The sequence below is a fragment of the Martes martes genome, assembly GCF_963455335.1.
Source record: "Martes martes genome assembly, chromosome: 6".
In the NCBI taxonomy this organism is placed as follows: domain Eukaryota; kingdom Metazoa; phylum Chordata; class Mammalia; order Carnivora; family Mustelidae; genus Martes; species Martes martes.
Genome location: NC_137893.1, coordinates 121,776,677 through 121,843,651, shown reverse-complemented (window position 1 = coordinate 121,843,651; position 66,975 = coordinate 121,776,677).

Genomic DNA, 66,975 nt, shown 5'->3' with positions numbered 1-66,975 from the left:
GCGGACGTTTTCCCGGCAGCACCGGGTTGCACGGAATCCAGGGAGGAGCTGTCTCCTTCGGTTGCCAGGCCCGGGCGTGTGTCGACCTTGACACCGCGCAGCCCGCTGTCGCCCCGGAGGTGCTGGCGGCACCCGCAGGTCCCTGGAGTGGAGGCCCAAGGCGGCAGCGTGCGCACGTCTTCCTCCGCGTCTGAGAGAAGGCGTTGTGCATTCGGGGAATGGCGAGGTGAAAGGGCCCCCTCCGGGAAGCGCGATCCAAGAGCTGAGGGTTGGGTGCCTTGCTCCGTGCTTCTAGGTGCCAGAGCCGCTTCTCTCTTCCCGGGACAGAGTGGGGCTTGCTGGGCCAATGCGTCGTCCTGAAGCAATCCCGTGGCAGGGGCTCGGCGCTTCCCCCTTCCGTTTCGGGGGAGCCTCCCAGCTCAGGGCGCCCCCAGAGAGTTTGGCCTGCAGGCCGGCGTCGCCGTCACGACCTCGCCGAGAGCCGGGTGTTCAGCTCGGTGCACTCCGAACGCGGGCTCCGGTGGGTTCGACTGAGGGCGGGCGCCCGGATGAGGGAAGCGGCGCTGCTGTCAGAAGGCCTCCCGTGCCCTCACAACGAGTGTGTTTGCTCTGCCGTGGGTCCCGCGTCACGGTCGGGGCAGGAGCCGCTTCCGACGCCCTTGCGAAGGGCTTCGCTGAGGCCCAGGTCGGGGGCCTCCTTCTAGGACGGCCCCCGACCTGAGGCCCGGCACGCAGCCTCCCTGAGGCTTCCGCCACCCCCGCCGCGGCCAAGCTTTCTCTCTGCGCGAAAGAGGCCTGCTCGCGGAAGGGAGCTCGGCTTCAGGCTTGCTTCTCGGAGGTAAGGCTGTGGTGCTCACTCGAGGTTTCCGGGCTAAGCGTTGAGAAGGCCTCCTTCTCCGTGGAGCGACGTGTGTGTGGACGTGGACGGGGATGGCATTCCACCCTGCCTTGTTTCGCACAGGGAGGTTGGGGGCCTGGACCTCAGCGGGTCCAACCCCCGGCGAGTCAGCCAACGGCTTCCCCGTGTAGGACGTGAGGCGCCGGCCCGGGAGAGGCCGGCCCCACAGCCCGGACCCTCGTGCCTCACGAAGCGCGCCCTTCATCTCTCCTCCCCGCTTCTCTGTTCGCACTCATCTTTCCCTGGGCGGACGTTTTCCCGGCAGCACCGGGTTGCACGGAATCCAGGGAGGAGCTGTCTCCTTCGGTTGCCAGGCCCGGGCGTGTGTCGACCTTGACACCGCGCAGCCCGCTGTCGCCCCGGAGGTGCTGGCGGCACCCGCAGGTCCCTGGAGTGGAGGCCCAAGGCGGCAGCGTGCGCACGTCTTCCTCCGCGTCTGAGAGAAGGCGTTGTGCATTCGGGGAATGGCGAGGTGAAAGGGCCCCCTCCGGGAAGCGCGATCCAAGAGCTGAGGGTTGGGTGCCTTGCTCCGTGCTTCTAGGTGCCAGAGCCGCTTCTCTCTTCCCGGGACAGAGTGGGGCTTGCTGGGCCAATGCGTCGTCCTGAAGCAATCCCGTGGCAGGGGCTCGGCGCTTCCCCCTTCCGTTTCGGGGGAGCCTCCCAGCTCAGGGCGCCCCCAGAGAGTTTGGCCTGCAGGCCGGCGTCGCCGTCACGACCTCGCCGAGAGCCGGGTGTTCAGCTCGGTGCACTCCGAACGCGGGCTCCGGTGGGTTCGACTGAGGGCGGGCGCCCGGCTGAGGGAAGCGGCGCTGCTGTCAGAAGGCCTCCCGTGCCCTCACAACGAGTGTGTTTGCTCTGCCGTGGGTCCCGCGTCACGGTCGGGGCAGGAGCCGCTTCCGACGCCCTTGCGAAGGGCTTCGCTGAGGCCCAGGTCGGGGGCCTCCTTCTAGGACGGCCCCCGACCTGAGGCCCGGCACGCAGCCTCCCTGAGGCTTCCGCCACCCCCGCCGCGGCCAAGCTTTCTCTCTGGGCGAAAGAGGCCTGCTCGCGGAAGGGAGCTCGGCTTCAGGCTTGCTTCGCGGAGGTAAGGCTGTGGTGCTCACTCGAGGTTTCCGGGCTAAGCGTTGAGAAGGCCTCCTTCTCCGTGGAGCGACGTGTGTGTGGACGTGGACGGGGATGGCATTCCACCCTGCCTTGCTTCGCACAGGGAGGTCGGGGGCCTGGACCTCAGCGGGTCCAACCCCCGGCGAGTCAGCCAACGGCTTCCCCGTGTAGGACGTGAGGCGCCGGCCCGGGAGAGGCCGGCCCCACAGCCCGGACCCTCGTGCCTCACGAAGCGCGCCCTTCATCTCTCCTCCCCGCTTCTCTGTTCGCACTCATCTTTCCCTGGGCGGACGTTTTCCCGGCAGCACCGGGTTGCACGGAATCCAGGGAGGAGCTGTCTCCTTCGGTTGCCAGGCCCGGGCGTGTGTCGACCTTGACACCGCGCAGCCCGCTGTCGCCCCGGAGGTGCTGGCGGCACCCGCAGGTCCCTGGAGTGGAGGCCCAAGGCGGCAGCGTGTGCACGTCTTCCTCCGCGTCTGAGAGAAGGCGTTGTGCATTCGGGGAATGGCGAGGTGAAAGGGCCCCCTCCGGGAAGCGCGATCCAAGAGCTGAGGGTTGGGTGCCTTGCTCCGTGCTTCTAGGTGCCAGAGCCGCTTCTCTCTTCCCGGGACAGAGTGGGGCTTGCTGGGCCAATGCGTCGTCCTGAAGCAATCCCGTGGCAGGGGCTCGGCGCTTCCCCCTTCCGTTTCGGGCGAGCTTCTCAGCTCAGGGCGCCCCCAGAGAGTTTGGCCTGCAGGCCGGCGTCGCCGTCACGACCTCGCCGAGAGCCGGGTGTTCAGCGCGGTGCACTCCGAACGCGGGCTCCGGTGGGTTCGACTGAGGGCGGGCACCCGGCTGAGGGAAGCGGCGCTGCTGTCAGAAGGCCTCCCGTGCCCTCACAACGAGTGTGTTTGCTCTGCCGTGGGTCCCGCGTCACGGTCGGGGCAGGAGCCGCTTCCGACGCCCTTGCGAAGGGCTTCGCTGAGGCCCAGGTCGGGGGCCTCCTTCTAGGAAGGCCCCCGACCTGAGGCCCGGCACGCAGCCTCCCTGAGGCTTCCGCCACCCCCGCCGCGGCCAAGCTTTCTCTCTGGGCGAAAGAGGCCTGCTCGCGGAAGGGAGCTTGGCTTCAGGCTTGCATCGCGGAGGTAAGGCTGTGGTGCTCACTCGAGGTTTCCGGGCTAAGCGTTGAGAAGGCCTCCTTCTCCGTGGAGCGACGTGTGTGTGGACGTGGACGGGGATGGCATTCCACCCTGCCTTGTTTCGCACAGGGAGGTCGGGGGCCTGGACCTCAGCGGGTCCAACCCCCGGCGAGTCAGCCAACGGCTTCCCCGTGTAGGACGGGAGGCGCCGGCCCGGGAGAGGCCGGCCCCACAGCCCGGACCCTCGTGCCTCACGAAGCGCGCCCTTCATCTCTCCTCCCCGCTTCTCTGTTCGCACTCATCTTTCCCTGGGCGGACGTTTTCCCGGCAGCACCGTGTTGCACGGAATCCAGGGAGGAGCTGTCTCCTTCGGTTGCCAGGCCCGGGCGTGTGTCGACCTTGACACCGCGCAGCCCGCTGTCGCCCCGGAGGTGCTGGCGGCACCCGCAGGTCCCTGGAGTGGAGGCCCAAGGCGGCAGCGTGTGTACGTCTTCCTCCGCGTCTGAGAGAAGGCGTTGTGCATTCGGGGAATGGCGAGGTGAAAGGGCCCCCTCCGGGAAGCGCGATCCAAGAGCTGAGGGTTGGGTGCCTTGCTCCGTGCTTCTAGGTGCCAGAGCCGCTTCTCTCTTCCCGGGACAGAGTGGGGCTTGCTGGGCCAATGCGTCGTCCTGAAGCAATCCCGTGGCAGGGGCTCGGCGCTGCCCCCTTCCGTTTCGGGGGAGCCTCCCAGCTCAGGGCGCCCCCAGAGAGTTTGGCCTGCAGGCCGGCGTCGCCGTCACGACCTCGCCGAGAGCCGGGTGTTCAGCTCGGTGCACTCCGAACGCGGGCTCCGGTGGGTTCGACTGAGGGCGGGCGCCCGGCTGAGGGAAGCGGCGCTGCTGTCAGAAGGCCTCCCGTGCCCTCACCACGAGTGTGTTTGCTCTGCCGTGGGTCCCGCGTCACGGTCGGGGCAGGAGCCGCTTCCGACGCCCTTGCGAAGGGCTTCGCTGAGGCCCAGGTCGGGGGCCTCCTTCTAGGACGGCCCCCGACCTGAGGCCCGGCACGCAGCCTCCCTGAGGCTTCCGCCACCCCCGCCGCGGCCAAGCTTTCTCTCTGGGCGAAAGAGGCCTGCTCGCGGAAGGGAGCTCGGCTTCAGGCTTGCTTCGCGGAGGTAAGGCTGTGGTGCTCACTCGAGGTTTCCGGGCTAAGCGTTGAGAAGGCCTCCTTCTCCGTGGAGCGACGTGTGTGTGGACGTGGACGGGGATGGCATTCCACCCTGCCTTGCTTCGCACAGGGAGGTCGGGGGCCTGGACCTCAGCGGGTCCAACCCCCGGCGAGTCAGCCAACGGCTTCCCCGTGTAGGACGTGAGGCGCCGGCCCGGGAGAGGCCGGCCCCACAGCCCGGACCCTCGTGCCTCACGAAGCGCGCCCTTCATCTCTCCTCCCCGCTTCTCTGTTCGCACTCATCTTTCCCTGGGCGGACGTTTTCCCGGCAGCACCGGGTTGCACGGAATCCAGGGAGGAGCTGTCTCCTTCGGTTGCCAGGCCCGGGCGTGTGTCGACCTTGACACCGCGCAGCCCGCTGTCGCCCCGGAGGTGCTGGCGGCACCCGCAGGTCCCTGGAGTGGAGGCCCAAGGCGGCAGCGTGTGCACGTCTTCCTCCGCGTCTGAGAGAAGGCGTTGTGCATTCGGGGAATGGCGAGGTGAAAGGGCCCCCTCCGGGAAGCGCGATCCAAGAGCTGAGGGTTGGGTGCCTTGCTCCGTGCTTCTAGGTGCCAGAGCCGCTTCTCTCTTCCCGGGACAGAGTGGGGCTTGCTGGGCCAATGCGTCGTCCTGAAGCAATCCCGTGGCAGGGGCTCGGCGCTTCCCCCTTCCGTTTCGGGCGAGCCTCCCAGCTCAGGGCGCCCCCAGAGAGTTTGGCCTGCAGGCCGGCGTCGCCGTCACGACCTCGCCGAGAGCCGGGTGTTCAGCTCGGTGCACTCCGAACGCGGGCTCCGGTGGGTTCGACTGAGGGCGGGCGCCCGGCTGAGGGAAGCGGCGCTGGTGTCAGAAGGCCTCCCGTGCCCTCACAACGAGTGTGTTTGCTCTGCCGTGGGTCCCGCGTCACGGTCGGGGCAGGAGCCGCTTCCGACGCCCTTGCGAAGGGCTTCGCTGAGGCCCAGGTCGGGGGCCTCCTTCTAGGACGGCCCCCGACCTGAGGCCCGGCACGCAGCCTCCCTGAGGCTTCCGCCACCCCCGCCGCGGCCAAGCTTTCTCTCTGGGCGAAAGAGGCCTGCTCGCGGAAGGGAGCTCGGCTTCAGGCTTGCTTCGCGGAGGTAAGGCTGTGGTGCTCACTCGAGGTTTCCGGGCTAAGCGTTGAGAAGGCCTCCTTCTCCGTGGAGCGACGTGTGTGTGGACGTGGACGGGGATGGCATTCCACCCTGCCTTGCTTCGCACAGGGAGGTCGGGGACCTGGACCTCAGCGGGTCCAACCCCCGGCGAGTCAGCCAACGGCTTCCCCGTGTAGGACGTGAGGCGCCGGCCCGGGAGAGGCCGGCCCCACAGCCCGGACCCTCGTGCCTCACGAAGCGCGCCCTTCATCTCTCCTCCCCGCTTCTCTGTTCGCACTCATCTTTCCCTGGGCGGACGTTTTCCCGGCAGCACCGGGTTGCACGGAATCCAGGGAGGAGCTGTCTCCTTCGGTTGCCAGGCCCGGGCGTGTGTCGACCTTGACACCGCGCAGCCCGCTGTCGCCCCGGAGGTGCTGGCGGCACCCGCAGGTCCCTGGAGTGGAGGCCCAAGGCGGCAGCGTGTGCACGTCTTCCTCCGCGTCTGAGAGAAGGCGTTGTGCATTCGGGGAATGGCGAGGTGAAAGGGCCCCCTCCGGGAAGCGCGATCCAAGAGCTGAGGGTTGGGTGCCTTGCTCCGTGCTTCTAGGTGCCAGAGCCGCTTCTCTCTTCCCGGGACAGAGTGGGGCTTGCTGGGCCAATGCGTCGTCCTGAAGCAATCCCGTGGCAGGGGCTCGGCGCTTCCCCCTTCCGTTTCGGGGGAGCCTCCCAGCTCAGGGCGCCCCCAGAGAGTTTGGCCTGCAGGCCGGCGTCGCCGTCACGACCTCGCCGAGAGCCGGGTGTTCAGCTCGGTGCACTCCGAACGCGGGCTCCGGTGGGTTCGACTGAGGGCGGGCGCCCGGCTGAGGGAAGCGGCGCTGGTGTCAGAAGGCCTCCCGTGCCCTCACAACGAGTGTGTTTGCTCTGCCGTGGGTCCCGCGTCACGGTCGGGGCAGGAGCCGCTTCCGACGCCCTTGCGAAGGGCTTCGCTGAGGCCCAGGTCGGGGGCCTCCTTCTAGGACGGCCCCCGACCTGAGGCCCGGCACGCAGCCTCCCTGAGGCTTCCGCCACCCCCGCCGCGGCCAAGCTTTCTCTCTGGGCGAAAGAGGCCTGCTCGCGGAAGGGAGCTCGGCTTCAGGCTTGCTTCGCGGAGGTAAGGCTGTGGTGCTCACTCGAGGTTTCCGGGCTAAGCGTTGAGAAGGCCTCCTTCTCCGTGGAGCGACGTGTGTGTGGACGTGGACGGGGATGGCATTCCACCCTGCCTTGCTTCGCACAGGGAGGTCGGGGACCTGGACCTCAGCGGGTCCAACCCCCGGCGAGTCAGCCAACGGCTTCCCCGTGTAGGACGTGAGGCGCCGGCCCGGGAGAGGCCGGCCCCACAGCCCGGACCCTCGTGCCTCACGAAGCGCGCCCTTCATCTCTCCTCCTCGCTTCTCTGTTCGCACTCATCTTTCCCTGGGCGGACGTTATCCCGGCAGCACCGGGTTGCACGGAATCCAGGGAGGAGCTGTCTCCTTCGGTTGCCAGGCCCGGGCGTGTGTCGACCTTGACACCGCGCAGCCCGCTGTCGCCCCGGAGGTGCTGGCGGCACCCGCAGGTCCCTGGAGTGGAGGCCCAAGGCGGCAGCGTGTGCACGTCTTCCTCCGCGTCTGAGAGAAGGCGTTGTGCATTCGGGGAATGGCGAGGTGAAAGGGCCCCCTCCGGGAAGCGCGATCCAAGAGCTGAGGGTTGGGTGCCTTGCTCCGTGCTTCTAGGTGCCAGAGCCGCTTCTCTCTTCCCGGGACAGAGTGGGGCTTGCTGGGCCAATGCGTCGTCCTGAAGCAATCCCGTGGCAGGGGCTCGGCGCTTCCCCCTTCCGTTTCGGGCGAGCCTCCCAGCTCAGGGCGCCCCCAGAGAGTTTGGCCTGCAGGCCGGCGTCGCCGTCACGACCTCGCCGAGAGCCGGGTGTTCAGCTCGGTGCACTCCGAACGCGGGCTCCGGTGGGTTCGACTGAGGGCGGGCGCCCGGCTGAGGGAAGCGGCGCTGGTGTCAGAAGGCCTCCCGTGCCCTCACAACGAGTGTGTTTGCTCTGCCGTGGGTCCCGCGTCACGGTCGGGGCAGGAGCCGCTTCCGACGCCCTTGCGAAGGGCTTCGCTGAGGCCCAGGTCGGGGGCCTCCTTCTAGGACGGCCCCCGACCTGAGGCCCGGCACGCAGCCTCCCTGAGGCTTCCGCCACCCCCGCCGCGGCCAAGCTTTCTCTCTGCGCGAAAGAGGCCTGCTCGCGGAAGGGAGCTCGGCTTCAGGCTTGCTTCTCGGAGGTAAGGCTGTGGTGCTCACTCGAGGTTTCCGGGCTAAGCGTTGAGAAGGCCTCCTTCTCCGTGGAGCGACGTGTGTGTGGACGTGGACGGGGATGGCATTCCACCCTGCCTTGTTTCGCACAGGGAGGTTGGGGGCCTGGACCTCAGCGGGTCCAACCCCCGGCGAGTCAGCCAACGGCTTCCCCGTGTAGGACGTGAGGCGCCGGCCCGGGAGAGGCCGGCCCCACAGCCCGGACCCTCGTGCCTCACGAAGCGCGCCCTTCATCTCTCCTCCCCGCTTCTCTGTTCGCACTCATCTTTCCCTGGGCGGACGTTTTCCCGGCAGCACCGTGTTGCACGGAATCCAGGGAGGAGCTGTCTCCTTCGGTTGCCAGGCCCGGGCGTGTGTCGACCTTGACACCGCGCAGCCCGCTGTCGCCCCGGAGGTGCTGGCGGCACCCGCAGGTCCCTGGAGTGGAGGCCCAAGGCGGCAGCGTGCGCACGTCTTCCTCCGCGTCTGAGAGAAGGCGTTGTGCATTCGGGGAATGGCGAGGTGAAAGGGCCCCCTCCGGGAAGCGCGATCCAAGAGCTGAGGGTTGGGTGCCTTGCTCCGTGCTTCTAGGTGCCAGAGCCGCTTCTCTCTTCCCGGGACAGAGTGGGGCTTGCTGGGCCAATGCGTCGTCCTGAAGCAATCCCGTGGCAGGGGCTCGGCGCTTCCCCCTTCCGTTTCGGGCGAGCCTCCCAGCTCAGGGCGCCCCCAGAGAGTTTGGCCTGCAGGCCGGCGTCGCCGTCACGACCTCGCCGAGAGCCGGGTGTTCAGCTCGGTGCACTCCGAACGCGGGCTCCGGTGGGTTCGACTGAGGGCGGGCGCCCGGCTGAGGGAAGCGGCGCTGGTGTCAGAAGGCCTCCCGTGCCCTCACAACGAGTGTGTTTGCTCTGCCGTGGGTCCCGCGTCACGGTCGGGGCAGGAGCCGCTTCCGACGCCCTTGCGAAGGGCTTCGCTGAGGCCCAGGTCGGGGGCCTCCTTCTAGGACGGCCCCCGACCTGAGGCCCGGCACGCAGCCTCCCTGAGGCTTCCGCCACCCCCGCCGCGGCCAAGCTTTCTCTCTGGGCGAAAGAGGCCTGCTCGCGGAAGGGAGCTCGGCTTCAGGCTTGCTTCGCGGAGGTAAGGCTGTGGTGCTCACTCGAGGTTTCCGGGCTAAGCGTTGAGAAGGCCTCCTTCTCCGTGGAGCGACGTGTGTGTGGACGTGGACGGGGATGGCATTCCACCCTGCCTTGCTTCGCACAGGGAGGTCGGGGACCTGGACCTCAGCGGGTCCAACCCCCGGCGAGTCAGCCAACGGCTTCCCCGTGTAGGACGTGAGGCGCCGGCCCGGGAGAGGCCGGCCCCACAGCCCGGACCCTCGTGCCTCACGAAGCGCGCCCTTCATCTCTCCTCCCCGCTTCTCTGTTCGCACTCATCTTTCCCTGGGCGGACGTTTTCCCGGCAGCACCGGGTTGCACGGAATCCAGGGAGGAGCTGTCTCCTTCGGTTGCCAGGCCCGGGCGTGTGTCGACCTTGACACCGCGCAGCCCGCTGTCGCCCCGGAGGTGCTGGCGGCACCCGCAGGTCCCTGGAGTGGAGGCCCAAGGCGGCAGCGTGTGCACGTCTTCCTCCGCGTCTGAGAGAAGGCGTTGTGCATTCGGGGAATGGCGAGGTGAAAGGGCCCCCTCCGGGAAGCGCGATCCAAGAGCTGAGGGTTGGGTGCCTTGCTCCGTGCTTCTAGGTGCCAGAGCCGCTTCTCTCTTCCCGGGACAGAGTGGGGCTTGCTGGGCCAATGCGTCGTCCTGAAGCAATCCCGTGGCAGGGGCTCGGCGCTTCCCCCTTCCGTTTCGGGGGAGCCTCCCAGCTCAGGGCGCCCCCAGAGAGTTTGGCCTGCAGGCCGGCGTCGCCGTCACGACCTCGCCGAGAGCCGGGTGTTCAGCTCGGTGCACTCCGAACGCGGGCTCCGGTGGGTTCGACTGAGGGCGGGCGCCCGGCTGAGGGAAGCGGCGCTGGTGTCAGAAGGCCTCCCGTGCCCTCACAACGAGTGTGTTTGCTCTGCCGTGGGTCCCGCGTCACGGTCGGGGCAGGAGCCGCTTCCGACGCCCTTGCGAAGGGCTTCGCTGAGGCCCAGGTCGGGGGCCTCCTTCTAGGACGGCCCCCGACCTGAGGCCCGGCACGCAGCCTCCCTGAGGCTTCCGCCACCCCCGCCGCGGCCAAGCTTTCTCTCTGGGCGAAAGAGGCCTGCTCGCGGAAGGGAGCTCGGCTTCAGGCTTGCTTCGCGGAGGTAAGGCTGTGGTGCTCACTCGAGGTTTCCGGGCTAAGCGTTGAGAAGGCCTCCTTCTCCGTGGAGCGACGTGTGTGTGGACGTGGACGTGGATGGCATTCCACCCTGCCTTGCTTCGCACAGGGAGGTCGGGGACCTGGACCTCAGCGGGTCCAACCCCCGGCGAGTCAGCCAACGGCTTCCCCGTGTAGGACGTGAGGCGCCGGCCCGGGAGAGGCCGGCCCCACAGCCCGGACCCTCGTGCCTCACGAAGCGCGCCCTTCATCTCTCCTCCTCGCTTCTCTGTTCGCACTCATCTTTCCCTGGGCGGACGTTATCCCGGCAGCACCGGGTTGCACGGAATCCAGGGAGGAGCTGTCTCCTTCGGTTGCCAGGCCCGGGCGTGTGTCGACCTTGACACCGCGCAGCCCGCTGTCGCCCCGGAGGTGCTGGCGGCACCCGCAGGTCCCTGGAGTGGAGGCCCAAGGCGGCAGCGTGTGCACGTCTTCCTCCGCGTCTGAGAGAAGGCGTTGTGCATTCGGGGAATGGCGAGGTGAAAGGGCCCCCTCCGGGAAGCGCGATCCAAGAGCTGAGGGTTGGGTGCCTTGCTCCGTGCTTCTAGGTGCCAGAGCCGCTTCTCTCTTCCCGGGACAGAGTGGGGCTTGCTGGGCCAATGCGTCGTCCTGAAGCAATCCCGTGGCAGGGGCTCGGCGCTTCCCCCTTCCGTTTCGGGCGAGCCTCCCAGCTCAGGGCGCCCCCAGAGAGTTTGGCCTGCAGGCCGGCGTCGCCGTCACGACCTCGCCGAGAGCCGGGTGTTCAGCTCGGTGCACTCCGAACGCGGGCTCCGGTGGGTTCGACTGAGGGCGGGCGCCCGGCTGAGGGAAGCGGCGCTGGTGTCAGAAGGCCTCCCGTGCCCTCACAACGAGTGTGTTTGCTCTGCCGTGGGTCCCGCGTCACGGTCGGGGCAGGAGCCGCTTCCGACGCCCTTGCGAAGGGCTTCGCTGAGGCCCAGGTCGGGGGCCTCCTTCTAGGACGGCCCCCGACCTGAGGCCCGGCACGCAGCCTCCCTGAGGCTTCCGCCACCCCCGCCGCGGCCAAGCTTTCTCTCTGCGCGAAAGAGGCCTGCTCGCGGAAGGGAGCTCGGCTTCAGGCTTGCTTCTCGGAGGTAAGGCTGTGGTGCTCACTCGAGGTTTCCGGGCTAAGCGATGAGAAGGCCTCCTTCTCCGTGGAGCGACGTGTGTGTGGACGTGGACGGGGATGGCATTCCACCCTGCCTTGTTTCGCACAGGGAGGTTGGGGGCCTGGACCTCAGCGGGTCCAACCCCCGGCGAGTCAGCCAACGGCTTCCCCGTGTAGGACGTGAGGCGCCGGCCCGGGAGAGGCCGGCCCCACAGCCCGGACCCTCGTGCCTCACGAAGCGCGCCCTTCATCTCTCCTCCCCGCTTCTCTGTTCGCACTCATCTTTCCCTGGGCGGACGTTTTCCCGGCAGCACCGGGTTGCACGGAATCCAGGGAGGAGCTGTCTCCTTCGGTTGCCAGGCCCGGGCGTGTGTCGACCTTGACACCGCGCAGCCCGCTGTCGCCCCGGAGGTGCTGGCGGCACCCGCAGGTCCCTGGAGTGGAGGCCCAAGGCGGCAGCGTGCGCACGTCTTCCTCCGCGTCTGAGAGAAGGCGTTGTGCATTCGGGGAATGGCGAGGTGAAAGGGCCCCCTCCGGGAAGCGCGATCCAAGAGCTGAGGGTTGGGTGCCTTGCTCCGTGCTTCTAGGTGCCAGAGCCGCTTCTCTCTTCCCGGGACAGAGTGGGGCTTGCTGGGCCAATGCGTCGTCCTGAAGCAATCCCGTGGCAGGGGCTCGGCGCTTCCCCCTTCCGTTTCGGGGGAGCCTCCCAGCTCAGGGCGCCCCCAGAGAGTTTGGCCTGCAGGCCGGCGTCGCCGTCACGACCTCGCCGAGAGCCGGGTGTTCAGCTCGGTGCACTCCGAACGCGGGCTCCGGTGGGTTCGACTGAGGGCGGGCGCCCGGCTGAGGGAAGCGGCGCTGCTGTCAGAAGGCCTCCCGTGCCCTCACCACGAGTGTGTTTGCTCTGCCGTGGGTCCCGCGTCACGGTCGGGGCAGGAGCCGCTTCCGACGCCCTTGCGAAGGGCTTCGCTGAGGCCCAGGTCGGGGGCCTCCTTCTAGGACGGCCCCCGACCTGAGGCCCGGCACGCAGCCTCCCTGAGGCTTCCGCCACCCCCGCCGCGGCCAAGCTTTCTCTCTGGGCGAAAGAGGCCTGCTCGCGGAAGGGAGCTCGGCTTCAGGCTTGCTTCGCGGAGGTAAGGCTGTGGTGCTCACTCGAGGTTTCCGGGCTAAGCGTTGAGAAGGCCTCCTTCTCCGTGGAGCGACGTGTGTGTGGACGTGGACGGGGATGGCATTCCACCCTGCCTTGCTTCGCACAGGGAGGTCGGGGGCCTGGACCTCAGCGGGTCCAACCCCCGGCGAGTCAGCCAACGGCTTCCCCGTGTAGGACGTGAGGCGCCGGCCCGGGAGAGGCCGGCCCCACAGCCCGGACCCTCGTGCCTCACGAAGCGCGCCCTTCATCTCTCCTCCCCGCTTCTCTGTTCGCACTCATCTTTCCCTGGGCGGACGTTTTCCCGGCAGCACCGGGTTGCACGGAATCCAGGGAGGAGCTGTCTCCTTCGGTTGCCAGGCCCGGGCGTGTGTCGACCTTGACACCGCGCAGCCCGCTGTCGCCCCGGAGGTGCTGGCGGCACCCGCAGGTCCCTGGAGTGGAGGCCCAAGGCGGCAGCGTGTGCACGTCTTCCTCCGCGTCTGAGAGAAGGCGTTGTGCATTCGGGGAATGGCGAGGTGAAAGGGCCCCCTCCGGGAAGCGCGATCCAAGAGCTGAGGGTTGGGTGCCTTGCTCCGTGCTTCTAGGTGCCAGAGCCGCTTCTCTCTTCCCGGGACAGAGTGGGGCTTGCTGGGCCAATGCGTCGTCCTGAAGCAATCCCGTGGCAGGGGCTCGGCGCTTCCCCCTTCCGTTTCGGGCGAGCCTCCCAGCTCAGGGCGCCCCCAGAGAGTTTGGCCTGCAGGCCGGCGTCGCCGTCACGACCTCGCCGAGAGCCGGGTGTTCAGCTCGGTGCACTCCGAACGCGGGCTCCGGTGGGTTCGACTGAGGGCGGGCGCCCGGCTGAGGGAAGCGGCGCTGGTGTCAGAAGGCCTCCCGTGCCCTCACAACGAGTGTGTTTGCTCTGCCGTGGGTCCCGCGTCACGGTCGGGGCAGGAGCCGCTTCCGACGCCCTTGCGAAGGGCTTCGCTGAGGCCCAGGTCGGGGGCCTCCTTCTAGGACGGCCCCCGACCTGAGGCCCGGCACGCAGCCTCCCTGAGGCTTCCGCCACCCCCGCCGCGGCCAAGCTTTCTCTCTGGGCGAAAGAGGCCTGCTCGCGGAAGGGAGCTCGGCTTCAGGCTTGCTTCGCGGAGGTAAGGCTGTGGTGCTCACTCGAGGTTTCCGGGCTAAGCGTTGAGAAGGCCTCCTTCTCCGTGGAGCGACGTGTGTGTGGACGTGGACGGGGATGGCATTCCACCCTGCCTTGCTTCGCACAGGGAGGTCGGGGACCTGGACCTCAGCGGGTCCAACCCCCGGCGAGTCAGCCAACGGCTTCCCCGTGTAGGACGTGAGGCGCCGGCCCGGGAGAGGCCGGCCCCACAGCCCGGACCCTCGTGCCTCACGAAGCGCGCCCTTCATCTCTCCTCCCCGCTTCTCTGTTCGCACTCATCTTTCCCTGGGCGGACGTTTTCCCGGCAGCACCGGGTTGCACGGAATCCAGGGAGGAGCTGTCTCCTTCGGTTGCCAGGCCCGGGCGTGTGTCGACCTTGACACCGCGCAGCCCGCTGTCGCCCCGGAGGTGCTGGCGGCACCCGCAGGTCCCTGGAGTGGAGGCCCAAGGCGGCAGCGTGCGCACGTCTTCCTCCGCGTCTGAGAGAAGGCGTTGTGCATTCGGGGAATGGCGAGGTGAAAGGGCCCCCTCCGGGAAGCGCGATCCAAGAGCTGAGGGTTGGGTGCCTTGCTCCGTGCTTCTAGGTGCCAGAGCCGCTTCTCTCTTCCCGGGACAGAGTGGGGCTTGCTGGGCCAATGCGTCGTCCTGAAGCAATCCCGTGGCAGGGGCTCGGCGCTTCCCCCTTCCGTTTCGGGGGAGCCTCCCAGCTCAGGGCGCCCCCAGAGAGTTTGGCCTGCAGGCCGGCGTCGCCGTCACGACCTCGCCGAGAGCCGGGTGTTCAGCTCGGTGCACTCCGAACGCGGGCTCCGGTGGGTTCGACTGAGGGCGGGCGCCCGGCTGAGGGAAGCGGCGCTGGTGTCAGAAGGCCTCCCGTGCCCTCACAACGAGTGTGTTTGCTCTGCCGTGGGTCCCGCGTCACGGTCGGGGCAGGAGCCGCTTCCGACGCCCTTGCGAAGGGCTTCGCTGAGGCCCAGGTCGGGGGCCTCCTTCTAGGACGGCCCCCGACCTGAGGCCCGGCACGCAGCCTCCCTGAGGCTTCCGCCACCCCCGCCGCGGCCAAGCTTTCTCTCTGGGCGAAAGAGGCCTGCTCGCGGAAGGGAGCTCGGCTTCAGGCTTGCTTCGCGGAGGTAAGGCTGTGGTGCTCACTCGAGGTTTCCGGGCTAAGCGTTGAGAAGGCCTCCTTCTCCGTGGAGCGACGTGTGTGTGGACGTGGACGGGGATGGCATTCCACCCTGCCTTGCTTCGCACAGGGAGGTCGGGGACCTGGACCTCAGCGGGTCCAACCCCCGGCGAGTCAGCCAACGGCTTCCCCGTGTAGGACGTGAGGCGCCGGCCCGGGAGAGGCCGGCCCCACAGCCCGGACCCTCGTGCCTCACGAAGCGCGCCCTTCATCTCTCCTCCTCGCTTCTCTGTTCGCACTCATCTTTCCCTGGGCGGACGTTATCCCGGCAGCACCGGGTTGCACGGAATCCAGGGAGGAGCTGTCTCCTTCGGTTGCCAGGCCCGGGCGTGTGTCGACCTTGACACCGCGCAGCCCGCTGTCGCCCCGGAGGTGCTGGCGGCACCCGCAGGTCCCTGGAGTGGAGGCCCAAGGCGGCAGCGTGTGCACGTCTTCCTCCGCGTCTGAGAGAAGGCGTTGTGCATTCGGGGAATGGCGAGGTGAAAGGGCCCCCTCCGGGAAGCGCGATCCAAGAGCTGAGGGTTGGGTGCCTTGCTCCGTGCTTCTAGGTGCCAGAGCCGCTTCTCTCTTCCCGGGACAGAGTGGGGCTTGCTGGGCCAATGCGTCGTCCTGAAGCAATCCCGTGGCAGGGGCTCGGCGCTTCCCCCTTCCGTTTCGGGCGAGCCTCCCAGCTCAGGGCGCCCCCAGAGAGTTTGGCCTGCAGGCCGGCGTCGCCGTCACGACCTCGCCGAGAGCCGGGTGTTCAGCTCGGTGCACTCCGAACGCGGGCTCCGGTGGGTTCGACTGAGGGCGGGCGCCCGGCTGAGGGAAGCGGCGCTGGTGTCAGAAGGCCTCCCGTGCCCTCACAACGAGTGTGTTTGCTCTGCCGTGGGTCCCGCGTCACGGTCGGGGCAGGAGCCGCTTCCGACGCCCTTGCGAAGGGCTTCGCTGAGGCCCAGGTCGGGGGCCTCCTTCTAGGACGGCCCCCGACCTGAGGCCCGGCACGCAGCCTCCCTGAGGCTTCCGCCACCCCCGCCGCGGCCAAGCTTTCTCTCTGCGCGAAAGAGGCCTGCTCGCGGAAGGGAGCTCGGCTTCAGGCTTGCTTCTCGGAGGTAAGGCTGTGGTGCTCACTCGAGGTTTCCGGGCTAAGCGTTGAGAAGGCCTCCTTCTCCGTGGAGCGACGTGTGTGTGGACGTGGACGGGGATGGCATTCCACCCTGCCTTGTTTCGCACAGGGAGGTTGGGGGCCTGGACCTCAGCGGGTCCAACCCCCGGCGAGTCAGCCAACGGCTTCCCCGTGTAGGACGTGAGGCGCCGGCCCGGGAGAGGCCGGCCCCACAGCCCGGACCCTCGTGCCTCACGAAGCGCGCCCTTCATCTCTCCTCCCCGCTTCTCTGTTCGCACTCATCTTTCCCTGGGCGGACGTTTTCCCGGCAGCACCGGGTTGCACGGAATCCAGGGAGGAGCTGTCTCCTTCGGTTGCCAGGCCCGGGCGTGTGTCGACCTTGACACCGCGCAGCCCGCTGTCGCCCCGGAGGTGCTGGCGGCACCCGCAGGTCCCTGGAGTGGAGGCCCAAGGCGGCAGCGTGCGCACGTCTTCCTCCGCGTCTGAGAGAAGGCGTTGTGCATTCGGGGAATGGCGAGGTGAAAGGGCCCCCTCCGGGAAGCGCGATCCAAGAGCTGAGGGTTGGGTGCCTTGCTCCGTGCTTCTAGGTGCCAGAGCCGCTTCTCTCTTCCCGGGACAGAGTGGGGCTTGCTGGGCCAATGCGTCGTCCTGAAGCAATCCCGTGGCAGGGGCTCGGCGCTTCCCCCTTCCGTTTCGGGCGAGCCTCCCAGCTCAGGGCGCCCCCAGAGAGTTTGGCCTGCAGGCCGGCGTCGCCGTCACGACCTCGCCGAGAGCCGGGTGTTCAGCTCGGTGCACTCCGAACGCGGGCTCCGGTGGGTTCGACTGAGGGCGGGCGCCCGGCTGAGGGAAGCGGCGCTGGTGTCAGAAGGCCTCCCGTGCCCTCACAACGAGTGTGTTTGCTCTGCCGTGGGTCCCGCGTCACGGTCGGGGCAGGAGCCGCTTCCGACGCCCTTGCGAAGGGCTTCGCTGAGGCCCAGGTCGGGGGCCTCCTTCTAGGACGGCCCCCGACCTGAGGCCCGGCACGCAGCCTCCCTGAGGCTTCCGCCACCCCCGCCGCGGCCAAGCTTTCTCTCTGGGCGAAAGAGGCCTGCTCGCGGAAGGGAGCTCGGCTTCAGGCTTGCTTCGCGGAGGTAAGGCTGTGGTGCTCACTCGAGGTTTCCGGGCTAAGCGTTGAGAAGGCCTCCTTCTCCGTGGAGCGACGTGTGTGTGGACGTGGACGGGGATGGCATTCCACCCTGCCTTGCTTCGCACAGGGAGGTCGGGGACCTGGACCTCAGTGGGTCCAACCCCCGGCGAGTCAGCCAACGGCTTCCCCGTGTAGGACGTGAGGCGCCGGCCCGGGAGAGGCCGGCCCCACAGCCCGGACCCTCGTGCCTCACGAAGCGCGCCCTTCATCTCTCCTCCCCGCTTCTCTGTTCGCACTCATCTTTCCCTGGGCGGACGTTTTCCCGGCAGCACCGGGTTGCACGGAATCCAGGGAGGAGCTGTCTCCTTCGGTTGCCAGGCCCGGGCGTGTGTCGACCTTGACACCGCGCAGCCCGCTGTCGCCCCGGAGGTGCTGGCGGCACCCGCAGGTCCCTGGAGTGGAGGCCCAAGGCGGCAGCGTGTGCACGTCTTCCTCCGCGTCTGAGAGAAGGCGTTGTGCATTCGGGGAATGGCGAGGTGAAAGGGCCCCCTCCGGGAAGCGCGATCCAAGAGCTGAGGGTTGGGTGCCTTGCTCCGTGCTTCTAGGTGCCAGAGCCGCTTCTCTCTTCCCGGGACAGAGTGGGGCTTGCTGGGCCAATGCGTCGTCCTGAAGCAATCCCGTGGCAGGGGCTCGGCGCTTCCCCCTTCCGTTTCGGGGGAGCCTCCCAGCTCAGGGCGCCCCCAGAGAGTTTGGCCTGCAGGCCGGCGTCGCCGTCACGACCTCGCCGAGAGCCGGGTGTTCAGCTCGGTGCACTCCGAACGCGGGCTCCGGTGGGTTCGACTGAGGGCGGGCGCCCGGCTGAGGGAAGCGGCGCTGGTGTCAGAAGGCCTCCCGTGCCCTCACAACGAGTGTGTTTGCTCTGCCGTGGGTCCCGCGTCACGGTCGGGGCAGGAGCCGCTTCCGACGCCCTTGCGAAGGGCTTCGCTGAGGCCCAGGTCGGGGGCCTCCTTCTAGGACGGCCCCCGACCTGAGGCCCGGCACGCAGCCTCCCTGAGGCTTCCGCCACCCCCGCCGCGGCCAAGCTTTCTCTCTGGGCGAAAGAGGCCTGCTCGCGGAAGGGAGCTCGGCTTCAGGCTTGCTTCGCGGAGGGAAGGCTGTGGTGCTCACTCGAGGTTTCCGGGCTAAGCGTTGAGAAGGCCTCCTTCTCCGTGGAGCGACGTGTGTGTGGACGTGGACGTGGATGGCATTCCACCCTGCCTTGCTTCGCACAGGGAGGTCGGGGACCTGGACCTCAGCGGGTCCAACCCCCGGCGAGTCAGCCAACGGCTTCCCCGTGTAGGACGTGAGGCGCCGGCCCGGGAGAGGCCGGCCCCACAGCCCGGACCCTCGTGCCTCACGAAGCGCGCCCTTCATCTCTCCTCCTCGCTTCTCTGTTCGCACTCATCTTTCCCTGGGCGGACGTTATCCCGGCAGCACCGGGTTGCACGGAATCCAGGGAGGAGCTGTCTCCTTCGGTTGCCAGGCCCGGGCGTGTGTCGACCTTGACACCGCGCAGCCCGCTGTCGCCCCGGAGGTGCTGGCGGCACCCGCAGGTCCCTGGAGTGGAGGCCCAAGGCGGCAGCGTGTGCACGTCTTCCTCCGCGTCTGAGAGAAGGCGTTGTGCATTCGGGGAATGGCGAGGTGAAAGGGCCCCCTCCGGGAAGCGCGATCCAAGAGCTGAGGGTTGGGTGCCTTGCTCCGTGCTTCTAGGTGCCAGAGCCGCTTCTCTCTTCCCGGGACAGAGTGGGGCTTGCTGGGCCAATGCGTCGTCCTGAAGCAATCCCGTGGCAGGGGCTCGGCGCTTCCCCCTTCCGTTTCGGGCGAGCCTCCCAGCTCAGGGCGCCCCCAGAGAGTTTGGCCTGCAGGCCGGCGTCGCCGTCACGACCTCGCCGAGAGCCGGGTGTTCAGCTCGGTGCACTCCGAACGCGGGCTCCGGTGGGTTCGACTGAGGGCGGGCGCCCGGCTGAGGGAAGCGGCGCTGGTGTCAGAAGGCCTCCCGTGCCCTCACAACGAGTGTGTTTGCTCTGCCGTGGGTCCCGCGTCACGGTCGGGGCAGGAGCCGCTTCCGACGCCCTTGCGAAGGGCTTCGCTGAGGCCCAGGTCGGGGGCCTCCTTCTAGGACGGCCCCCGACCTGAGGCCCGGCACGCAGCCTCCCTGAGGCTTCCGCCACCCCCGCCGCGGCCAAGCTTTCTCTCTGCGCGAAAGAGGCCTGCTCGCGGAAGGGAGCTCGGCTTCAGGCTTGCTTCTCGGAGGTAAGGCTGTGGTGCTCACTCGAGGTTTCCGGGCTAAGCGTTGAGAAGGCCTCCTTCTCCGTGGAGCGACGTGTGTGTGGACGTGGACGGGGATGGCATTCCACCCTGCCTTGCTTCGCACAGGGAGGTCGGGGACCTGGACCTCAGCGGGTCCAACCCCCGGCGAGTCAGCCAACGGCTTCCCCGTGTAGGACGTGAGGCGCCGGCCCGGGAGAGGCCGGCCCCACAGCCCGGACCCTCGTGCCTCACGAAGCGCGCCCTTCATCTCTCCTCCCCGCTTCTCTGTTCGCACTCATCTTTCCCTGGGCGGACGTTTTCCCGGCAGCACCGGGTTGCACGGAATCCAGGGAGGAGCTGTCTCCTTCGGTTGCCAGGCCCGGGCGTGTGTCGACCTTGACACCGCGCAGCCCGCTGTCGCCCCGGAGGTGCTGGCGGCACCCGCAGGTCCCTGGAGTGGAGGCCCAAGGCGGCAGCGTGCGCACGTCTTCCTCCGCGTCTGAGAGAAGGCGTTGTGCATTCGGGGAATGGCGAGGTGAAAGGGCCCCCTCCGGGAAGCGCGATCCAAGAGCTGAGGGTTGGGTGCCTTGCTCCGTGCTTCTAGGTGCCAGAGCCGCTTCTCTCTTCCCGGGACAGAGTGGGGCTTGCTGGGCCAATGCGTCGTCCTGAAGCAATCCCGTGGCAGGGGCTCGGCGCTTCCCCCTTCCGTTTCGGGCGAGCCTCCCAGCTCAGGGCGCCCCCAGAGAGTTTGGCCTGCAGGCCGGCGTCGCCGTCACGACCTCGCCGAGAGCCGGGTGTTCAGCTCGGTGCACTCCGAACGCGGGCTCCGGTGGGTTCGACTGAGGGCGGGCGCCCGGATGAGGGAAGCGGCGCTGCTGTCAGAAGGCCTCCCGTGCCCTCACAACGAGTGTGTTTGCTCTGCCGTGGGTCCCGCGTCACGGTCGGGGCAGGAGCCGCTTCCGACGCCCTTGCGAAGGGCTTCGCTGAGGCCCAGGTCGGGGGCCTCCTTCTAGGACGGCCCCCGACCTGAGGCCCGGCACGCAGCCTCCCTGAGGCTTCCGCCACCCCCGCCGCGGCCAAGCTTTCTCTCTGGGCGAAAGAGGCCTGCTCGCGGAAGGGAGCTCGGCTTCAGGCTTGCTTCGCGGAGGTAAGGCTGTGGTGCTCACTCGAGGTTTCCGGGCTAAGCGTTGAGAAGGCCTCCTTCTCCGTGGAGCGACGTGTGTGTGGACGTGGACGGGGATGGCATTCCACCCTGCCTTGCTTCGCACAGGGAGGTCGGGGGCCTGGACCTCAGCGGGTCCAACCCCCGGCGAGTCAGCCAACGGCTTCCCCGTGTAGGACGTGAGGCGCCGGCCCGGGAGAGGCCGGCCCCACAGCCCGGACCCTCGTGCCTCACGAAGCGCGCCCTTCATCTCTCCTCCCCGCTTCTCTGTTCGCACTCATCTTTCCCTGGGCGGACGTTTTCCCGGCAGCACCGGGTTGCACGGAATCCAGGGAGGAGCTGTCTCCTTCGGTTGCCAGGCCCGGGCGTGTGTCGACCTTGACACCGCGCAGCCTGCTGTCGCCCCGGAGGTGCTGGCGGCACCCGCAGGTCCCTGGAGTGGAGGCCCAAGGCGGCAGCGTGTGCACGTCTTCCTCCGCGTCTGAGAGAAGGCGTTGTGCATTCGGGGAATGGCGAGGTGAAAGGGCCCCCTCCGGGAAGCGCGATCCAAGAGCTGAGGGTTGGGTGCCTTGCTCCGTGCTTCTAGGTGCCAGAGCCGCTTCTCTCTTCCCGGGACAGAGTGGGGCTTGCTGGGCCAATGCGTCGTCCTGAAGCAATCCCGTGGCAGGGGCTCGGCGCTTCCCCCTTCCGTTTCGGGGGAGCCTCCCAGCTCAGGGCGCCCCCAGAGAGTTTGGCCTGCAGGCCGGCGTCGCCGTCACGACCTCGCCGAGAGCCGGGTGTTCAGCTCGGTGCACTCCGAACGCGGGCTCCGGTGGGTTCGACTGAGGGCGGGCGCCCGGCTGAGGGAAGCGGCGCTGGTGTCAGAAGGCCTCCCGTGCCCTCACAACGAGTGTGTTTGCTCTGCCGTGGGTCCCGCGTCACGGTCGGGGCAGGAGCCGCTTCCGACGCCCTTGCGAAGGGCTTCGCTGAGGCCCAGGTCGGGGGCCTCCTTCTAGGACGGCCCCCGACCTGAGGCCCGGCACGCAGCCTCCCTGAGGCTTCCGCCACCCCCGCCGCGGCCAAGCTTTCTCTCTGGGCGAAAGAGGCCTGCTCGCGGAAGGGAGCTCGGCTTCAGGCTTGCTTCGCGGAGGTAAGGCTGTGGTGCTCACTCGAGGTTTCCGGGCTAAGCGTTGAGAAGGCCTCCTTCTCCGTGGAGCGACGTGTGTGTGGACGTGGACGGGGATGGCATTCCACCCTGCCTTGCTTCGCACAGGGAGGTCGGGGACCTGGACCTCAGCGGGTCCAACCCCCGGCGAGTCAGCCAACGGCTTCCCCGTGTAGGACGTGAGGCGCCGGCCCGGGAGAGGCCGGCCCCACAGCCCGGACCCTCGTGCCTCACGAAGCGCGCCCTTCATCTCTCCTCCTCGCTTCTCTGTTCGCACTCATCTTTCCCTGGGCGGACGTTATCCCGGCAGCACCGGGTTGCACGGAATCCAGGGAGGAGCTGTCTCCTTCGGTTGCCAGGCCCGGGCGTGTGTCGACCTTGACACCGCGCAGCCCGCTGTCGCCCCGGAGGTGCTGGCGGCACCCGCAGGTCCCTGGAGTGGAGGCCCAAGGCGGCAGCGTGTGCACGTCTTCCTCCGCGTCTGAGAGAAGGCGTTGTGCATTCGGGGAATGGCGAGGTGAAAGGGCCCCCTCCGGGAAGCGCGATCCAAGAGCTGAGGGTTGGGTGCCTTGCTCCGTGCTTCTAGGTGCCAGAGCCGCTTCTCTCTTCCCGGGACAGAGTGGGGCTTGCTGGGCCAATGCGTCGTCCTGAAGCAATCCCGTGGCAGGGGCTCGGCGCTTCCCCCTTCCGTTTCGGGCGAGCCTCCCAGCTCAGGGCGCCCCCAGAGAGTTTGGCCTGCAGGCCGGCGTCGCCGTCACGACCTCGCCGAGAGCCGGGTGTTCAGCTCGGTGCACTCCGAACGCGGGCTCCGGTGGGTTCGACTGAGGGCGGGCGCCCGGCTGAGGGAAGCGGCGCTGGTGTCAGAAGGCCTCCCGTGCCCTCACAACGAGTGTGTTTGCTCTGCCGTGGGTCCCGCGTCACGGTCGGGGCAGGAGCCGCTTCCGACGCCCTTGCGAAGGGCTTCGCTGAGGCCCAGGTCGGGGGCCTCCTTCTAGGACGGCCCCCGACCTGAGGCCCGGCACGCAGCCTCCCTGAGGCTTCCGCCACCCCCGCCGCGGCCAAGCTTTCTCTCTGCGCGAAAGAGGCCTGCTCGCGGAAGGGAGCTCGGCTTCAGGCTTGCTTCTCGGAGGTAAGGCTGTGGTGCTCACTCGAGGTTTCCGGGCTAAGCGTTGAGAAGGCCTCCTTCTCCGTGGAGCGACGTGTGTGTGGACGTGGACGGGGATGGCATTCCACCCTGCCTTGTTTCGCACAGGGAGGTTGGGGGCCTGGACCTCAGCGGGTCCAACCCCCGGCGAGTCAGCCAACGGCTTCCCCGTGTAGGACGTGAGGCGCCGGCCCGGGAGAGGCCGGCCCCACAGCCCGGACCCTCGTGCCTCACGAAGCGCGCCCTTCATCTCTCCTCCCCGCTTCTCTGTTCGCACTCATCTTTCCCTGGGCGGACGTTTTCCCGGCAGCACCGGGTTGCACGGAATCCAGGGAGGAGCTGTCTCCTTCGGTTGCCAGGCCCGGGCGTGTGTCGACCTTGACACCGCGCAGCCCGCTGTCGCCCCGGAGGTGCTGGCGGCACCCGCAGGTCCCTGGAGTGGAGGCCCAAGGCGGCAGCGTGCGCACGTCTTCCTCCGCGTCTGAGAGAAGGCGTTGTGCATTCGGGGAATGGCGAGGTGAAAGGGCCCCCTCCGGGAAGCGCGATCCAAGAGCTGAGGGTTGGGTGCCTTGCTCCGTGCTTCTAGGTGCCAGAGCCGCTTCTCTCTTCCCGGGACAGAGTGGGGCTTGCTGGGCCAATGCGTCGTCCTGAAGCAATCCCGTGGCAGGGGCTCGGCGCTTCCCCCTTCCGTTTCGGGGGAGCCTCCCAGCTCAGGGCGCCCCCAGAGAGTTTGGCCTGCAGGCCGGCGTCGCCGTCACGACCTCGCCGAGAGCCGGGTGTTCAGCTCGGTGCACTCCGAACGCGGGCTCCGGTGGGTTCGACTGAGGGCGGGCGCCCGGATGAGGGAAGCGGCGCTGCTGTCAGAAGGCCTCCCGTGCCCTCACAACGAGTGTGTTTGCTCTGCCGTGGGTCCCGCGTCACGGTCGGGGCAGGAGCCGCTTCCGACGCCCTTGCGAAGGGCTTCGCTGAGGCCCAGGTCGGGGGCCTCCTTCTAGGACGGCCCCCGACCTGAGGCCCGGCACGCAGCCTCCCTGAGGCTTCCGCCACCCCCGCCGCGGCCAAGCTTTCTCTCTGCGCGAAAGAGGCCTGCTCGCGGAAGGGAGCTCGGCTTCAGGCTTGCTTCTCGGAGGTAAGGCTGTGGTGCTCACTCGAGGTTTCCGGGCTAAGCGTTGAGAAGGCCTCCTTCTCCGTGGAGCGACGTGTGTGTGGACGTGGACGGGGATGGCATTCCACCCTGCCTTGTTTCGCACAGGGAGGTCGGGGGCCTGGACCTCAGCGGGTCCAACCCCCGGCGAGTCAGCCAACGGCTTCCCCGTGTAGGACGGGAGGCGCCGGCCCGGGAGAGGCCGGCCCCACAGCCCGGACCCTCGTGCCTCACGAAGCGCGCCCTTCATCTCTCCTCCCCGCTTCTCTGTTCGCACTCATCTTTCCCTGGGCGGACGTTTTCCCGGCAGCACCGGGTTGCACGGAATCCAGGGAGGAGCTGTCTCCTTCGGTTGCCAGGCCCGGGCGTGTGTCGACCTTGACACCGCGCAGCCCGCTGTCGCCCCGGAGGTGCTGGCGGCACCCGCAGGTCCCTGGAGTGGAGGCCCAAGGCGGCAGCGTGCGCACGTCTTCCTCCGCGTCTGAGAGAAGGCGTTGTGCATTCGGGGAATGGCGAGGTGAAAGGGCCCCCTCCGGGAAGCGCGATCCAAGAGCTGAGGGTTGGGTGCCTTGCTCCGTGCTTCTAGGTGCCAGAGCCGCTTCTCTCTTCCCGGGACAGAGTGGGGCTTGCTGGGCCAATGCGTCGTCCTGAAGCAATCCCGTGGCAGGGGCTCGGCGCTTCCCCCTTCCGTTTCGGGGGAGCCTCCCAGCTCAGGGCGCCCCCAGAGAGTTTGGCCTGCAGGCCGGCGTCGCCGTCACGACCTCGCCGAGAGCCGGGTGTTCAGCTCGGTGCACTCCGAACGCGGGCTCCGGTGGGTTCGACTGAGGGCGGGCGCCCGGATGAGGGAAGCGGCGCTGCTGTCAGAAGGCCTCCCGTGCCCTCACAACGAGTGTGTTTGCTCTGCCGTGGGTCCCGCGTCACGGTCGGGGCAGGAGCCGCTTCCGACGCCCTTGCGAAGGGCTTCGCTGAGGCCCAGGTCGGGGGCCTCCTTCTAGGACGGCCCCCGACCTGAGGCCCGGCACGCAGCCTCCCTGAGGCTTCCGCCACCCCCGCCGCGGCCAAGCTTTCTCTCTGGGCGAAAGAGGCCTGCTCGCGGAAGGGAGCTCGGCTTCAGGCTTGCTTCGCGGAGGTAAGGCTGTGGTGCTCACTCGAGGTTTCCGGGCTAAGCGTTGAGAAGGCCTCCTTCTCCGTGGAGCGACGTGTGTGTGGACGTGGACGGGGATGGCATTCCACCCTGCCTTGCTTCGCACAGGGAGGTCGGGGGCCTGGACCTCAGCGGGTCCAACCCCCGGCGAGTCAGCCAACGGCTTCCCCGTGTAGGACGTGAGGCGCCGGCCCGGGAGAGGCCGGCCCCACAGCCCGGACCCTCGTGCCTCACGAAGCGCGCCCTTCATCTCTCCTCCCCGCTTCTCTGTTCGCACTCATCTTTCCCTGGGCGGACGTTTTCCCGGCAGCACCGGGTTGCACGGAATCCAGGGAGGAGCTGTCTCCTTCGGTTGCCAGGCCCGGGCGTGTGTCGACCTTGACACCGCGCAGCCCGCTGTCGCCCCGGAGGTGCTGGCGGCACCCGCAGGTCCCTGGAGTGGAGGCCCAAGGCGGCAGCGTGTGCACGTCTTCCTCCGCGTCTGAGAGAAGGCGTTGTGCATTCGGGGAATGGCGAGGTGAAAGGGCCCCCTCCGGGAAGCGCGATCCAAGAGCTGAGGGTTGGGTGCCTTGCTCCGTGCTTCTAGGTGCCAGAGCCGCTTCTCTCTTCCCGGGACAGAGTGGGGCTTGCTGGGCCAATGCGTCGTCCTGAAGCAATCCCGTGGCAGGGGCTCGGCGCTTCCCCCTTCCGTTTCGGGGGAGCCTCCCAGCTCAGGGCGCCCCCAGAGAGTTTGGCCTGCAGGCCGGCGTCGCCGTCACGACCTCGCCGAGAGCCGGGTGTTCAGCTCGGTGCACTCCGAACGCGGGCTCCGGTGGGTTCGACTGAGGGCGGGCGCCCGGCTGAGGGAAGCGGCGCTGCTGTCAGAAGGCCTCCCGTGCCCTCACCACGAGTGTGTTTGCTCTGCCGTGGGTCCCGCGTCACGGTCGGGGCAGGAGCCGCTTCCGACGCCCTTGCGAAGGGCTTCGCTGAGGCCCAGGTCGGGGGCCTCCTTCTAGGACGGCCCCCGACCTGAGGCCCGGCACGCAGCCTCCCTGAGGCTTCCGCCACCCCCGCCGCGGCCAAGCTTTCTCTCTGGGCGAAAGAGGCCTGCTCGCGGAAGGGAGCTCGGCTTCAGGCTTGCTTCGCGGAGGTAAGGCTGTGGTGCTCACTCGAGGTTTCCGGGCTAAGCGTTGAGAAGGCCTCCTTCTCCGTGGAGCGACGTGTGTGTGGACGTGGACGGGGATGGCATTCCACCCTGCCTTGCTTCGCACAGGGAGGTCGGGGGCCTGGACCTCAGCGGGTCCAACCCCCGGCGAGTCAGCCAACGGCTTCCCCGTGTAGGACGTGAGGCGCCGGCCCGGGAGAGGCCGGCCCCACAGCCCGGACCCTCGTGCCTCACGAAGCGCGCCCTTCATCTCTCCTCCCCGCTTCTCTGTTCGCACTCATCTTTCCCTGGGCGGACGTTTTCCCGGCAGCACCGTGTTGCACGGAATCCAGGGAGGAGCTGTCTCCTTCGGTTGCCAGGCCCGGGCGTGTGTCGACCTTGACACCGCGCAGCCCGCTGTCGCCCCGGAGGTGCTGGCGGCACCCGCAGGTCCCTGGAGTGGAGGCCCAAGGCGGCAGCGTGTGCACGTCTTCCTCCGCGTCTGAGAGAAGGCGTTGTGCATTCGGGGAATGGCGAGGTGAAAGGGCCCCCTCCGGGAAGCGCGATCCAAGAGCTGAGGGTTGGGTGCCTTGCTCCGTGCTTCTAGGTGCCAGAGCCGCTTCTCTCTTCCCGGGACAGAGTGGGGCTTGCTGGGCCAATGCGTCGTCCTGAAGCAATCCCGTGGCAGGGGCTCGGCGCTTCCCCCTTCCGTTTCGGGGGAGCCTCCCAGCTCAGGGCGCCCCCAGAGAGTTTGGCCTGCAGGCCGGCGTCGCCGTCACGACCTCGCCGAGAGCCGGGTGTTCAGCTCGGTGCACTCCGAACGCGGGCTCCGGTGGGTTCGACTGAGGGCGGGCGCCCGGCTGAGGGAAGCGGCGCTGCTGTCAGAAGGCCTCCCGTGCCCTCACCACGAGTGTGTTTGCTCTGCCGTGGGTCCCGCGTCACGGTCGGGGCAGGAGCCGCTTCCGACGCCCTTGCGAAGGGCTTCGCTGAGGCCCAGGTCGGGGGCCTCCTTCTAGGACGGCCCCCGACCTGAGGCCCGGCACGCAGCCTCCCTGAGGCTTCCGCCACCCCCGCCGCGGCCAAGCTTTCTCTCTGGGCGAAAGAGGCCTGCTCGCGGAAGGGAGCTCGGCTTCAGGCTTGCTTCGCGGAGGTAAGGCTGTGGTGCTCACTCGAGGTTTCCGGGCTAAGCGTTGAGAAGGCCTCCTTCTCCGTGGAGCGACGTGTGTGTGGACGTGGACGGGGATGGCATTCCACCCTGCCTTGCTTCGCACAGGGAGGTCGGGGGCCTGGACCTCAGCGGGTCCAACCCCCGGCGAGTCAGCCAACGGCTTCCCCGTGTAGGACGTGAGGCGCCGGCCCGGGAGAGGCCGGCCCCACAGCCCGGACCCTCGTGCCTCACGAAGCGCGCCCTTCATCTCTCCTCCCCGCTTCTCTGTTCGCACTCATCTTTCCCTGGGCGGACGTTTTCCCGGCAGCACCGGGTTGCACGGAATCCAGGGAGGAGCTGTCTCCTTCGGTTGCCAGGCCCGGGCGTGTGTCGACCTTGACACCGCGCAGCCCGCTGTCGCCCCGGAGGTGCTGGCGGCACCCGCAGGTCCCTGGAGTGGAGGCCCAAGGCGGCAGCGTGTGCACGTCTTCCTCCGCGTCTGAGAGAAGGCGTTGTGCATTCGGGGAATGGCGAGGTGAAAGGGCCCCCTCCGGGAAGCGCGATCCAAGAGCTGAGGGTTGGGTGCCTTGCTCCGTGCTTCTAGGTGCCAGAGCCGCTTCTCTCTTCCCGGGACAGAGTGGGGCTTGCTGGGCCAATGCGTCGTCCTGAAGCAATCCCGTGGCAGGGGCTCGGCGCTTCCCCCTTCCGTTTCGGGCGAGCCTCCCAGCTCAGGGCGCCCCCAGAGAGTTTGGCCTGCAGGCCGGCGTCGCCGTCACGACCTCGCCGAGAGCCGGGTGTTCAGCTCGGTGCACTCCGAACGCGGGCTCCGGTGGGTTCGACTGAGGGCGGGCGCCCGGCTGAGGGAAGCGGCGCTGGTGTCAGAAGGCCTCCCGTGCCCTCACAACGAGTGTGTTTGCTCTGCCGTGGGTCCCGCGTCACGGTCGGGGCAGGAGCCGCTTCCGACGCCCTTGCGAAGGGCTTCGCTGAGGCCCAGGTCGGGGGCCTCCTTCTAGGACGGCCCCCGACCTGAGGCCCGGCACGCAGCCTCCCTGAGGCTTCCGCCACCCCCGCCGCGGCCAAGCTTTCTCTCTGGGCGAAAGAGGCCTGCTCGCGGAAGGGAGCTCGGCTTCAGGCTTGCTTCGCGGAGGTAAGGCTGTGGTGCTCACTCGAGGTTTCCGGGCTAAGCGTTGAGAAGGCCTCCTTCTCCGTGGAGCGACGTGTGTGTGGACGTGGACGGGGATGGCATTCCACCCTGCCTTGCTTCGCACAGGGAGGTCGGGGACCTGGACCTCAGCGGGTCCAACCCCCGGCGAGTCAGCCAACGGCTTCCCCGTGTAGGACGGGAGGCGCCGGCCCGGGAGAGGCCGGCCCCACAGCCCGGACCCTCGTGCCTCACGAAGCGCGCCCTTCATCTCTCCTCCCCGCTTCTCTGTTCGCACTCATCTTTCCCTGGGCGGACGTTTTCCCGGCAGCACCGGGTTGCACGGAATCCAGGGAGGAGCTGTCTCCTTCGGTTGCCAGGCCCGGGCGTGTGTCGACCTTGACACCGCGCAGCCCGCTGTCGCCCCGGAGGTGCTGGCGGCACCCGCAGGTCCCTGGAGTGGAGGCCCAAGGCGGCAGCGTGCGCACGTCTTCCTCCGCATCTGAGAGAAGGCGTTGTGCATTCGGGGAATGGCGAGGTGAAAGGGCCCCCTCCGGGAAGCGCGATCCAAGAGCTGAGGGTTGGGTGCCTTGCTCCGTGCTTCTAGGTGCCAGAGCCGCTTCTCTCTTCCCGGGACAGAGTGGGGCTTGCTGGGCCAATGCGTCGTCCTGAAGCAATCCCGTGGCAGGGGCTCGGCGCTTCCCCCTTCCGTTTCGGGGGAGCCTCCCAGCTCAGGGCGCCCCCAGAGAGTTTGGCCTGCAGGCCGGCGTCGCCGTCACGACCTCGCCGAGAGCCGGGTGTTCAGCTCGGTGCACTCCGAACGCGGGCTCCGGTGGGTTCGACTGAGGGCGGGCGCCCGGCTGAGGGAAGCGGCGCTGGTGTCAGAAGGCCTCCCGTGCCCTCACAACGAGTGTGTTTGCTCTGCCGTGGGTCCCGCGTCACGGTCGGGGCAGGAGCCGCTTCCGACGCCCTTGCGAAGGGCTTCGCTGAGGCCCAGGTCGGGGGCCTCCTTCTAGGACGGCCCCCGACCTGAGGCCCGGCACGCAGCCTCCCTGAGGCTTCCGCCACCCCCGCCGCGGCCAAGCTTTCTCTCTGGGCGAAAGAGGCCTGCTCGCGGAAGGGAGCTCGGCTTCAGGCTTGCTTCGCGGAGGTAAGGCTGTGGTGCTCACTCGAGGTTTCCGGGCTAAGCGTTGAGAAGGCCTCCTTCTCCGTGGAGCGACGTGTGTGTGGACGTGGACGGGGATGGCATTCCACCCTGCCTTGCTTCGCACAGGGAGGTCGGGGACCTGGACCTCAGCGGGTCCAACCCCCGGCGAGTCAGCCAACGGCTTCCCCGTGTAGGACGTGAGGCGCCGGCCCGGGAGAGGCCGGCCCCACAGCCCGGACCCTCGTGCCTCACGAAGCGCGCCCTTCATCTCTCCTCCTCGCTTCTCTGTTCGCACTCATCTTTCCCTGGGCGGACGTTATCCCGGCAGCACCGGGTTGCACGGAATCCAGGGAGGAGCTGTCTCCTTCGGTTGCCAGGCCCGGGCGTGTGTCGACCTTGACACCGCGCAGCCCGCTGTCGCCCCGGAGGTGCTGGCGGCACCCGCAGGTCCCTGGAGTGGAGGCCCAAGGCGGCAGCGTGTGCACGTCTTCCTCCGCGTCTGAGAGAAGGCGTTGTGCATTCGGGGAATGGCGAGGTGAAAGGGCCCCCTCCGGGAAGCGCGATCCAAGAGCTGAGGGTTGGGTGCCTTGCTCCGTGCTTCTAGGTGCCAGAGCCGCTTCTCTCTTCCCGGGACAGAGTGGGGCTTGCTGGGCCAATGCGTCGTCCTGAAGCAATCCCGTGGCAGGGGCTCGGCGCTTCCCCCTTCCGTTTCGGGCGAGCCTCCCAGCTCAGGGCGCCCCCAGAGAGTTTGGCCTGCAGGCCGGCGTCGCCGTCACGACCTCGCCGAGAGCCGGGTGTTCAGCTCGGTGCACTCCGAACGCGGGCTCCGGTGGGTTCGACTGAGGGCGGGCGCCCGGCTGAGGGAAGCGGCGCTGGTGTCAGAAGGCCTCCCGTGCCCTCACAACGAGTGTGTTTGCTCTGCCGTGGGTCCCGCGTCACGGTCGGGGCAGGAGCCGCTTCCGACGCCCTTGCGAAGGGCTTCGCTGAGGCCCAGGTCGGGGGCCTCCTTCTAGGACGGCCCCCGACCTGAGGCCCGGCACGCAGCCTCCCTGAGGCTTCCGCCACCCCCGCCGCGGCCAAGCTTTCTCTCTGCGCGAAAGAGGCCTGCTCGCGGAAGGGAGCTCGGCTTCAGGCTTGCTTCTCGGAGGTAAGGCTGTGGTGCTCACTCGAGGTTTCCGGGCTAAGCGTTGAGAAGGCCTCCTTCTCCGTGGAGCGACGTGTGTGTGGACGTGGACGGGGATGGCATTCCACCCTGCCTTGTTTCGCACAGGGAGGTTGGGGGCCTGGACCTCAGCGGGTCCAACCCCCGGCGAGTCAGCCAACGGCTTCCCCGTGTAGGACGTGAGGCGCCGGCCCGGGAGAGGCCGGCCCCACAGCCCGGACCCTCGTGCCTCACGAAGCGCGCCCTTCATCTCTCCTCCCCGCTTCTCTGTTCGCACTCATCTTTCCCTGGGCGGACGTTTTCCCGGCAGCACCGGGTTGCACGGAATCCAGGGAGGAGCTGTCTCCTTCGGTTGCCAGGCCCGGGCGTGTGTCGACCTTGACACCGCGCAGCCCGCTGTCGCCCCGGAGGTGCTGGCGGCACCCGCAGGTCCCTGGAGTGGAGGCCCAAGGCGGCAGCGTGCGCACGTCTTCCTCCGCGTCTGAGAGAAGGCGTTGTGCATTCGGGGAATGGCGAGGTGAAAGGGCCCCCTCCGGGAAGCGCGATCCAAGAGCTGAGGGTTGGGTGCCTTGCTCCGTGCTTCTAGGTGCCAGAGCCGCTTCTCTCTTCCCGGGACAGAGTGGGGCTTGCTGGGCCAATGCGTCGTCCTGAAGCAATCCCGTGGCAGGGGCTCGGCGCTTCCCCCTTCCGTTTCGGGCGAGCCTCCCAGCTCAGGGCGCCCCCAGAGAGTTTGGCCTGCAGGCCGGCGTCGCCGTCACGACCTCGCCGAGAGCCGGGTGTTCAGCTCGGTGCACTCCGAACGCGGGCTCCGGTGGGTTCGACTGAGGGCGGGCGCCCGGCTGAGGGAAGCGGCGCTGGTGTCAGAAGGCCTCCCGTGCCCTCACAACGAGTGTGTTTGCTCTGCCGTGGGTCCCGCGTCACGGTCGGGGCAGGAGCCGCTTCCGACGCCCTTGCGAAGGGCTTCGCTGAGGCCCAGGTCGGGGGCCTCCTTCTAGGACGGCCCCCGACCTGAGGCCCGGCACGCAGCCTCCCTGAGGCTTCCGCCACCCCCGCCGCGGCCAAGCTTTCTCTCTGGGCGAAAGAGGCCTGCTCGCGGAAGGGAGCTCGGCTTCAGGCTTGCTTCGCGGAGGTAAGGCTGTGGTGCTCACTCGAGGTTTCCGGGCTAAGCGTTGAGAAGGCCTCCTTCTCCGTGGAGCGACGTGTGTGTGGACGTGGACGGGGATGGCATTCCACCCTGCCTTGCTTCGCACAGGGAGGTCGGGGACCTGGACCTCAGCGGGTCCAACCCCCGGCGAGTCAGCCAACGGCTTCCCCGTGTAGGACGTGAGGCGCCGGCCCGGGAGAGGCCGGCCCCACAGCCCGGACCCTCGTGCCTCACGAAGCGCGCCCTTCATCTCTCCTCCCCGCTTCTCTGTTCGCACTCATCTTTCCCTGGGCGGACGTTTTCCCGGCAGCACCGGGTTGCACGGAATCCAGGGAGGAGCTGTCTCCTTCGGTTGCCAGGCCCGGGCGTGTGTCGACCTTGACACCGCGCAGCCCGCTGTCGCCCCGGAGGTGCTGGCGGCACCCGCAGGTCCCTGGAGTGGAGGCCCAAGGCGGCAGCGTGTGCACGTCTTCCTCCGCGTCTGAGAGAAGGCGTTGTGCATTCGGGGAATGGCGAGGTGAAAGGGCCCCCTCCGGGAAGCGCGATCCAAGAGCTGAGGGTTGGGTGCCTTGCTCCGTGCTTCTAGGTGCCAGAGCCGCTTCTCTCTTCCCGGGACAGAGTGGGGCTTGCTGGGCCAATGCGTCGTCCTGAAGCAATCCCGTGGCAGGGGCTCGGCGCTTCCCCCTTCCGTTTCGGGGGAGCCTCCCAGCTCAGGGCGCCCCCAGAGAGTTTGGCCTGCAGGCCGGCGTCGCCGTCACGACCTCGCCGAGAGCCGGGTGTTCAGCTCGGTGCACTCCGAACGCGGGCTCCGGTGGGTTCGACTGAGGGCGGGCGCCCGGCTGAGGGAAGCGGCGCTGGTGTCAGAAGGCCTCCCGTGCCCTCACAACGAGTGTGTTTGCTCTGCCGTGGGTCCCGCGTCACGGTCGGGGCAGGAGCCGCTTCCGACGCCCTTGCGAAGGGCTTCGCTGAGGCCCAGGTCGGGGGCCTCCTTCTAGGACGGCCCCCGACCTGAGGCCCGGCACGCAGCCTCCCTGAGGCTTCCGCCACCCCCGCCGCGGCCAAGCTTTCTCTCTGGGCGAAAGAGGCCTGCTCGCGGAAGGGAGCTCGGCTTCAGGCTTGCTTCGCGGAGGGAAGGCTGTGGTGCTCACTCGAGGTTTCCGGGCTAAGCGTTGAGAAGGCCTCCTTCTCCGTGGAGCGACGTGTGTGTGGACGTGGACGTGGATGGCATTCCACCCTGCCTTGCTTCGCACAGGGAGGTCGGGGACCTGGACCTCAGCGGGTCCAACCCCCGGCGAGTCAGCCAACGGCTTCCCCGTGTAGGACGTGAGGCGCCGGCCCGGGAGAGGCCGGCCCCACAGCCCGGACCCTCGTGCCTCACGAAGCGCGCCCTTCATCTCTCCTCCTCGCTTCTCTGTTCGCACTCATCTTTCCCTGGGCGGACGTTATCCCGGCAGCACCGGGTTGCACGGAATCCAGGGAGGAGCTGTCTCCTTCGGTTGCCAGGCCCGGGCGTGTGTCGACCTTGACACCGCGCAGCCCGCTGTCGCCCCGGAGGTGCTGGCGGCACCCGCAGGTCCCTGGAGTGGAGGCCCAAGGCGGCAGCGTGTGCACGTCTTCCTCCGCGTCTGAGAGAAGGCGTTGTGCATTCGGGGAATGGCGAGGTGAAAGGGCCCCCTCCGGGAAGCGCGATCCAAGAGCTGAGGGTTGGGTGCCTTGCTCCGTGCTTCTAGGTGCCAGAGCCGCTTCTCTCTTCCCGGGACAGAGTGGGGCTTGCTGGGCCAATGCGTCGTCCTGAAGCAATCCCGTGGCAGGGGCTCGGCGCTTCCCCCTTCCGTTTCGGGCGAGCCTCCCAGCTCAGGGCGCCCCCAGAGAGTTTGGCCTGCAGGCCGGCGTCGCCGTCACGACCTCGCCGAGAGCCGGGTGTTCAGCTCGGTGCACTCCGAACGCGGGCTCCGGTGGGTTCGACTGAGGGCGGGCGCCCGGCTGAGGGAAGCGGCGCTGGTGTCAGAAGGCCTCCCGTGCCCTCACAACGAGTGTGTTTGCTCTGCCGTGGGTCCCGCGTCACGGTCGGGGCAGGAGCCGCTTCCGACGCCCTTGCGAAGGGCTTCGCTGAGGCCCAGGTCGGGGGCCTCCTTCTAGGACGGCCCCCGACCTGAGGCCCGGCACGCAGCCTCCCTGAGGCTTCCGCCACCCCCGCCGCGGCCAAGCTTTCTCTCTGCGCGAAAGAGGCCTGCTCGCGGAAGGGAGCTCGGCTTCAGGCTTGCTTCTCGGAGGTAAGGCTGTGGTGCTCACTCGAGGTTTCCGGGCTAAGCGTTGAGAAGGCCTCCTTCTCCGTGGAGCGACGTGTGTGTGGACGTGGACGGGGATGGCATTCCACCCTGCCTTGCTTCGCACAGGGAGGTCGGGGACCTGGACCTCAGCGGGTCCAACCCCCGGCGAGTCAGCCAACGGCTTCCCCGTGTAGGACGTGAGGCGCCGGCCCGGGAGAGGCCGGCCCCACAGCCCGGACCCTCGTGCCTCACGAAGCGCGCCCTTCATCTCTCCTCCCCGCTTCTCTGTTCGCACTCATCTTTCCCTGGGCGGACGTTTTCCCGGCAGCACCGGGTTGCACGGAATCCAGGGAGGAGCTGTCTCCTTCGGTTGCCAGGCCCGGGCGTGTGTCGACCTTGACACCGCGCAGCCCGCTGTCGCCCCGGAGGTGCTGGCGGCACCCGCAGGTCCCTGGAGTGGAGGCCCAAGGCGGCAGCGTGCGCACGTCTTCCTCCGCGTCTGAGAGAAGGCGTTGTGCATTCGGGGAATGGCGAGGTGAAAGGGCCCCCTCCGGGAAGCGCGATCCAAGAGCTGAGGGTTGGGTGCCTTGCTCCGTGCTTCTAGGTGCCAGAGCCGCTTCTCTCTTCCCGGGACAGAGTGGGGCTTGCTGGGCCAATGCGTCGTCCTGAAGCAATCCCGTGGCAGGGGCTCGGCGCTTCCCCCTTCCGTTTCGGGCGAGCCTCCCAGCTCAGGGCGCCCCCAGAGAGTTTGGCCTGCAGGCCGGCGTCGCCGTCACGACCTCGCCGAGAGCCGGGTGTTCAGCTCGGTGCACTCCGAACGCGGGCTCCGGTGGGTTCGACTGAGGGCGGGCGCCCGGATGAGGGAAGCGGCGCTGCTGTCAGAAGGCCTCCCGTGCCCTCACAACGAGTGTGTTTGCTCTGCCGTGGGTCCCGCGTCACGGTCGGGGCAGGAGCCGCTTCCGACGCCCTTGCGAAGGGCTTCGCTGAGGCCCAGGTCGGGGGCCTCCTTCTAGGACGGCCCCCGACCTGAGGCCCGGCACGCAGCCTCCCTGAGGCTTCCGCCACCCCCGCCGCGGCCAAGCTTTCTCTCTGGGCGAAAGAGGCCTGCTCGCGGAAGGGAGCTCGGCTTCAGGCTTGCTTCGCGGAGGTAAGGCTGTGGTGCTCACTCGAGGTTTCCGGGCTAAGCGTTGAGAAGGCCTCCTTCTCCGTGGAGCGACGTGTGTGTGGACGTGGACGGGGATGGCATTCCACCCTGCCTTGCTTCGCACAGGGAGGTCGGGGGCCTGGACCTCAGCGGGTCCAACCCCCGGCGAGTCAGCCAACGGCTTCCCCGTGTAGGACGTGAGGCGCCGGCCCGGGAGAGGCCGGCCCCACAGCCCGGACCCTCGTGCCTCACGAAGCGCGCCCTTCATCTCTCCTCCCCGCTTCTCTGTTCGCACTCATCTTTCCCTGGGCGGACGTTTTCCCGGCAGCACCGGGTTGCACGGAATCCAGGGAGGAGCTGTCTCCTTCGGTTGCCAGGCCCGGGCGTGTGTCGACCTTGACACCGCGCAGCCTGCTGTCGCCCCGGAGGTGCTGGCGGCACCCGCAGGTCCCTGGAGTGGAGGCCCAAGGCGGCAGCGTGTGCACGTCTTCCTCCGCGTCTGAGAGAAGGCGTTGTGCATTCGGGGAATGGCGAGGTGAAAGGGCCCCCTCCGGGAAGCGCGATCCAAGAGCTGAGGGTTGGGTGCCTTGCTCCGTGCTTCTAGGTGCCAGAGCCGCTTCTCTCTTCCCGGGACAGAGTGGGGCTTGCTGGGCCAATGCGTCGTCCTGAAGCAATCCCGTGGCAGGGGCTCGGCGCTTCCCCCTTCCGTTTCGGGGGAGCCTCCCAGCTCAGGGCGCCCCCAGAGAGTTTGGCCTGCAGGCCGGCGTCGCCGTCACGACCTCGCCGAGAGCCGGGTGTTCAGCTCGGTGCACTCCGAACGCGGGCTCCGGTGGGTTCGACTGAGGGCGGGCGCCCGGCTGAGGGAAGCGGCGCTGGTGTCAGAAGGCCTCCCGTGCCCTCACAACGAGTGTGTTTGCTCTGCCGTGGGTCCCGCGTCACGGTCGGGGCAGGAGCCGCTTCCGACGCCCTTGCGAAGGGCTTCGCTGAGGCCCAGGTCGGGGGCCTCCTTCTAGGACGGCCCCCGACCTGAGGCCCGGCACGCAGCCTCCCTGAGGCTTCCGCCACCCCCGCCGCGGCCAAGCTTTCTCTCTGGGCGAAAGAGGCCTGCTCGCGGAAGGGAGCTCGGCTTCAGGCTTGCTTCGCGGAGGTAAGGCTGTGGTGCTCACTCGAGGTTTCCGGGCTAAGCGTTGAGAAGGCCTCCTTCTCCGTGGAGCGACGTGTGTGTGGACGTGGACGGGGATGGCATTCCACCCTGCCTTGCTTCGCACAGGGAGGTCGGGGACCTGGACCTCAGCGGGTCCAACCCCCGGCGAGTCAGCCAACGGCTTCCCCGTGTAGGACGTGAGGCGCCGGCCCGGGAGAGGCCGGCCCCACAGCCCGGACCCTCGTGCCTCACGAAGCGCGCCCTTCATCTCTCCTCCTCGCTTCTCTGTTCGCACTCATCTTTCCCTGGGCGGACGTTATCCCGGCAGCACCGGGTTGCACGGAATCCAGGGAGGAGCTGTCTCCTTCGGTTGCCAGGCCCGGGCGTGTGTCGACCTTGACACCGCGCAGCCCGCTGTCGCCCCGGAGGTGCTGGCGGCACCCGCAGGTCCCTGGAGTGGAGGCCCAAGGCGGCAGCGTGTGCACGTCTTCCTCCGCGTCTGAGAGAAGGCGTTGTGCATTCGGGGAATGGCGAGGTGAAAGGGCCCCCTCCGGGAAGCGCGATCCAAGAGCTGAGGGTTGGGTGCCTTGCTCCGTGCTTCTAGGTGCCAGAGCCGCTTCTCTCTTCCCGGGACAGAGTGGGGCTTGCTGGGCCAATGCGTCGTCCTGAAGCAATCCCGTGGCAGGGGCTCGGCGCTTCCCCCTTCCGTTTCGGGCGAGCCTCCCAGCTCAGGGCGCCCCCAGAGAGTTTGGCCTGCAGGCCGGCGTCGCCGTCACGACCTCGCCGAGAGCCGGGTGTTCAGCTCGGTGCACTCCGAACGCGGGCTCCGGTGGGTTCGACTGAGGGCGGGCGCCCGGCTGAGGGAAGCGGCGCTGGTGTCAGAAGGCCTCCCGTGCCCTCACAACGAGTGTGTTTGCTCTGCCGTGGGTCCCGCGTCACGGTCGGGGCAGGAGCCGCTTCCGACGCCCTTGCGAAGGGCTTCGCTGAGGCCCAGGTCGGGGGCCTCCTTCTAGGACGGCCCCCGACCTGAGGCCCGGCACGCAGCCTCCCTGAGGCTTCCGCCACCCCCGCCGCGGCCAAGCTTTCTCTCTGCGCGAAAGAGGCCTGCTCGCGGAAGGGAGCTCGGCTTCAGGCTTGCTTCTCGGAGGTAAGGCTGTGGTGCTCACTCGAGGTTTCCGGGCTAAGCGTTGAGAAGGCCTCCTTCTCCGTGGAGCGACGTGTGTGTGGACGTGGACGGGGATGGCATTCCACCCTGCCTTGTTTCGCACAGGGAGGTTGGGGGCCTGGACCTCAGCGGGTCCAACCCCCGGCGAGTCAGCCAACGGCTTCCCCGTGTAGGACGTGAGGCGCCGGCCCGGGAGAGGCCGGCCCCACAGCCCGGACCCTCGTGCCTCACGAAGCGCGCCCTTCATCTCTCCTCCCCGCTTCTCTGTTCGCACTCATCTTTCCCTGGGCGGACGTTTTCCCGGCAGCACCGGGTTGCACGGAATCCAGGGAGGAGCTGTCTCCTTCGGTTGCCAGGCCCGGGCGTGTGTCGACCTTGACACCGCGCAGCCCGCTGTCGCCCCGGAGGTGCTGGCGGCACCCGCAGGTCCCTGGAGTGGAGGCCCAAGGCGGCAGCGTGCGCACGTCTTCCTCCGCGTCTGAGAGAAGGCGTTGTGCATTCGGGGAATGGCGAGGTGAAAGGGCCCCCTCCGGGAAGCGCGATCCAAGAGCTGAGGGTTGGGTGCCTTGCTCCGTGCTTCTAGGTGCCAGAGCCGCTTCTCTCTTCCCGGGACAGAGTGGGGCTTGCTGGGCCAATGCGTCGTCCTGAAGCAATCCCGTGGCAGGGGCTCGGCGCTTCCCCCTTCCGTTTCGGGGGAGCCTCCCAGCTCAGGGCGCCCCCAGAGAGTTTGGCCTGCAGGCCGGCGTCGCCGTCACGACCTCGCCGAGAGCCGGGTGTTCAGCTCGGTGCACTCCGAACGCGGGCTCCGGTGGGTTCGACTGAGGGCGGGCGCCCGGATGAGGGAAGCGGCGCTGCTGTCAGAAGGCCTCCCGTGCCCTCACAACGAGTGTGTTTGCTCTGCCGTGGGTCCCGCGTCACGGTCGGGGCAGGAGCCGCTTCCGACGCCCTTGCGAAGGGCTTCGCTGAGGCCCAGGTCGGGGGCCTCCTTCTAGGACGGCCCCCGACCTGAGGCCCGGCACGCAGCCTCCCTGAGGCTTCCGCCACCCCCGCCGCGGCCAAGCTTTCTCTCTGCGCGAAAGAGGCCTGCTCGCGGAAGGGAGCTCGGCTTCAGGCTTGCTTCTCGGAGGTAAGGCTGTGGTGCTCACTCGAGGTTTCCGGGCTAAGCGTTGAGAAGGCCTCCTTCTCCGTGGAGCGACGTGTGTGTGGACGTGGACGGGGATGGCATTCCACCCTGCCTTGTTTCGCACAGGGAGGTCGGGGGCCTGGACCTCAGCGGGTCCAACCCCCGGCGAGTCAGCCAACGGCTTCCCCGTGTAGGACGGGAGGCGCCGGCCCGGGAGAGGCCGGCCCCACAGCCCGGACCCTCGTGCCTCACGAAGCGCGCCCTTCATCTCTCCTCCCCGCTTCTCTGTTCGCACTCATCTTTCCCTGGGCGGACGTTTTCCCGGCAGCACCGGGTTGCACGGAATCCAGGGAGGAGCTGTCTCCTTCGGTTGCCAGGCCCGGGCGTGTGTCGACCTTGACACCGCGCAGCCCGCTGTCGCCCCGGAGGTGCTGGCGGCACCCGCAGGTCCCTGGAGTGGAGGCCCAAGGCGGCAGCGTGCGCACGTCTTCCTCCGCGTCTGAGAGAAGGCGTTGTGCATTCGGGGAATGGCGAGGTGAAAGGGCCCCCTCCGGGAAGCGCGATCCAAGAGCTGAGGGTTGGGTGCCTTGCTCCGTGCTTCTAGGTGCCAGAGCCGCTTCTCTCTTCCCGGGACAGAGTGGGGCTTGCTGGGCCAATGCGTCGTCCTGAAGCAATCCCGTGGCAGGGGCTCGGCGCTTCCCCCTTCCGTTTCGGGGGAGCCTCCCAGCTCAGGGCGCCCCCAGAGAGTTTGGCCTGCAGGCCGGCGTCGCCGTCACGACCTCGCCGAGAGCCGGGTGTTCAGCTCGGTGCACTCCGAACGCGGGCTCCGGTGGGTTCGACTGAGGGCGGGCGCCCGGATGAGGGAAGCGGCGCTGCTGTCAGAAGGCCTCCCGTGCCCTCACAACGAGTGTGTTTGCTCTGCCGTGGGTCCCGCGTCACGGTCGGGGCAGGAGCCGCTTCCGACGCCCTTGCGAAGGGCTTCGCTGAGGCCCAGGTCGGGGGCCTCCTTCTAGGACGGCCCCCGACCTGAGGCCCGGCACGCAGCCTCCCTGAGGCTTCCGCCACCCCCGCCGCGGCCAAGCTTTCTCTCTGGGCGAAAGAGGCCTGCTCGCGGAAGGGAGCTCGGCTTCAGGCTTGCTTCGCGGAGGTAAGGCTGTGGTGCTCACTCGAGGTTTCCGGGCTAAGCGTTGAGAAGGCCTCCTTCTCCGTGGAGCGACGTGTGTGTGGACGTGGACGGGGATGGCATTCCACCCTGCCTTGCTTCGCACAGGGAGGTCGGGGGCCTGGACCTCAGCGGGTCCAACCCCCGGCGAGTCAGCCAACGGCTTCCCCGTGTAGGACGTGAGGCGCCGGCCCGGGAGAGGCCGGCCCCACAGCCCGGACCCTCGTGCCTCACGAAGCGCGCCCTTCATCTCTCCTCCCCGCTTCTCTGTTCGCACTCATCTTTCCCTGGGCGGACGTTTTCCCGGCAGCACCGGGTTGCACGGAATCCAGGGAGGAGCTGTCTCCTTCGGTTGCCAGGCCCGGGCGTGTGTCGACCTTGACACCGCGCAGCCCGCTGTCGCCCCGGAGGTGCTGGCGGCACCCGCAGGTCCCTGGAGTGGAGGCCCAAGGCGGCAGCGTGTGCACGTCTTCCTCCGCGTCTGAGAGAAGGCGTTGTGCATTCGGGGAATGGCGAGGTGAAAGGGCCCCCTCCGGGAAGCGCGATCCAAGAGCTGAGGGTTGGGTGCCTTGCTCCGTGCTTCTAGGTGCCAGAGCCGCTTCTCTCTTCCCGGGACAGAGTGGGGCTTGCTGGGCCAATGCGTCGTCCTGAAGCAATCCCGTGGCAGGGGCTCGGCGCTGCCCCCTTCCGTTTCGGGCGAGCCTCCCAGCTCAGGGCGCCCCCAGAGAGTTTGGCCTGCAGGCCGGCGTCGCCGTCACGACCTCGCCGAGAGCCGGGTGTTCAGCGCGGTGCACTCCGAACGCGGGCTCCGGTGGGTTCGACTGAGGGCGGGCACCCGGCTGAGGGAAGCGGCGCTGCTGTCAGAAGGCCTCCCGTGCCCTCACCACGAGTGTGTTTGCTCTGCCGTGGGTCCCGCGTCACGGTCGGGGCAGGAGCCGCTTCCGACGCCCTTGCGAAGGGCTTCGCTGAGGCCCAGGTCGGGGGCCTCCTTCTAGGACGGCCCCCGACCTGAGGCCCGGCACGCAGCCTCCCTGAGGCTTCCGCCACCCCCGCCGCGGCCAAGCTTTCTCTCTGGGCGAAAGAGGCCTGCTCGCGGAAGGGAGCTCGGCTTCAGGCTTGCTTCGCGGAGGTAAGGCTGTGGTGCTCACTCGAGGTTTCCGGGCTAAGCGTTGAGAAGGCCTCCTTCTCCGTGGAGCGACGTGTGTGTGGACGTGGACGGGGATGGCATTCCACCCTGCCTTGCTTCGCACAGGGAGGTCGGGGGCCTGGACCTCAGCGGGTCCAACCCCCGGCGAGTCAGCCAACGGCTTCCCCGTGTAGGACGTGAGGCGCCGGCCCGGGAGAGGCCGGCCCCACAGCCCGGACCCTCGTGCCTCACGAAGCGCGCCCTTCATCTCTCCTCCCCGCTTCTCTGTTCGCACTCATCTTTCCCTGGGCGGATGTTTTCCCGGCAGCACCGGGTTGCACGGAATCCAGGGAGGAGCTGTCTCCTTCGGTTGCCAGGCCCGGGCGTGTGTCGACCTTGACACCGCGCAGCCCGCTGTCGCCCCGGAGGTGCTGGCGGCACCCGCAGGTCCCTGGAGTGGAGGCCCAAGGCGGCAGCGTGTGCACGTCTTCCTCCGCGTCTGAGAGAAGGCGTTGTGCATTCGGGGAATGGCGAGGTGAAAGGGCCCCCTCCGGGAAGCGCGATCCAAGAGCTGAGGGTTGGGTGCCTTGCTCCGTGCTTCTAGGTGCCAGAGCCGCTTCTCTCTTCCCGGGACAGAGTGGGGCTTGCTGGGCCAATGCGTCGTCCTGAAGCAATCCCGTGGCAGGGGCTCGGCGCTTCCCCCTTCCGTTTCGGGGGAGCCTCCCAGCTCAGGGCGCCCCCAGAGAGTTTGGCCTGCAGGCCGGCGTCGCCGTCACGACCTCGCCGAGAGCCGGGTGTTCAGCTCGGTGCACTCCGAACGCGGGCTCCGGTGGGTTCGACTGAGGGCGGGCGCCCGGCTGAGGGAAGCGGCGCTGCTGTCAGAAGGCCTCCCGTGCCCTCACCACGAGTGTGTTTGCTCTGCCGTGGGTCCCGCGTCACGGTCGGGGCAGGAGCCGCTTCCGACGCCCTTGCGAAGGGCTTCGCTGAGGCCCAGGTCGGGGGCCTCCTTCTAGGACGGCCCCCGACCTGAGGCCCGGCACGCAGCCTCCCTGAGGCTTCCGCCACCCCCGCCGCGGCCAAGCTTTCTCTCTGGGCGAAAGAGGCCTGCTCGCGGAAGGGAGCTCGGCTTCAGGCTTGCTTCGCGGAGGTAAGGCTGTGGTGCTCACTCGAGGTTTCCGGGCTAAGCGTTGAGAAGGCCTCCTTCTCCGTGGAGCGACGTGTGTGTGGACGTGGACGGGGATGGCATTCCACCCTGCCTTGCTTCGCACAGGGAGGTCGGGGGCCTGGACCTCAGCGGGTCCAACCCCCGGCGAGTCAGCCAACGGCTTCCCCGTGTAGGACGTGAGGCGCCGGCCCGGGAGAGGCCGGCCCCACAGCCCGGACCCTCGTGCCTCACGAAGCGCGCCCTTCATCTCTCCTCCCCGCTTCTCTGTTCGCACTCATCTTTCCCTGGGCGGACGTTTTCCCGGCAGCACCGTGTTGCACGGAATCCAGGGAGGAGCTGTCTCCTTCGGTTGCCAGGCCCGGGCGTGTGTCGACCTTGACACCGCGCAGCCCGCTGTCGCCCCGGAGGTGCTGGCGGCACCCGCAGGTCCCTGGAGTGGAGGCCCAAGGCGGCAGCGTGTGCACGTCTTCCTCCGCGTCTGAGAGAAGGCGTTGTGCATTCGGGGAATGGCGAGGTGAAAGGGCCCCCTCCGGGAAGCGCGATCCAAGAGCTGAGGGTTGGGTGCCTTGCTCCGTGCTTCTAGGTGCCAGAGCCGCTTCTCTCTTCCCGGGACAGAGTGGGGCTTGCTGGGCCAATGCGTCGTCCTGAAGCAATCCCGTGGCAGGGGCTCGGCGCTTCCCCCTTCCGTTTCGGGCGAGCCTCTAAGCTCAGGGCGCCCCCAGAGAGTTTGGCCTGCAGGCCGGCGTCGCCGTCACGACCTCGCCGAGAGCCGGGTGTTCAGCGCGGTGCACTCCGAACGCGGGCTCCGGTGGGTTCGACTGAGGGCGGGCACCCGGCTGAGGGAAGCGGCGCTGCTGTCAGAAGGCCTCCCGTGCCCTCACAACGAGTGTGTTTGCTCTGCCGTGGGTCCCGCGTCACGGTCGGGGCAGGAGCCGCTTCCGACGCCCTTGCGAAGGGCTTCGCTGAGGCCCAGGTCGGGGGCCTCCTTCTAGGAAGGCCCCCGACCTGAGGCCCGGCACGCAGCCTCCCTGAGGCTTCCGCCACCCCCGCCGCGGCCAAGCTTTCTCTCTGGGCGAAAGAGGCCTGCTCGCGGAAGGGAGCTTGGCTTCAGGCTTGCATCGCGGAGGTAAGGCTGTGGTGCTCACTCGAGGTTTCCGGGCTAAGCGTTGAGAAGGCCTCCTTCTCCGTGGAGCGACGTGTGTGTGGACGTGGACGGGGATGGCATTCCACCCTGCCTTGTTTCGCACAGGGAGGTCGGGGGCCTGGACCTCAGCGGGTCCAACCCCCGGCGAGTCAGCCAACGGCTTCCCCGTGTAGGACGGGAGGCGCCGGCCCGGGAGAGGCCGGCCCCACAGCCCGGACCCTCGTGCCTCACGAAGCGCGCCCTTCATCTCTCCTCCCCGCTTCTCTGTTCGCACTCATCTTTCCCTGGGCGGACGTTTTCCCGGCAGCACCGGGTTGCACGGAATCCAGGGAGGAGCTGTCTCCTTCGGTTGCCAGGCCCGGGCGTGTGTCGACCTTGACACCGCGCAGCCCGCTGTCGCCCCGGAGGTGCTGGCGGCACCCGCAGGTCCCTGGAGTGGAGGCCCAAGGCGGCAGCGTGCGCACGTCTTCCTCCGCGTCTGAGAGAAGGCGTTGTGCATTCGGGGAATGGCGAGGTGAAAGGGCCCCCTCCGGGAAGCGCGATCCAAGAGCTGAGGGTTGGGTGCCTTGCTCCGTGCTTCTAGGTGCCAGAGCCGCTTCTCTCTTCCCGGGACAGAGTGGGGCTTGCTGGGCCAATGCGTCGTCCTGAAGCAATCCCGTGGCAGGGGCTCGGCGCTTCCCCCTTCCGTTTCGGGGGAGCCTCCCAGCTCAGGGCGCCCCCAGAGAGTTTGGCCTGCAGGCCGGCGTCGCCGTCACGACTTCGCCGAGAGCCGGGTGTTCAGCTCGGTGCACTCCGAACGCGGGCTCCGGTGGGTTCGACTGAGGGCGGGCGCCCGGATGAGGGAAGCGGCGCTGCTGTCAGAAGGCCTCCCGTGCCCTCACAACGAGTGTGTTTGCTCTGCCGTGGGTCCCGCGTCACGGTCGGGGCAGGAGCCGCTTCCGACGCCCTTGCGAAGGGCTTCGCTGAGGCCCAGGTCGGGGGCCTCCTTCTAGGACGGCCCCCGACCTGAGGCCCGGCACGCAGCCTCCCTGAGGCTTCCGCCACCCCCGCCGCGGCCAAGCTTTCTCTCTGGGCGAAAGAGGCCTGCTCGCGGAAGGGAGCTCGGCTTCAGGCTTGCTTCGCGGAGGTAAGGCTGTGGTGCTCACTCGAGGTTTCCGGGCTAAGCGTTGAGAAGGCCTCCTTCTCCGTGGAGCTACGTGTGTGTGGACGTGGACGGGGATGGCATTCCACCCTGCCTTGCTTCGCACAGGGAGGTCGGGGGCCTGGACCTCAGCGGGTCCAACCCCCGGCGAGTCAGCCAACGGCTTCCCCGTGTAGGACGTGAGGCGCCGGCCCGGGAGAGGCCGGCCCCACAGCCCGGACCCTCGTGCCTCACGAAGCGCGCCCTTCATCTCTCCTCCCCGCTTCTCTGTTCGCACTCATCTTTCCCTGGGCGGACGTTTTCCCGGCAGCACCGGGTTGCACGGAATCCAGGGAGGAGCTGTCTCCTTCGGTTGCCAGGCCCGGGCGTGTGTCGACCTTGACACCGCGCAGCCTGCTGTCGCCCCGGAGGTGCTGGCGGCACCCGCAGGTCCCTGGAGTGGAGGCCCAAGGCGGCAGCGTGTGCACGTCTTCCTCCGCGTCTGAGAGAAGGCGTTGTGCATTCGGGGAATGGCGAGGTGAAAGGGCCCCCTCCGGGAAGCGCGATCCAAGAGCTGAGGGTTGGGTGCCTTGCTCCGTGCTTCTAGGTGCCAGAGCCGCTTCTCTCTTCCCGGGACAGAGTGGGGCTTGCTGGGCCAATGCGTCGTCCTGAAGCAATCCCGTGGCAGGGGCTCGGCGCTTCCCCCTTCCGTTTCGGGGGAGCCTCCCAGCTCAGGGCGCCCCCAGAGAGTTTGGCCTGCAGGCCGGCGTCGCCGTCACGACCTCGCCGAGAGCCGGGTGTTCAGCTCGGTGCACTCCGAACGCGGGCTCCGGTGGGTTCGACTGAGGGCGGGCGCCCGGCTGAGGGAAGCGGCGCTGGTGTCAGAAGGCCTCCCGTGCCCTCACAACGAGTGTGTTTGCTCTGCCGTGGGTCCCGCGTCACGGTCGGGGCAGGAGCCGCTTCCGACGCCCTTGCGAAGGGCTTCGCTGAGGCCCAGGTCGGGGGCCTCCTTCTAGGACGGCCCCCGACCTGAGGCCCGGCACGCAGCCTCCCTGAGGCTTCCGCCACCCCCGCCGCGGCCAAGCTTTCTCTCTGGGCGAAAGAGGCCTGCTCGCGGAAGGGAGCTCGGCTTCAGGCTTGCTTCGCGGAGGTAAGGCTGTGGTGCTCACTCGAGGTTTCCGGGCTAAGCGTTGAGAAGGCCTCCTTCTCCGTGGAGCGACGTGTGTGTGGACGTGGACGGGGATGGCATTCCACCCTGCCTTGCTTCGCACAGGGAGGTCGGGGACCTGGACCTCAGCGGGTCCAACCCCCGGCGAGTCAGCCAACGGCTTCCCCGTGTAGGACGTGAGGCGCCGGCCCGGGAGAGGCCGGCCCCACAGCCCGGACCCTCGTGCCTCACGAAGCGCGCCCTTCATCTCTCCTCCTCGCTTCTCTGTTCGCACTCATCTTTCCCTGTGCGGACGTTATCCCGGCAGCACCGGGTTGCACGGAATCCAGGGAGGAGCTGTCTCCTTCGGTTGCCAGGCCCGGGCGTGTGTCGACCTTGACACCGCGCAGCCCGCTGTCGCCCCGGAGGTGCTGGCGGCACCCGCAGGTCCCTGGAGTGGAGGCCCAAGGCGGCAGCGTGTGCACGTCTTCCTCCGCGTCTGAGAGAAGGCGTTGTGCATTCGGGGAATGGCGAGGTGAAAGGGCCCCCTCCGGGAAGCGCGATCCAAGAGCTGAGGGTTGGGTGCCTTGCTCCGTGCTTCTAGGTGCCAGAGCCGCTTCTCTCTTCCCGGGACAGAGTGGGGCTTGCTGGGCCAATGCGTCGTCCTGAAGCAATCCCGTGGCAGGGGCTCGGCGCTTCCCCCTTCCGTTTCGGGCGAGCCTCCCAGCTCAGGGCGCCCCCAGAGAGTTTGGCCTGCAGGCCGGCGTCGCCGTCACGACCTCGCCGAGAGCCGGGTGTTCAGCTCGGTGCACTCCGAACGCGGGCTCCGGTGGGTTCGACTGAGGGCGGGCGCCCGGCTGAGGGAAGCGGCGCTGCTGTCAGAAGGCCTCCCGTGCCCTCACAACGAGTGTGTTTGCTCTGCCGTGGGTCCCGCGTCACGGTCGGGGCAGGAGCCGCTTCCGACGCCCTTGCGAAGGGCTTCGCTGAGGCCCAGGTCGGGGGCCTCCTTCTAGGACGGCCCCCGACCTGAGGCCCGGCACGCAGCCTCCCTGAGGCTTCCGCCACCCCCGCCGCGGCCAAGCTTTCTCTCTGCGCGAAAGAGGCCTGCTCGCGGAAGGGAGCTCGGCTTCAGGCTTGCTTCTCGGAGGTAAGGCTGTGGTGCTCACTCGAGGTTTCCGGGCTAAGCGTTGAGAAGGCCTCCTTCTCCGTGGAGCGACGTGTGTGTGGACGTGGACGGGGATGGCATTCCACCCTGCCTTGTTTCGCACAGGGAGGTTGGGGGCCTGGACCTCAGCGGGTCCAACCCCCGGCGAGTCAGCCAACGGCTTCCCCGTGTAGGACGTGAGGCGCCGGCCCGGGAGAGGCCGGCCCCACAGCCCGGACCCTCGTGCCTCACGAAGCGCGCCCTTCATCTCTCCTCCCCGCTTCTCTGTTCGCACTCATCTTTCCCTGGGCGGACGTTTTCCCGGCAGCACCGGGTTGCACGGAATCCAGGGAGGAGCTGTCTCCTTCGGTTGCCAGGCCCGGGCGTGTGTCGACCTTGACACCGCGCAGCCCGCTGTCGCCCCGGAGGTGCTGGCGGCACCCGCAGGTCCCTGGAGTGGAGGCCCAAGGCGGCAGCGTGCGCACGTCTTCCTCCGCGTCTGAGAGAAGGCGTTGTGCATTCGGGGAATGGCGAGGTGAAAGGGCCCCCTCCGGGAAGCGCGATCCAAGAGCTGAGGGTTGGGTGCCTTGCTCCGTGCTTCTAGGTGCCAGAGCCGCTTCTCTCTTCCCGGGACAGAGTGGGGCTTGCTGGGCCAATGCGTCGTCCTGAAGCAATCCCGTGGCAGGGGCTCGGTGCTTCCCCCTTCCGTTTCGGGGGAGCCTCCCAGCTCAGGGCGCCCCCAGAGAGTTTGGCCTGCAGGCCGGCGTCGCCGTCACGACCTCGCCGAGAGCCGGGTGTTCAGCTCGGTGCACTCCGAACGCGGGCTCCGGTGGGTTCGACTGAGGGCGGGCGCCCGGATGAGGGAAGCGGCGCTGCTGTCAGAAGGCCTCCCGTGCCCTCACAACGAGTGTGTTTGCTCTGCCGTGGGTCCCGCGTCACGGTCGGGGCAGGAGCCGCTTCCGACGCCCTTGCGAAGGGCTTCGCTGAGGCCCAGGTCGGGGGCCTCCTTCTAGGACGGCCCCCGACCTGAGGCCCGGCACGCAGCCTCCCTGAGGCTTCCGCCACCCCCGCCGCGGCCAAGCTTTCTCTCTGCGCGAAAGAGGCCTGCTCGCGGAAGGGAGCTCGGCTTCAGGCTTGCTTCTCGGAGGTAAGGCTGTGGTGCTCACTCGAGGTTTCCGGGCTAAGCGTTGAGAAGGCCTCCTTCTCCGTGGAGCGACGTGTGTGTGGACGTGGACGGGGATGGCATTCCACCCTGCCTTGTTTCGCACAGGGAGGTCGGGGGCCTGGACCTCAGCGGGTCCAACCCCCGGCGAGTCAGCCAACGGCTTCCCCGTGTAGGACGGGAGGCGCCGGCCCGGGAGAGGCCGGCCCCACAGCCCGGACCCTCGTGCCTCACGAAGCGCGCCCTTCATCTCTCCTCCCCGCTTCTCTGTTCGCACTCATCTTTCCCTGGGCGGACGTTTTCCCGGCAGCACCGGGTTGCACGGAATCCAGGGAGGAGCTGTCTCCTTCGGTTGCCAGGCCCGGGCGTGTGTCGACCTTGACACCGCGCAGCCCGCTGTCGCCCCGGAGGTGCTGGCGGCACCCGCAGGTCCCTGGAGTGGAGGCCCAAGGCGGCAGCGTGCGCACGTCTTCCTCCGCGTCTGAGAGAAGGCGTTGTGCATTCGGGGAATGGCGAGGTGAAAGGGCCCCCTCCGGGAAGCGCGATCCAAGAGCTGAGGGTTGGGTGCCTTGCTCCGTGCTTCTAGGTGCCAGAGCCGCTTCTCTCTTCCCGGGACAGAGTGGGGCTTGCTGGGCCAATGCGTCGTCCTGAAGCAATCCCGTGGCAGGGGCTCGGCGCTTCCCCCTTCCGTTTCGGGGGAGCCTCCCAGCTCAGGGCGCCCCCAGAGAGTTTGGCCTGCAGGCCGGCGTCGCCGTCACGACCTCGCCGAGAGCCGGGTGTTCAGCTCGGTGCACTCCGAACGCGGGCTCCGGTGGGTTCGACTGAGGGCGGGCGCCCGGATGAGGGAAGCGGCGCTGCTGTCAGAAGGCCTCCCGTGCCCTCACAACGAGTGTGTTTGCTCTGCCGTGGGTCCCGCGTCACGGTCGGGGCAGGAGCCGCTTCCGACGCCCTTGCGAAGGGCTTCGCTGAGGCCCAGGTCGGGGGCCTCCTTCTAGGACGGCCCCCGACCTGAGGCCCGGCACGCAGCCTCCCTGAGGCTTCCGCCACCCCCGCCGCGGCCAAGCTTTCTCTCTGGGCGAAAGAGGCCTGCTCGCGGAAGGGAGCTCGGCTTCAGGCTTGCTTCGCGGAGGTAAGGCTGTGGTGCTCACTCGAGGTTTCCGGGCTAAGCGTTGAGAAGGCCTCCTTCTCCGTGGAGCGACGTGTGTGTGGACGTGGACGGGGATGGCATTCCACCCTGCCTTGCTTCGCACAGGGAGGTCGGGGGCCTGGACCTCAGCGGGTCCAACCCCCGGCGAGTCAGCCAACGGCTTCCCCGTGTAGGACGTGAGGCGCCGGCCCGGGAGAGGCCGGCCCCACAGCCCGGACCCTCGTGCCTCACGAAGCGCGCCCTTCATCTCTCCTCCCCGCTTCTCTGTTCGCACTCATCTTTCCCTGGGCGGACGTTTTCCCGGCAGCACCGGGTTGCACGGAATCCAGGGAGGAGCTGTCTCCTTCGGTTGCCAGGCCCGGGCGTGTGTCGACCTTGACACCGCGCAGCCCGCTGTCGCCCCGGAGGTGCTGGCGGCACCCGCAGGTCCCTGGAGTGGAGGCCCAAGGCGGCAGCGTGTGCACGTCTTCCTCCGCGTCTGAGAGAAGGCGTTGTGCATTCGGGGAATGGCGAGGTGAAAGGGCCCCCTCCGGGAAGCGCGATCCAAGAGCTGAGGGTTGGGTGCCTTGCTCCGTGCTTCTAGGTGCCAGAGCCGCTTCTCTCTTCCCGGGACAGAGTGGGGCTTGCTGGGCCAATGCGTCGTCCTGAAGCAATCCCGTGGCAGGGGCTCGGCGCTTCCCCCTTCCGTTTCGGGCGAGCCTCTCAGCTCAGGGCGCCCCCAGAGAGTTTGGCCTGCAGGCCGGCATCGCCGTCACGACCTCGCCGAGAGCCGGGTGTTCAGCGCGGTGCACTCCGAACGCGGGCTCCGGTGGGTTCGACTGAGGGCGGGCACCCGGCTGAGGGAAGCGGCGCTGCTGTCAGAAGGCCTCCCGTGCCCTCACAACGAGTGTGTTTGCTCTGCCGTGGGTCCCGCGTCACGGTCGGGGCAGGAGCCGCTTCCGACGCCCTTGCGAAGGGCTTCGCTGAGGCCCAGGTCGGGGGCCTCCTTCTAGGAAGGCCCCCGACCTGAGGCCCGGCACGCAGCCTCCCTGAGGCTTCCGCCACCCCCGCCGCGGCCAAGCTTTCTCTCTGGGCGAAAGAGGCCTGCTCGCGGAAGGGAGCTTGGCTTCAGGCTTGCATCGCGGAGGTAAGGCTGTGGTGCTCACTCGAGGTTTCCGGGCTAAGCGTTGAGAAGGCCTCCTTCTCCGTGGAGCGACGTGTGTGTGGACGTGGACGGGGATGGCATTCCACCCTGCCTTGTTTCGCACAGGGAGGTCGGGGGCCTGGACCTCAGCGGGTCCAACCCCCGGCGAGTCAGCCAACGGCTTCCCCGTGTAGGACGGGAGGCGCCGGCCCGGGAGAGGCCGGCCCCACAGCCCGGACCCTCGTGCCTCACGAAGCGCGCCCTTCATCTCTCCTCCCCGCTTCTCTGTTCGCACTCATCTTTCCCTGGGCGGACGTTTTCCCGGCAGCACCGTGTTGCACGGAATCCAGGGAGGAGCTGTCTCCTTCGGTTGCCAGGCCCGGGCGTGTGTCGACCTTGACACCGCGCAGCCCGCTGTCGCCCCGGAGGTGCTGGCGGCACCCGCAGGTCCCTGGAGTGGAGGCCCAAGGCGGCAGCGTGTGTACGTCTTCCTCCGCGTCTGAGAGAAGGCGTTGTGCATTCGGGGAATGGCGAGGTGAAAGGGCCCCCTCCGGGAAGCGCGATCCAAGAGCTGAGGGTTGGGTGCCTTGCTCCGTGCTTCTAGGTGCCAGAGCCGCTTCTCTCTTCCCGGGACAGAGTGGGGCTTGCTGGGCCAATGCGTCGTCCTGAAGCAATCCCGTGGCAGGGGCTCGGCGCTGCCCCCTTCCGTTTCGGGCGAGCCTCCCAGCTCAGGGCGCCCCCAGAGAGTTTGGCCTGCAGGCCGGCGTCGCCGTCACGACCTCGCCGAGAGCCGGGTGTTCAGCTCGGTGCACTCCGAACGCGGGCTCCGGTGGGTTCGACTGAGGGCGGGCGCCCGGCTGAGGGAAGCGGCGCTGCTGTCAGAAGGCCTCCCGTGCCCTCACCACGAGTGTGTTTGCTCTGCCGTGGGTCCCGCGTCACGGTCGGGGCAGGAGCCGCTTCCGACGCCCTTGCGAAGGGCTTCGCTGAGGCCCAGGTCGGGGGCCTCCTTCTAGGACGGCCCCCGACCTGAGGCCCGGCACGCAGCCTCCCTGAGGCTTCCGCCACCCCCGCCGCGGCCAAGCTTTCTCTCTGGGCGAAAGAGGCCTGCTCGCGGAAGGGAGCTCGGCTTCAGGCTTGCTTCGCGGAGGTAAGGCTGTGGTGCTCACTCGAGGTTTCCGGGCTAAGCGTTGAGAAGGCCTCCTTCTCCGTGGAGCGACGTGTGTGTGGACGTGGACGGGGATGGCATTCCACCCTGCCTTGCTTCGCACAGGGAGGTCGGGGGCCTGGACCTCAGCGGGTCCAACCCCCGGCGAGTCAGCCAACGGCTTCCCCGTGTAGGACGTGAGGCGCCGGCCCGGGAGAGGCCGGCCCCACAGCCCGGACCCTCGTGCCTCACGAAGCGCGCCCTTCATCTCTCCTCCCCGCTTCTCTGTTCGCACTCATCTTTCCCTGGGCGGACGTTTTCCCGGCAGCACCGGGTTGCACGGAATCCAGGGAGGAGCTGTCTCCTTCGGTTGCCAGGCCCGGGCGTGTGTCGACCTTGACACCGCGCAGCCCGCTGTCGCCCCGGAGGTGCTGGCGGCACCCGCAGGTCCCTGGAGTGGAGGCCCAAGGCGGCAGCGTGCGCACGTCTTCCTCCGCGTCTGAGAGAAGGCGTTGTGCATTCGGGGAATGGCGAGGTGAAAGGGCCCCCTCCGGGAAGCGCGATCCAAGAGCTGAGGGTTGGGTGCCTTGCTCCGTGCTTCTAGGTGCCAGAGCCGCTTCTCTCTTCCCGGGACAGAGTGGGGCTTGCTGGGCCAATGCGTCGTCCTGAAGCAATCCCGTGGCAGGGGCTCGGCGCTTCCCCCTTCCGTTTCGGGCGAGCCTCCCAGCTCAGGGCGCCCCCAGAGAGTTTGGCCTGCAGGCCGGCGTCGCCGTCACGACCTCGCCGAGAGCCGGGTGTTCAGCTCGGTGCACTCCGAACGCGGGCTCCGGTGGGTTCGACTGAGGGCGGGCGCCCGGCTGAGGGAAGCGGCGCTGCTGTCAGAAGGCCTCCCGTGCCCTCACCACGAGTGTGTTTGCTCTGCCGTGGGTCCCGCGTCACGGTCGGGGCAGGAGCCGCTTCCGACGCCCTTGCGAAGGGCTTCGCTGAGGCCCAGGTCGGGGGCCTCCTTCTAGGACGGCCCCCGACCTGAGGCCCGGCACGCAGCCTCCCTGAGGCTTCCGCCACCCCCGCCGCGGCCAAGCTTTCTCTCTGGGCGAAAGAGGCCTGCTCGCGGAAGGGAGCTCGGCTTCAGGCTTGCTTCGCGGAGGTAAGGCTGTGGTGCTCACTCGAGGTTTCCGGGCTAAGCGTTGAGAAGGCCTCCTTCTCCGTGGAGCGACGTGTGTGTGGACGTGGACGGGGATGGCATTCCACCCTGCCTTGCTTCGCACAGGGAGGTCGGGGGCCTGGACCTCAGCGGGTCCAACCCCCGGCGAGTCAGCCAACGGCTTCCCCGTGTAGGACGTGAGGCGCCGGCCCGGGAGAGGCCGGCCCCACAGCCCGGACCCTCGTGCCTCACGAAGCGCGCCCTTCATCTCTCCTCCCCGCTTCTCTGTTCGCACTCATCTTTCCCTGGGCGGACGTTTTCCCGGCAGCACCGTGTTGCACGGAATCCAGGGAGGAGCTGTCTCCTTCGGTTGCCAGGCCCGGGCGTGTGTCGACCTTGACACCGCGCAGCCCGCTGTCGCCCCGGAGGTGCTGGCGGCACCCGCAGGTCCCTGGAGTGGAGGCCCAAGGCGGCAGCGTGTGCACGTCTTCCTCCGCGTCTGAGAGAAGGCGTTGTGCATTCGGGGAATGGCGAGGTGAAAGGGCCCCCTCCGGGAAGCGCGATCCAAGAGCTGAGGGTTGGGTGCCTTGCTCCGTGCTTCTAGGTGCCAGAGCCGCTTCTCTCTTCCCGGGACAGAGTGGGGCTTGCTGGGCCAATGCGTCGTCCTGAAGCAATCCCGTGGCAGGGGCTCGGCGCTTCCCCCTTCCGTTTCGGGCGAGCCTCTCAGCTCAGGGCGCCCCCAGAGAGTTTGGCCTGCAGGCCGGCGTCGCCGTCACGACCTCGCCGAGAGCCGGGTGTTCAGCGCGGTGCACTCCGAACGCGGGCTCCGGTGGGTTCGACTGAGGGCGGGCACCCGGCTGAGGGAAGCGGCGCTGCTGTCAGAAGGCCTCCCGTGCCCTCACAACGAGTGTGTTTGCTCTGCCGTGGGTCCCGCGTCACGGTCGGGGCAGGAGCCGCTTCCGACGCCCTTGCGAAGGGCTTCGCTGAGGCCCAGGTCGGGGGCCTCCTTCTAGGAAGGCCCCCGACCTGAGGCCCGGCACGCAGCCTCCCTGAGGCTTCCGCCACCCCCGCCGCGGCCAAGCTTTCTCTCTGGGCGAAAGAGGCCTGCTCGCGGAAGGGAGCTTGGCTTCAGGCTTGCATCGCGGAGGTAAGGCTGTGGTGCTCACTCGAGGTTTCCGGGCTAAGCGTTGAGAAGGCCTCCTTCTCCGTGGAGCGACGTGTGTGTGGACGTGGACGGGGATGGCATTCCACCCTGCCTTGTTTCGCACAGGGAGGTCGGGGGCCTGGACCTCAGCGGGTCCAACCCCCGGCGAGTCAGCCAACGGCTTCCCCGTGTAGGACGGGAGGCGCCGGCCCGGGAGAGGCCGGCCCCACAGCCCGGACCCTCGTGCCTCACGAAGCGCGCCCTTCATCTCTCCTCCCCGCTTCTCTGTTCGCACTCATCTTTCCCTGGGCGGACGTTTTCCCGGCAGCACCGTGTTGCACGGAATCCAGGGAGGAGCTGTCTCCTTCGGTTGCCAGGCCCGGGCGTGTGTCGACCTTGACACCGCGCAGCCCGCTGTCGCCCCGGAGGTGCTGGCGGCACCCGCAGGTCCCTGGAGTGGAGGCCCAAGGCGGCAGCGTGTGTACGTCTTCCTCCGCGTCTGAGAGAAGGCGTTGTGCATTCGGGGAATGGCGAGGTGAAAGGGCCCCCTCCGGGAAGCGCGATCCAAGAGCTGAGGGTTGGGTGCCTTGCTCCGTGCTTCTAGGTGCCAGAGCCGCTTCTCTCTTCCCGGGACAGAGTGGGGCTTGCTGGGCCAATGCGTCGTCCTGAAGCAATCCCGTGGCAGGGGCTCGGCGCTGCCCCCTTCCGTTTCGGGCGAGCCTCCCAGCTCAGGGCGCCCCCAGAGAGTTTGGCCTGCAGGCCGGCGTCGCCGTCACGACCTCGCCGAGAGCCGGGTGTTCAGCGCGGTGCACTCCGAACGCGGGCTCCGGTGGGTTCGACTGAGGGCGGGCGCCCGGCTGAGGGAAGCGGCGCTGCTGTCAGAAGGCCTCCCGTGCCCTCACCACGAGTGTGTTTGCTCTGCCGTGGGTCCCGCGTCACGGTCGGGGCAGGAGCCGCTTCCGACGCCCTTGCGAAGGGCTTCGCTGAGGCCCAGGTCGGGGGCCTCCTTCTAGGACGGCCCCCGACCTGAGGCCCGGCACGCAGCCTCCCTGAGGCTTCCGCCACCCCCGCCGCGGCCAAGCTTTCTCTCTGGGCGAAAGAGGCCTGCTCGCGGAAGGGAGCTCGGCTTCAGGCTTGCTTCGCGGAGGTAAGGCTGTGGTGCTCACTCGAGGTTTCCGGGCTAAGCGTTGAGAAGGCCTCCTTCTCCGTGGAGCGACGTGTGTGTGGACGTGGACGGGGATGGCATTCCACCCTGCCTTGCTTCGCACAGGGAGGTCGGGGGCCTGGACCTCAGCGGGTCCAACCCCCGGCGAGTCAGCCAACGGCTTCCCCGTGTAGGACGTGAGGCGCCGGCCCGGGAGAGGCCGGCCCCACAGCCCGGACCCTCGTGCCTCACGAAGCGCGCCCTTCATCTCTCCTCCCCGCTTCTCTGTTCGCACTCATCTTTCCCTGGGCGGACGTTTTCCCGGCAGCACCGGGTTGCACGGAATCCAGGGAGGAGCTGTCTCCTTCGGTTGCCAGGCCCGGGCGTGTGTCGACCTTGACACCGCGCAGCCCGCTGTCGCCCCGGAGGTGCTGGCGGCACCCGCAGGTCCCTGGAGTGGAGGCCCAAGGCGGCAGCGTGTGCACGTCTTCCTCCGCGTCTGAGAGAAGGCGTTGTGCATTCGGGGAATGGCGAGGTGAAAGGGCCCCCTCCGGGAAGCGCGATCCAAGAGCTGAGGGTTGGGTGCCTTGCTCCGTGCTTCTAGGTGCCAGAGCCGCTTCTCTCTTCCCGGGACAGAGTGGGGCTTGCTGGGCCAATGCGTCGTCCTGAAGCAATCCCGTGGCAGGGGCTCGGCGCTTCCCCCTTCCGTTTCGGGGGAGCCTCCCAGCTCAGGGCGCCCCCAGAGAGTTTGGCCTGCAGGCCGGCGTCGCCGTCACGACCTCGCCGAGAGCCGGGTGTTCAGCTCGGTGCACTCCGAACGCGGGCTCCGGTGGGTTCGACTGAGGGCGGGCGCCCGGCTGAGGGAAGCGGCGCTGGTGTCAGAAGGCCTCCCGTGCCCTCACAACGAGTGTGTTTGCTCTGCCGTGGGTCCCGCGTCACGGTCGGGGCAGGAGCCGCTTCCGACGCCCTTGCGAAGGGCTTCGCTGAGGCCCAGGTCGGGGGCCTCCTTCTAGGACGGCCCCCGACCTGAGGCCCGGCACGCAGCCTCCCTGAGGCTTCCGCCACCCCCGCCGCGGCCAAGCTTTCTCTCTGGGCGAAAGAGGCCTGCTCGCGGAAGGGAGCTCGGCTTCAGGCTTGCTTCGCGGAGGTAAGGCTGTGGTGCTCACTCGAGGTTTCTGGGCTAAGCGTTGAGAAGGCCTCCTTCTCCGTGGAGCGACGTGTGTGTGGACGTGGACGGGGATGGCATTCCACCCTGCCTTGCTTCGCACAGGGAGGTCGGGGGCCTGGACCTCAGCGGGTCCAACCCCCGGCGAGTCAGCCAACGGCTTCCCCGTGTAGGACGTGAGGCGCCGGCCCGGGAGAGGCCGGCCCCACAGCCCGGACCCTCGTGCCTCACGAAGCGCGCCCTTCATCTCTCCTCCTCGCTTCTCTGTTCGCACTCATCTTTCCCTGGGCGGACGTTATCCCGGCAGCACCGGGTTGCACGGAATCCAGGGAGGAGCTGTCTCCTTCGGTTGCCAGGCCCGGGCGTGTGTCGACCTTGACACCGCGCAGCCCGCTGTCGCCCCGGAGGTGCTGGCGGCACCCGCAGGTCCCTGGAGTGGAGGCCCAAGGCGGCAGCGTGTGCACGTCTTCCTCCGCGTCTGAGAGAAGGCGTTGTGCATTCGGGGAATGGCGAGGTGAAAGGGCCCCCTCCGGGAAGCGCGATCCAAGAGCTGAGGGTTGGGTGCCTTGCTCCGTGCTTCTAGGTGCCAGAGCCGCTTCTCTCTTCCCGGGACAGAGTGGGGCTTGCTGGGCCAATGCGTCGTCCTGAAGCAATCCCGTGGCAGGGGCTCGGCGCTTCCCCCTTCCGTTTCGGGCGAGCCTCCCAGCTCAGGGCGCCCCCAGAGAGTTTGGCCTGCAGGCCGGCGTCGCCGTCACGACCTCGCCGAGAGCCGGGTGTTCAGCTCGGTGCACTCCGAACGCGGGCTCCGGTGGGTTCGACTGAGGGCGGGCGCCCGGCTGAGGGAAGCGGCGCTGGTGTCAGAAGGCCTCCCGTGCCCTCACAACGAGTGTGTTTGCTCTGCCGTGGGTCCCGCGTCACGGTCGGGGCAGGAGCCGCTTCCGACGCCCTTGCGAAGGGCTTCGCTGAGGCCCAGGTCGGGGGCCTCCTTCTAGGACGGCCCCCGACCTGAGGCCCGGCACGCAGCCTCCCTGAGGCTTCCGCCACCCCCGCCGCGGCCAAGCTTTCTCTCTGCGCGAAAGAGGCCTGCTCGCGGAAGGGAGCTCGGCTTCAGGCTTGCTTCTCGGAGGTAAGGCTGTGGTGCTCACTCGAGGTTTCCGGGCTAAGCGTTGAGAAGGCCTCCTTCTCCGTGGAGCGACGTGTGTGTGGACGTGGACGGGGATGGCATTCCACCCTGCCTTGTTTCGCACAGGGAGGTTGGGGGCCTGGACCTCAGCGGGTCCAACCCCCGGCGAGTCAGCCAACGGCTTCCCCGTGTAGGACGTGAGGCGCCGGCCCGGGAGAGGCCGGCCCCACAGCCCGGACCCTCGTGCCTCACGAAGCGCGCCCTTCATCTCTCCTCCCCGCTTCTCTGTTCGCACTCATCTTTCCCTGGGCGGACGTTTTCCCGGCAGCACCGGGTTGCACGGAATCCAGGGAGGAGCTGTCTCCTTCGGTTGCCAGGCCCGGGCGTGTGTCGACCTTGACACCGCGCAGCCCGCTGTCGCCCCGGAGGTGCTGGCGGCACCCGCAGGTCCCTGGAGTGGAGGCCCAAGGCGGCAGCGTGCGCACGTCTTCCTCCGCGTCTGAGAGAAGGCGTTGTGCATTCGGGGAATGGCGAGGTGAAAGGGCCCCCTCCGGGAAGCGCGATCCAAGAGCTGAGGGTTGGGTGCCTTGCTCCGTGCTTCTAGGTGCCAGAGCCGCTTCTCTCTTCCCGGGACAGAGTGGGGCTTGCTGGGCCAATGCGTCGTCCTGAAGCAATCCCGTGGCAGGGGCTCGGCGCTTCCCCCTTCCGTTTCGGGCGAGCCTCCCAGCTCAGGGCGCCCCCAGAGAGTTTGGCCTGCAGGCCGGCGTCGCCGTCACGACCTCGCCGAGAGCCGGGTGTTCAGCTCGGTGCACTCCGAACGCGGGCTCCGGTGGGTTCGACTGAGGGCGGGCGCCCGGCTGAGGGAAGCGGCGCTGGTGTCAGAAGGCCTCCCGTGCCCTCACAACGAGTGTGTTTGCTCTGCCGTGGGTCCCGCGTCACGGTCGGGGCAGGAGCCGCTTCCGACGCCCTTGCGAAGGGCTTCGCTGAGGCCCAGGTCGGGGGCCTCCTTCTAGGACGGCCCCCGACCTGAGGCCCGGCACGCAGCCTCCCTGAGGCTTCCGCCACCCCCGCCGCGGCCAAGCTTTCTCTCTGGGCGAAAGAGGCCTGCTCGCGGAAGGGAGCTCGGCTTCAGGCTTGCTTCGCGGAGGTAAGGCTGTGGTGCTCACTCGAGGTTTCCGGGCTAAGCGTTGAGAAGGCCTCCTTCTCCGTGGAGCGACGTGTGTGTGGACGTGGACGGGGATGGCATTCCACCCTGCCTTGCTTCGCACAGGGAGGTCGGGGACCTGGACCTCAGCGGGTCCAACCCCCGGCGAGTCAGCCAACGGCTTCCCCGTGTAGGACGTGAGGCGCCGGCCCGGGAGAGGCCGGCCCCACAGCCCGGACCCTCGTGCCTCACGAAGCGCGCCCTTCATCTCTCCTCCCCGCTTCTCTGTTCGCACTCATCTTTCCCTGGGCGGACGTTTTCCCGGCAGCACCGGGTTGCACGGAATCCAGGGAGGAGCTGTCTCCTTCGGTTGCCAGGCCCGGGCGTGTGTCGACCTTGACACCGCGCAGCCCGCTGTCGCCCCGGAGGTGCTGGCGGCACCCGCAGGTCCCTGGAGTGGAGGCCCAAGGCGGCAGCGTGTGCACGTCTTCCTCCGCGTCTGAGAGAAGGCGTTGTGCATTCGGGGAATGGCGAGGTGAAAGGGCCCCCTCCGGGAAGCGCGATCCAAGAGCTGAGGGTTGGGTGCCTTGCTCCGTGCTTCTAGGTGCCAGAGCCGCTTCTCTCTTCCCGGGACAGAGTGGGGCTTGCTGGGCCAATGCGTCGTCCTGAAGCAATCCCGTGGCAGGGGCTCGGCGCTTCCCCCTTCCGTTTCGGGGGAGCCTCCCAGCTCAGGGCGCCCCCAGAGAGTTTGGCCTGCAGGCCGGCGTCGCCGTCACGACCTCGCCGAGAGCCGGGTGTTCAGCTCGGTGCACTCCGAACGCGGGCTCCGGTGGGTTCGACTGAGGGCGGGCGCCCGGCTGAGGGAAGCGGCGCTGGTGTCAGAAGGCCTCCCGTGCCCTCACAACGAGTGTGTTTGCTCTGCCGTGGGTCCCGCGTCACGGTCGGGGCAGGAGCCGCTTCCGACGCCCTTGCGAAGGGCTTCGCTGAGGCCCAGGTCGGGGGCCTCCTTCTAGGACGGCCCCCGACCTGAGGCCCGGCACGCAGCCTCCCTGAGGCTTCCGCCACCCCCGCCGCGGCCAAGCTTTCTCTCTGGGCGAAAGAGGCCTGCTCGCGGAAGGGAGCTCGGCTTCAGGCTTGCTTCGCGGAGGTAAGGCTGTGGTGCTCACTCGAGGTTTCCGGGCTAAGCGTTGAGAAGGCCTCCTTCTCCGTGGAGCGACGTGTGTGTGGACGTGGACGTGGATGGCATTCCACCCTGCCTTGCTTCGCACAGGGAGGTCGGGGACCTGGACCTCAGCGGGTCCAACCCCCGGCGAGTCAGCCAACGGCTTCCCCGTGTAGGACGTGAGGCGCCGGCCCGGGAGAGGCCGGCCCCACAGCCCGGACCCTCGTGCCTCACGAAGCGCGCCCTTCATCTCTCCTCCTCGCTTCTCTGTTCGCACTCATCTTTCCCTGGGCGGACGTTATCCCGGCAGCACCGGGTTGCACGGAATCCAGGGAGGAGCTGTCTCCTTCGGTTGCCAGGCCCGGGCGTGTGTCGACCTTGACACCGCGCAGCCCGCTGTCGCCCCGGAGGTGCTGGCGGCACCCGCAGGTCCCTGGAGTGGAGGCCCAAGGCGGCAGCGTGTGCACGTCTTCCTCCGCGTCTGAGAGAAGGCGTTGTGCATTCGGGGAATGGCGAGGTGAAAGGGCCCCCTCCGGGAAGCGCGATCCAAGAGCTGAGGGTTGGGTGCCTTGCTCCGTGCTTCTAGGTGCCAGAGCCGCTTCTCTCTTCCCGGGACAGAGTGGGGCTTGCTGGGCCAATGCGTCGTCCTGAAGCAATCCCGTGGCAGGGGCTCGGCGCTGCCCCCTTCCGTTTCGGGCGAGCCTCCCAGCTCAGGGCGCCCCCAGAGAGTTTGGCCTGCAGGCCGGCGTCGCCGTCACGACCTCGCCGAGAGCCGGGTGTTCAGCGCGGTGCACTCCGAACGCGGGCTCCGGTGGGTTCGACTGAGGGCGGGCGCCCGGCTGAGGGAAGCGGCGCTGCTGTCAGAAGGCCTCCCGTGCCCTCACCACGAGTGTGTTTGCTCTGCCGTGGGTCCCGCGTCACGGTCGGGGCAGGAGCCGCTTCCGACGCCCTTGCGAAGGGCTTCGCTGAGGCCCAGGTCGGGGGCCTCCTTCTAGGACGGCCCCCGACCTGAGGCCCGGCACGCAGCCTCCCTGAGGCTTCCGCCACCCCCGCCGCGGCCAAGCTTTCTCTCTGGGCGAAAGAGGCCTGCTCGCGGAAGGGAGCTCGGCTTCAGGCTTGCTTCGCGGAGGTAAGGCTGTGGTGCTCACTCGAGGTTTCCGGGCTAAGCGTTGAGAAGGCCTCCTTCTCCGTGGAGCGACGTGTGTGTGGACGTGGACGGGGATGGCATTCCACCCTGCCTTGCTTCGCACAGGGAGGTCGGGGGCCTGGACCTCAGCGGGTCCAACCCCCGGCGAGTCAGCCAACGGCTTCCCCGTGTAGGACGTGAGGCGCCGGCCCGGGAGAGGCCGGCCCCACAGCCCGGACCCTCGTGCCTCACGAAGCGCGCCCTTCATCTCTCCTCCCCGCTTCTCTGTTCGCACTCATCTTTCCCTGGGCGGACGTTTTCCCGGCAGCACCGGGTTGCACGGAATCCAGGGAGGAGCTGTCTCCTTCGGTTGCCAGGCCCGGGCGTGTGTCGACCTTGACACCGCGCAGCCCGCTGTCGCCCCGGAGGTGCTGGCGGCACCCGCAGGTCCCTGGAGTGGAGGCCCAAGGCGGCAGCGTGTGCACGTCTTCCTCCGCGTCTGAGAGAAGGCGTTGTGCATTCGGGGAATGGCGAGGTGAAAGGGCCCCCTCCGGGAAGCGCGATCCAAGAGCTGAGGGTTGGGTGCCTTGCTCCGTGCTTCTAGGTGCCAGAGCCGCTTCTCTCTTCCCGGGACAGAGTGGGGCTTGCTGGGCCAATGCGTCGTCCTGAAGCAATCCCGTGGCAGGGGCTCGGCGATTCCCCCTTCCGTTTCGGGGGAGCCTCCCAGCTCAGGGCGCCCCCAGAGAGTTTGGCCTGCAGGCCGGCGTCGCCGTCACGACCTCGCCGAGAGCCGGGTGTTCAGCTCGGTGCACTCCGAACGCGGGCTCCGGTGGGTTCGACTGAGGGCGGGCGCCCGGCTGAGGGAAGCGGCGCTGGTGTCAGAAGGCCTCCCGTGCCCTCACAACGAGTGTGTTTGCTCTGCCGTGGGTCCCGCGTCACGGTCGGGGCAGGAGCCGCTTCCGACGCCCTTGCGAAGGGCTTCGCTGAGGCCCAGGTCGGGGGCCTCCTTCTAGGACGGCCCCCGACCTGAGGCCCGGCACGCAGCCTCCCTGAGGCTTCCGCCACCCCCGCCGCGGCCAAGCTTTCTCTCTGGGCGAAAGAGGCCTGCTCGCGGAAGGGAGCTCGGCTTCAGGCTTGCTTCGCGGAGGTAAGGCTGTGGTGCTCACTCGAGGTTTCCGGGCTAAGCGTTGAGAAGGCCTCCTTCTCCGTGGAGCGACGTGTGTGTGGACGTGGACGGGGATGGCATTCCACCCTGCCTTGCTTCGCACAGGGAGGTCGGGGACCTGGACCTCAGCGGGTCCAACCCCCGGCGAGTCAGCCAACGGCTTCCCCGTGTAGGACGTGAGGCGCCGGCCCGGGAGAGGCCGGCCCCACAGCCCGGACCCTCGTGCCTCACGAAGCGCGCCCTTCATCTCTCCTCCTCGCTTCTCTGTTCGCACTCATCTTTCCCTGGGCGGACGTTATCCCGGCAGCACCGGGTTGCACGGAATCCAGGGAGGAGCTGTCTCCTTCGGTTGCCAGGCCCGGGCGTGTGTCGACCTTGACACCGCGCAGCCCGCTGTCGCCCCGGAGGTGCTGGCGGCACCCGCAGGTCCCTGGAGTGGAGGCCCAAGGCGGCAGCGTGTGCACGTCTTCCTCCGCGTCTGAGAGAAGGCGTTGTGCATTCGGGGAATGGCGAGGTGAAAGGGCCCCCTCCGGGAAGCGCGATCCAAGAGCTGAGGGTTGGGTGCCTTGCTCCGTGCTTCTAGGTGCCAGAGCCGCTTCTCTCTTCCCGGGACAGAGTGGGGCTTGCTGGGCCAATGCGTCGTCCTGAAGCAATCCCGTGGCAGGGGCTCGGCGCTTCCCCCTTCCGTTTCGGGCGAGCCTCCCAGCTCAGGGCGCCCCCAGAGAGTTTGGCCTGCAGGCCGGCGTCGCCGTCACGACCTCGCCGAGAGCCGGGTGTTCAGCTCGGTGCACTCCGAACGCGGGCTCCGGTGGGTTCGACTGAGGGCGGGCGCCCGGCTGAGGGAAGCGGCGCTGGTGTCAGAAGGCCTCCCGTGCCCTCACAACGAGTGTGTTTGCTCTGCCGTGGGTCCCGCGTCACGGTCGGGGCAGGAGCCGCTTCCGACGCCCTTGCGAAGGGCTTCGCTGAGGCCCAGGTCGGGGGCCTCCTTCTAGGACGGCCCCCGACCTGAGGCCCGGCACGCAGCCTCCCTGAGGCTTCCGCCACCCCCGCCGCGGCCAAGCTTTCTCTCTGCGCGAAAGAGGCCTGCTCGCGGAAGGGAGCTCGGCTTCAGGCTTGCTTCTCGGAGGTAAGGCTGTGGTGCTCACTCGAGGTTTCCGGGCTAAGCGTTGAGAAGGCCTCCTTCTCCGTGGAGCGACGTGTGTGTGGACGTGGACGGGGATGGCATTCCACCCTGCCTTGTTTCGCACAGGGAGGTTGGGGGCCTGGACCTCAGCGGGTCCAACCCCCGGCGAGTCAGCCAACGGCTTCCCCGTGTAGGACGTGAGGCGCCGGCCCGGGAGAGGCCGGCCCCACAGCCCGGACCCTCGTGCCTCACGAAGCGCGCCCTTCATCTCTCCTCCCCGCTTCTCTGTTCGCACTCATCTTTCCCTGGGCGGACGTTTTCCCGGCAGCACCGGGTTGCACGGAATCCAGGGAGGAGCTGTCTCCTTCGGTTGCCAGGCCCGGGCGTGTGTCGACCTTGACACCGCGCAGCCCGCTGTCGCCCCGGAGGTGCTGGCGGCACCCGCAGGTCCCTGGAGTGGAGGCCCAAGGCGGCAGCGTGCGCACGTCTTCCTCCGCGTCTGAGAGAAGGCGTTGTGCATTCGGGGAATGGCGAGGTGAAAGGGCCCCCTCCGGGAAGCGCGATCCAAGAGCTGAGGGTTGGGTGCCTTGCTCCGTGCTTCTAGGTGCCAGAGCCGCTTCTCTCTTCCCGGGACAGAGTGGGGCTTGCTGGGCCAATGCGTCGTCCTGAAGCAATCCCGTGGCAGGGGCTCGGCGCTTCCCCCTTCCGTTTCGGGCGAGCCTCCCAGCTCAGGGCGCCCCCAGAGAGTTTGGCCTGCAGGCCGGCGTCGCCGTCACGACCTCGCCGAGAGCCGGGTGTTCAGCTCGGTGCACTCCGAACGCGGGCTCCGGTGGGTTCGACTGAGGGCGGGCGCCCGGCTGAGGGAAGCGGCGCTGGTGTCAGAAGGCCTCCCGTGCCCTCACAACGAGTGTGTTTGCTCTGCCGTGGGTCCCGCGTCACGGTCGGGGCAGGAGCCGCTTCCGACGCCCTTGCGAAGGGCTTCGCTGAGGCCCAGGTCGGGGGCCTCCTTCTAGGACGGCCCCCGACCTGAGGCCCGGCACGCAGCCTCCCTGAGGCTTCCGCCACCCCCGCCGCGGCCAAGCTTTCTCTCTGGGCGAAAGAGGCCTGCTCGCGGAAGGGAGCTCGGCTTCAGGCTTGCTTCGCGGAGGTAAGGCTGTGGTGCTCACTCGAGGTTTCCGGGCTAAGCGTTGAGAAGGCCTCCTTCTCCGTGGAGCGACGTGTGTGTGGACGTGGACGGGGATGGCATTCCACCCTGCCTTGCTTCGCACAGGGAGGTCGGGGACCTGGACCTCAGCGGGTCCAACCCCCGGCGAGTCAGCCAACGGCTTCCCCGTGTAGGACGTGAGGCGCCGGCCCGGGAGAGGCCGGCCCCACAGCCCGGACCCTCGTGCCTCACGAAGCGCGCCCTTCATCTCTCCTCCCCGCTTCTCTGTTCGCACTCATCTTTCCCTGGGCGGACGTTTTCCCGGCAGCACCGGGTTGCACGGAATCCAGGGAGGAGCTGTCTCCTTCGGTTGCCAGGCCCGGGCGTGTGTCGACCTTGACACCGCGCAGCCCGCTGTCGCCCCGGAGGTGCTGGCGGCACCCGCAGGTCCCTGGAGTGGAGGCCCAAGGCGGCAGCGTGTGCACGTCTTCCTCCGCGTCTGAGAGAAGGCGTTGTGCATTCGGGGAATGGCGAGGTGAAAGGGCCCCCTCCGGGAAGCGCGATCCAAGAGCTGAGGGTTGGGTGCCTTGCTCCGTGCTTCTAGGTGCCAGAGCCGCTTCTCTCTTCCCGGGACAGAGTGGGGCTTGCTGGGCCAATGCGTCGTCCTGAAGCAATCCCGTGGCAGGGGCTCGGCGCTTCCCCCTTCCGTTTCGGGGGAGCCTCCCAGCTCAGGGCGCCCCCAGAGAGTTTGGCCTGCAGGCCGGCGTCGCCGTCACGACCTCGCCGAGAGCCGGGTGTTCAGCTCGGTGCACTCCGAACGCGGGCTCCGGTGGGTTCGACTGAGGGCGGGCGCCCGGCTGAGGGAAGCGGCGCTGGTGTCAGAAGGCCTCCCGTGCCCTCACAACGAGTGTGTTTGCTCTGCCGTGGGTCCCGCGTCACGGTCGGGGCAGGAGCCGCTTCCGACGCCCTTGCGAAGGGCTTCGCTGAGGCCCAGGTCGGGGGCCTCCTTCTAGGACGGCCCCCGACCTGAGGCCCGGCACGCAGCCTCCCTGAGGCTTCCGCCACCCCCGCCGCGGCCAAGCTTTCTCTCTGGGCGAAAGAGGCCTGCTCGCGGAAGGGAGCTCGGCTTCAGGCTTGCTTCGCGGAGGTAAGGCTGTGGTGCTCACTCGAGGTTTCCGGGCTAAGCGTTGAGAAGGCCTCCTTCTCCGTGGAGCGACGTGTGTGTGGACGTGGACGTGGATGGCATTCCACCCTGCCTTGCTTCGCACAGGGAGGTCGGGGACCTGGACCTCAGCGGGTCCAACCCCCGGCGAGTCAGCCAACGGCTTCCCCGTGTAGGACGTGAGGCGCCGGCCCGGGAGAGGCCGGCCCCACAGCCCGGACCCTCGTGCCTCACGAAGCGCGCCCTTCATCTCTCCTCCTCGCTTCTCTGTTCGCACTCATCTTTCCCTGGGCGGACGTTATCCCGGCAGCACCGGGTTGCACGGAATCCAGGGAGGAGCTGTCTCCTTCGGTTGCCAGGCCCGGGCGTGTGTCGACCTTGACACCGCGCAGCCCGCTGTCGCCCCGGAGGTGCTGGCGGCACCCGCAGGTCCCTGGAGTGGAGGCCCAAGGCGGCAGCGTGTGCACGTCTTCCTCCGCGTCTGAGAGAAGGCGTTGTGCATTCGGGGAATGGCGAGGTGAAAGGGCCCCCTCCGGGAAGCGCGATCCAAGAGCTGAGGGTTGGGTGCCTTGCTCCGTGCTTCTAGGTGCCAGAGCCGCTTCTCTCTTCCCGGGACAGAGTGGGGCTTGCTGGGCCAATGCGTCGTCCTGAAGCAATCCCGTGGCAGGGGCTCGGCGCTTCCCCCTTCCGTTTCGGGCGAGCCTCCCAGCTCAGGGCGCCCCCAGAGAGTTTGGCCTGCAGGCCGGCGTCGCCGTCACGACCTCGCCGAGAGCCGGGTGTTCAGCTCGGTGCACTCCGAACGCGGGCTCCGGTGGGTTCGACTGAGGGCGGGCGCCCGGCTGAGGGAAGCGGCGCTGGTGTCAGAAGGCCTCCCGTGCCCTCACAACGAGTGTGTTTGCTCTGCCGTGGGTCCCGCGTCACGGTCGGGGCAGGAGCCGCTTCCGACGCCCTTGCGAAGGGCTTCGCTGAGGCCCAGGTCGGGGGCCTCCTTCTAGGACGGCCCCCGACCTGAGGCCCGGCACGCAGCCTCCCTGAGGCTTCCGCCACCCCCGCCGCGGCCAAGCTTTCTCTCTGCGCGAAAGAGGCCTGCTCGCGGAAGGGAGCTCGGCTTCAGGCTTGCTTCTCGGAGGTAAGGCTGTGGTGCTCACTCGAGGTTTCCGGGCTAAGCGTTGAGAAGGCCTCCTTCTCCGTGGAGCGACGTGTGTGTGGACGTGGACGGGGATGGCATTCCACCCTGCCTTGTTTCGCACAGGGAGGTTGGGGGCCTGGACCTCAGCGGGTCCAACCCCCGGCGAGTCAGCCAACGGCTTCCCCGTGTAGGACGTGAGGCGCCGGCCCGGGAGAGGCCGGCCCCACAGCCCGGACCCTCGTGCCTCACGAAGCGCGCCCTTCATCTCTCCTCCCCGCTTCTCTGTTCGCACTCATCTTTCCCTGGGCGGACGTTTTCCCGGCAGCACCGGGTTGCACGGAATCCAGGGAGGAGCTGTCTCCTTCGGTTGCCAGGCCCGGGCGTGTGTCGACCTTGACACCGCGCAGCCCGCTGTCGCCCCGGAGGTGCTGGCGGCACCCGCAGGTCCCTGGAGTGGAGGCCCAAGGCGGCAGCGTGCGCACGTCTTCCTCCGCGTCTGAGAGAAGGCGTTGTGCATTCGGGGAATGGCGAGGTGAAAGGGCCCCCTCCGGGAAGCGCGATCCAAGAGCTGAGGGTTGGGTGCCTTGCTCCGTGCTTCTAGGTGCCAGAGCCGCTTCTCTCTTCCCGGGACAGAGTGGGGCTTGCTGGGCCAATGCGTCGTCCTGAAGCAATCCCGTGGCAGGGGCTCGGCGCTTCCCCCTTCCGTTTCGGGGGAGCCTCCCAGCTCAGGGCGCCCCCAGAGAGTTTGGCCTGCAGGCCGGCGTCGCCGTCACGACCTCGCCGAGAGCCGGGTGTTCAGCTCGGTGCACTCCGAACGCGGGCTCCGGTGGGTTCGACTGAGGGCGGGCGCCCGGATGAGGGAAGCGGCGCTGCTGTCAGAAGGCCTCCCGTGCCCTCACAACGAGTGTGTTTGCTCTGCCGTGGGTCCC